The sequence below is a fragment of the Folsomia candida genome, unplaced genomic scaffold (genome assembly GCF_002217175.1).
Source record: "Folsomia candida strain VU population unplaced genomic scaffold, ASM221717v1 Fcan01_Sc023, whole genome shotgun sequence".
NCBI lineage: Eukaryota > Metazoa > Arthropoda > Collembola > Entomobryomorpha > Isotomidae > Folsomia > Folsomia candida.
This window is the reverse complement of record NW_019091215.1, coordinates 1,494,789-1,566,877: the sequence shown is the minus strand read 5'-3', so window position 1 is coordinate 1,566,877 and position 72,089 is coordinate 1,494,789. Positions and strand designations below refer to the sequence as shown.

Sequence of the window (72,089 nt, the reverse complement as noted above, 5' to 3'; positions counted from 1 at the left end):
CCAAGGAAGTTGAAAAATCACAACTCCTAAATGCGCTGAATGTTTTATATGTATAACTCAAAGAGTTTGATTCTAATCCGTTTCCTTCCTAATTTTTCCAAGAATTTATTAAACTCTTGGAAAAATAAAAAAAATCACTTCCGTCATGGTTGTACATATTACTTCGCTTACAATTGAGATGCACCCACGAATGCCCACAAATTTTGGTTCAAATGTTGTCAATCGATCACAATTTAATTAGTATGAGATTTGCAAATGGCATCTGCCAATTCTCACGTCTGCGGAGATATTTGCATCAAAAGGCATAAAACGAGCCTCAAGGTTCACACATTTTACAATTTTTAAATTTACTTTGCGTTTGCTTCTGTTTGGATGGAAATATCTCTGCCCAACCTGTGTATTGACAGATAGTGCTTTTTATTAATTTATTAAGCTTGTAATCAATTGACACCAGTTTGTTACGAATCTGTGGGCATACGTTGGGAACCTCTATTGTTAGTTACTTAGTATTAATTAATTTTAAAGCTAAAAACCCGTATTATATTCCAGTACATATAATGAAACAGCTAAAACAACCTAGGTGTATTTCATTTAGATTATAGAACCAGAACGTGGGCTTCCTAGTACAGAATGGAGAACTGCACAAAAACAACGGCTTCCTAATAGAGGAAGCAGTTCATCTTCACCAGATTTATCCTCACCGATAAGTGCATCATCAAGTGAAGACGAATCGCAGCCTAGGCTGGCCGCGGAGGAACTGTGTGATTTAAAGGGGATTGATCCAGAAATCCAAAATATCAATTGCCCCCACATATTTCCCTCAAGGTTAGAAGGGAACAATGGTTGCATTACTATGACATCACACGGAGAGTACCTATTGACGATTATGCGCAGCTAATCAGCGACAAATGAAAAAGCAGCACGACATTCCGTGTTCATTTACCTCTCGCGGAAAGACGCCAATCAAGCCGGGTAATAAGAAAATTTGTGCATCATTTCGAGGGTACTGTGGTAGCAGTAGGTCTCACCAAGAAGAGCCGAATCTTTGCAAGGCTACATTTAAGTGCCATGTCAGAAATTTCTCAGCAGCAGACCAAGACGTCATCATTGATATCGCAATCGGAGGAGAATTTCATCTCTACCAGAGAAAAACCACCGCCCGCCAGTGCCGTGGCGAAACTAGAAATGCCCTTCAAAACAAACTAGAAACCCAAACAGCGCTCAAATATCACACCTCCCAATTTTCAAGCCTACCAGATTTGTCATTTCTACACCAGAATTTGCCAACCAAGAGCATTCAAGCCTGCAGGAAAATCAAGAGTGAAGGAAACCTCAAGGACAGTCTTCGCGGGACGGATATTCTGATTGCATTACGGAAAATAGAGAACGAACTCAAACATCATAAAAAATTCACTGATTCTCGATTTCCTGAACTATCAGGCTACATCAAGGCTAGCGTGGACATGCCTTACCGGATGACCTTGATGTACGCCCCAGCTCAAATCCGATTCGCTACTAAATGCTCAAGAATATTTTTCGATGGAACAGGAAATTTGGTGCCCCCTGAAATTATAGATGAGACGCTGGGAACGAAGAAACAACTACTGCTTCAGTCGGCTGTATCAAAATTCGATAATATGGAATCAGTGCCTGCTGTCCCCCTAATGGAAGCAATTTCAAACAGAGGAGATGTTCCCACTGTCGCAGACTTTTTGCTACGATTCGTAGCGGATGTCCGAAAATATTGCCCAAAATGGCAGCCCCAGCTTTTCGTTGTCGACATGTGCTTGGCGTACCTTCACGCTGCAACTTTAGCACTCAACAAGGAATCTCTCGAGGCTTATATCAACCGAGCCTACGATGCCCTCATGGAAAAAAACAAGACTGATGTTCTTAACAAGACGGTTATCTTTGTCTGTTCGAATCATCTGCTTCACGCCGTGTCCGCCTATCTACACAAGAAAGGGGTTGCGAAGCACATCATTCAGACAGCAATGTTTGGATTTACGACCTTGATTGAAGTCAACAATAGGCAGGATTTTGAGGACACCTGCTCTACAATTATAAGCCTCTTTGAAGACGCATCATTACCCGAAGAACTTTGCGAAGAGTATAAAACCAACTTTGAAGGATACAACCTCCAACTGCGTGATATTCAGATGGAGGAATATGACATGTGCCTACGCGAAGACCAGGAAATGAAGATCCCAAAATAGATCCACAACTACAGAGGGAGAAATCAAAATTTTTTCAATATTTTCGGCGTCGTAGGGATCAAATTATGAAAAATTTGAAACATAGGAATATGCCATCAAGTAAATTTATCCAACAGCCCTCCAACCGGTTTTATTCTCCTACCACAATCAAAACATTCGAGCGTTGGATCACCTATTTTCCTCTATGGAGTAAAGTGGCATTTAAATCGCACCAATTTATTCCACCAAAGACCATCACCACAGCATCGGCTGAAAGTTACTTCAAAGACTTGAAACAGTCTTTCCACCCAAAGAAAGAATTCAGGCCGGATTTTGTTTATAAACATGCAAAAATTGTCATCAGATTAGTCGATCCGGCATTTCAAGCGGCTATTAGCGAAGAGAAGCCAAAGAAGAAGAAAAAATCAAAACTGACCAAGAAACTGCCAAGGAAAGTTTCCCAGCCGGGAAACTCGGGATCGTTGGAGTTCTCCACCGCAAAATGGCGCAAAACCCCAAGGAAATCTCGACTCAGCTACAAGGAAAAAATAAATCTCATACGGAAAGGACTGAAAGAGAAACTAAAAGGACCCAGGTAAAAAGATTCGTCCCTTGAAAAATCGACATCACCAGAGATTCCAACAGGTACTCCAGGAGACGACAATAAAGTCGACTCTCCAGAAACGTCTGATCGATCATCTCCTGGTCCCTACCCGAATGAGTACAATTGCTTTTTAGTTCAAGAGGATTCCGAAGGTCCAGATTTATATGACCCCTTGGAAATTACGACTCGAATTTGGTACACAGAAATGGAAGCCTTAAATGTCTTTGATGAGACAGATTTTGGTTTTACTGGAGTGGAAACCGAAATTTTATCCTTGGCCCCCAACACTTGTGTGACATCTGGAATTGCAATGCCCTATGCTCTTAAAATTATGCAGGACTGCATTATAGATTACCAAGATCAGAAAAAGAAAAAATTGGTTTCTGGCATAATTTACCACTCCAACCACAACGACAAAATGGCACCCGTGCCAATATTCACTACTTCTCCGGTTTGCCTGCCTAACGAGGGTGATTTCGATGACGACTGGGGAATATTATACACCGTGATATTCTTTAAAGTTTACGCCTTTCTTGTTGAGATGGATTTTGCCAAGCACAAAATTAGGTTTATGGACTCATTAGCTGATTACCTGAGTCAAGTGCAAAAGAAGGCCATCTTCAATGCAATCCGTGACGTTCTCAGGGAGAGATATTCAATTGTTGATTGGGTGTTTGAAAACAAGGGATCAGCGCGGCAAGGTATAAATGATTGCGTCATCCTATCCCTGATGAACCTAAAAGCAAGGTTACTGGATTTGGATCACATGCTCCCTCAGCATGTTAACCTGTACGATGCCGGAGAATATCGGGACAACATGATTGAAGAGCTGATGAAGACGACGGACATTGGAAGCACGTTTTTTGCAAAATGTAAAAGCTCAAAGGCGGTGCTGAATCAAATAAATAGGCGAGAAGTTCAAAGGAAGAAGATCTTTGAACTTTTGACAAAAAGGAACCTGATTGCGAAAATTTATAACCGGATGGAAAACATCCAAGCACAACTGGACGATGGGACCACAAACCCATACTTTACACAACTCGAGGTCAGACTTCATCGACTACAAGGCGAACTGGAGAAAGACGTGGAGGAACATGAGCTTGACTTTGCAAGAAATAGAGCTTTGCGCAACTCGCAAGTTACGTAACTGGCAATTTTTGGAATTTCGTAAGTTCACAAAAAATCATTTGTATGTTACGTAATTTAGTTTGATAAATGTGTGTTTATGAAATTTTTCAAATTAACCTTTTCCTTTACATCCATTGATTCTGAAATGAAACATGGATCTATCTAATATGCTTTAATTTTTTCAGCTCTCCTAGCTGGGTCTCCTATTCATCATCAATGCCAAAGTGGGGCCAAATCTGAACCAATCATCACTTTTATGCAGTCTGCCCCTCGACAATAATACAGATGTAATATAATTTTCAAGTTTTTCCAACATTTTGACAGTTTTCATAAACAATCTCACAATGCATGGCTTTTACATGCAAAACTCAGATCTCATGGAATTAAATTTCGTTCATTACAAAAAATAAGCATACCGTTATCTTTCAATTTACATAATGGGCTAATTTGAACGCGAGGGGCGAATTTTAAACTCTTTTCTAGCAACAACTTTGGTTTTTAAAAATTCTACAAAATTTCCAATTATGGTGCGAATTATGGCGCAAACCAAAAATTCGATAACATGTTCCACCAGAATGACTTGCCTGACTTGCAAAAAATCAAATTCTCTCAAAATATGAATTTGAGAAATTCTTGCTAGTTTATGAAATTTATTGAAATTATCAACTCTATCAAAAATATTGCATGCGCTTTTTCCATAAACATGTCAAATTTTTAGTTTTGCTAAAATTCGAAAATTTACAGAATTTTTAAGAAATGAAGTTTTGGCTATAGAAGAATTTAAAATTCGCGCCTCGTGATCAAATTATGAAAAACTTCGAGTATGCTTATTTCTTGTGGTGACCAAAATAAAATTGATCCCATGGAGATCTGAGTTTTATATGTAAAAGGCATGAATTGTCAGAGGAATTCATCGAAAACAAATTTTAAACTTAAATACAGAATTATTGGTAAACCCTGTAATAAGAGAACAAATTATTTTTGAACTTTTTGAGTTTTTTTTATTTCTCATTAAAAGGACAGTTTAAGTTTATTATTTTTCAGTACATCTTCTCGGGTGAATTGTTTTTAAGTTGACATGGCGATTTTATATCTGGAGTTTTGTTAAATTTCAGCAAATCTGTTTCCTTTACAATGTTTCTTAATTACCCTGTTCACACAATAATCCAAGTATTATGGTAAATATACGACATTTTTTATTAAGGTTAGGGGTTTGAATGTTCGACTCCTTTGTAGTCAGCTTTTCTTATCTATGTATGTGTGTGATACAATAATGTATGTATTCATAAAGTAATAACCTTTTAGACTTTTATATTGATGTACAGAACTCATGCAAGCATTTAATCCGTTTAAAAAGTTTAGGTCTAAACGTAAAAATTCATTTTTTTAGAAACAGCAAGAACGATCATGATTACTTTTAATACACGTATAAACATAATTAGATCAATTTATAGACTTAGATCCACGATTAAACTCATGTTTAATTTCTATTGTATCAAGGAAATTATTGTTTGCATTTATAATTATCCAATAAAATAAAATTTTTAACCTCAATTACTTAGCCATGTCCAAATTATCGATGAGATGCATAATTTTTTATAATTAATTACGCAACATACAGCTGGAAACTTTCAAATTATTCATCATCTATAACCGAGAAAATTCAGTACTATTAAGTAGTGTCCTTAACGTAAGATTAGGTGACTCATCGTCACAGGTCTAAAAATCTGAATACTTTTACGCATTTCTCCGTTCTGGGAATTTATTTTAAAATTCTATCAGATCCATTTGTAGACCAGGTCAGTACCAATTTATTAAAAATATGCACTCCAGAGTTTATCAAGTTTTGAAGGAGAAGACCAAAGATAAGACCTCTAGTTAAAAGGCCTTCAGAAAAATTTGGTGTCAAAAAAATTGGCCTATGCTTTTTTAAAAAAATCATCGCCATCCTATTGATCAGCTTATTGACTACAACTGGATCAGATAGATTTTCTATTTTCTATTGCATTCCTCTAGAAAACAATTTTGAAATCATGGTGTGGAAAGTAACCTAAACTCCGTTTCACGTTACATGGAGTACATTACCCGAATGAGCCGAATTATTAGCTCACCCTGCGTAGCATGAGAGCTATTGAATTCCTCTTGTCCGTCTGTCTGTCCATCCGTGTGTTCACAAGTTTTTTGCATCAATTGATGCTAATTAATAATCCCCATGTCCATTATTGAGCATCTTAATCGCACCATTTGTATCGAACAATCCATGACGGAATTGGTGCGAATCAATTCAGAAACTCGATAGGGAAAAGAACAATTTTGGAATTACTAGCACCTTTGGGGTCGAATAATCGGTTATCGAAAATGATGCGAAATAATTGGGATCATATATGCAAAACGCACCAAAAATGCAGAATAGCTGGAAGAAATAATTGCCCAATTTTGATCAATCAGTATGCAAATGGTGCGAATCGGCTGGGAAAATTGACCGACGGAGGATTACAATTTTGGAATTAATATCACTGTTAGTATGGAACAATCGGTTCTCCAAAATGGTGCGAAACAATTGGAACAATCGATGAAAAATGCATCAAAAGTGCAGAATAACTGGAAGAAATAATTACAAAAATTTGGCATCACGATTTAATTGCCACGTGCCAAAAGTCGAAATTATGTCGAAAGTAAATGTTTATTTTCTCGCGTTATCCTACACTATTGGTGCAAAATTATATGATTATAATTTATCTACTTTCACCGATTTTTCTGCACCAGTGGTGCAAAATTGTATAACATTTATGCACTTATTTTGTCAGCTTATTCTGCACCTTTGGTGCAAAGTTATATCAAATCATTATTGCAGGGTGAGCTACTTCTAACGTTACTACGGTTTATTTTATTATTTGGTACCACTTTTTTTTATTTTGGCGTAAAAATCATACGAAATTGACTAATGTAAACGCCAAAATAAGAATAACTGTACCAAATAATACAATAATTCGGCTCATTCGGCTAATTTACTCCATGTTAAAAAGCTGTCTTGTGCCGTGAGATTTTTTGAGACGATGAGTCACCTATCGTCATCTTAATGACGTGAATTTGAACTTCAGAGTATAGACCCATTATTACACCACGACTAATTGTAGGACACAGCTTCATTTTTGTCTATTGCAAATTCGGAGATTTTCGGACATATCAAGTGGATACTATTCAGTTGAAAGTCGCTGTTTTTGTTGACGTCGAGTGCAAAAAGTGCACGACATAACAAGCACGCCGTTTTCTTCGACGTCTTTTCAAGGTGTGGTCGTTTTTGCGGAATTGAGATTTTCTCACATGCAAATATCATAATTTTACATTGCTACATATAAAATTGAAAAGTCATAAAACATATTTGTAATTACCTAAATAGGTCACGCTGTAATTTTGACGCCTTATCAGCTAATAAAATATTTATTTCAGCGGAAAAAACTACGAACAGCCGGTATACATACATATATATATGTATCTGTAGTACGTACATATGTTCGTTTAAACAAGCAAATCCCAACGGCGATAATATTTGCAGCGTAATAACATGACTAAACGGAGTTGAGTATTATTATTATTCAACCTGTAACTATGGCAACCGCATCAGCATCTCCCTACCCTTCGATCAGCACGTATCCACGCGTTGCTATTGGCAACCACTCTGAATTGAGTACAAAATTTCTCGGTTTATCGATCTGAATTTACCACAACCTTTTTCAACTTTTCGTGCATAGAGACAAACAACTCATCGCATTAAGAGTAGGTCATATGGCGATCAAATATCCCAAAATTTTGTAGGAAAAATAATTCTATAATTTTTCTCAACTCCTGCATAGTGTATTTTTGTATTTCCAGCGAAAAAAAATTCAATTGTTCCACATAAGCGCACTTTTGAGCCTTGTTCAACCCGCATGTTTTGCCGGTGGGGGAATTTTTAAACAAAATTTCTTCTTAAATAAGAATATCTCAATGCACTAAGGTTTCAAATTTTCACATTTTTTGATAAAAATAATGATTAAACAAAAACATTAAACAAAAACAGACCCAAAAATTTACAATTGAGTTTTAAATCAAAAATTAGTCTTTTCCTGTAAGCATAAACTTTTGAATTGTGGGGTGACAATGCATTAGTATTATAAATATCATACATGTAGTACCAAGGTATGTATACTTTGATTTATGTATTCTCTAAACTTGCATCGCGTTTAATTTATTTACCGTTGTTATATTTCGTTAATATTATAAACTAAACAGATGGAAAAAAATTCAAAGATTTCAAAGAATAAAATATACTGGTTATGAAAAATTGTATTTTAATTATTACTTTTACAGTCGAAGAACTGACATAACGCTCATTATCTTCGACGGCCTTATAATCTAGTGAAATATATTTTGTTAGATATTACCTAACCCATACCACTCCGGTGACTGTTTATATGCAAATCTATCATAAATGTATTTAATAGCAAAAGGATAAACAGCCAAGTCTCTATGACAACGCAAATGGACTACGTATGTACGTGGGTGTTTTATTATTAATTTTCAAAAGGTATGTTCCGCACTGTTTCTGACCAAACTTTTGATGAAATAACAAACTTCAAATACTTTTAGGATGCTGTGATTTTTTTCAGTTCTGTAGGTTAACATTAACACTAGCAATAACTCATTAAAATTTACCTCGAAAATATGCCAAAATTTACGACTTGATTTCATTATCATCCGAAAACCGTTTTCCCCTGATGTTTTTCTTTAAGTTTCGAAACGAATAATAATCACTAAGGGACAAGTCTGAACTGCACGGGGCGTGGTTTGTGCAGGTAAAGCGATTTTCGTCTGCACTAACCCTCGCAAAAAGCCAGGTATTAGGTGGCGCGTTGTCGTCTAAAAAAAGGCCAACTCTTTATTTTGACCCCACGTTTCTTTTCAACCGGAGGACGCAGCTCCTTCGGGGTTCCTGCATACACGGCCCCATTTATTGCAGTATTACCAGCAATAAATTTTATAAGGAGGAGACCTTTGGTATCCTTGAAAATGGTCATCATCAATTTTTTTGTCAGATTTTTGCACTTTTCAAGTCACGGGCGGTGGCAACCCCTCGTGCTTCCAATGAGGGAATTATTATTTGGTCACCGGGTCATAATAGTAAACCCAAGTACCATATGCAGCTAATAAAATATTGAGCCGGTTCAAGTCTTCATTTAATAGGTTAAAATTGGCATTGCAAAAGTCGACTCGATCCTGTTTGTGAGATACCGAAAGCAATTTTGGTACCCAACGGACGGAAACCATTTTCATACCGAAGTCTTCAGTTAACATGGAACAAATTGCTAGCTTTGGAACACCCATCTCATCTGCTAAATAGGACAGTTTCAATTGCGGATCTCTCATTATTGGTTCCTCTAGTTTCCGGAGCCTTTCTGTGGAAGAAGCGGATTTTGAGCGTCCTGGCGACTTTTTTCCCGAGACCTCGTTTCGCCATCATTTAAAATTATTGACCCAATTGAATTTGTGTTTTGTGTTGGGCAGTTTTCATCGTAAGTTTTAAGCATTCAACCATAAATCTGCGACACGAATTGCCCATCCAGCATTAATAATTAAATTACACTACGACATTTAATTTGCAAATCTAGCATTTTTTCCGTCGAGGTAAAGTTTGCCGATTTATTGCTAGTGTTTATGTTAACCCACAGAGCTGAAAAAAATCACAGCCTCCTAAATGTATTTGAAGTTTGTTATTTCATCAAAATTTTTGTAAGAAACAGTGCGGAACATACCTTTTGAAAATTAATAATAAAACACCTACGTACGTACTTCTCATACATTTGCATGCATATGTAAAGTGCAAAACCCTAAGTGAGCATTAATAGATTGCCTAAACATGACGACCCGTTGCCATTGGCAACCTTGTCAAGTTACAACTCGGGCAACACTTGTTTAATTTTGCGTTGCTGTTGGTAAAGGGTCCAAATAACATTACTGCCAAAATCGTAAAATACTATATATTACAGCTTGAACAAATTTATATAAATTACGTTAACAGCATCATTTTTAAAGAAATATGGCTTACCTCTTAAGTTATTTGCACGTGATGTAACTATTTCAAAAAATGGGAAACAATTATTAGCATAGATTTTGTCATAATAAATTAAACAAGAGAAAGCTGGGACAGAGAGGATAAAAACAGTCATTTGCCCATTTTGGCAGGGGTCCCCGACGTACGATTTTCTTGAAACTTCCAGAGAATACTCGTCAGTTATCCCTGAAGATACTTCAGAAATCAGAACACGCCCGCACGCACTTTTGAAATTGTCAAAATTCATTAAAAAAGAGAAAGCTGGGACAGAGAGGATAAAAATGTCATTCGTCGATTTTGGAAGGGGTCCATGACGTACGATTTTTTTGAAACCTTGAGGAAATACACGTCAGTTATCCCTGAAGATATTTCAGAAATCCGAACACGGCCACACGCACTTTTGAAATTGTCAAAATTCATTAAAAAAGAGAAAGCTGAGACAGAGAGGATAAAAAATATAGAAACTTGTCAATTTTCAAAGGGGTCCCCGACGTACGATTTTTTTGAAACTTTGAGGAAATACTCGCCAAGTATCCCTGAAGATATTTCAGAAATCAGAACTCGCCCGCACGCACTTTTGAAATGGTTAAAATTCATTAGAAAAGAGAAAGCAGGGTTTGGGGGGATATAAATATAAACTTGTCGATTTTTGAATGGGTCCCCGACGTACGATTTTCTTGAAACTTACATAAAATACTCGCCAAGTACCCCTGAAGATACTTCAGAAATCCGAACACGCCCGCACGCGCTTTTGAAATTGTTAAAATTCATCAAAGTTGAGAAAACTGGGACGGGAGGGATAAAAATAGACATTTGTCAATTTTGGAAGGGGTCCCCGACGTACGATTTTCTTGAAACTTACATAAAATACTCGCCAAGTACCCCTGAAGATACTTCAGAAATTAGAACTCGCCCGCACGCACTTTTGAAATTGTCAAAATTCATTAAAAAAGAGAAAACTGGGGCGGAGAGGAGAAAAATGCAAACTTGTCCATTTTTGATGGGGTCCCCGACGTACGATTTTGTTGAAACTTTCAGGAAATACTCTCCAAGTATCCCTGAAGATATTTCAGCAATCTGAACACGCCCGCGCGCACTTTACAAATTATGAAAATTCATTAAAATCGAGGGTGCGGGGCAAAAAACGACATTTTCGTATTTTTCAAAAGTTTCCCGCCACCGATTTGGCTGAAAATTTTAGGGAATTATTTAGAAGTGTTAGGGAACACATTTCAGTCGTCAAATCATCCCCAGCGACAGCGGGAAAGCTTAAAAATTAAAAAATTTAAATTCTGGGCTGGGCTGGGCTAACTTCCTATACATACCTTGGCGCATATTCTACCTTAGTATGGCCCATCGGTTCTCTAAAACACCCACAGCCGGATTTTTATCACACCACACCCCCTTGCCCCAAATCGTTTAAAGCTGCCCTTCACTTAGCGGCATGGCCGTTTTGGCCGTGTGAGTTGCACCATGATCCTGCATGAAAAGTACTGACTAACACTTACAGAAAAATTCCTCGTTTCTCATGCCATCAAAGTATTTAGGTTTCATTTCAGCTATAATTTTTTTTGCATTGATATCCACCATCTTTGCATAATATGAAGTCGTTGTCACGCCATGCGCAAAAAACCACCCGCAACTTTCCACCTTTAGTATTTAACTACTTGTGGTAAAATTTTCAAAATTAAATATTCACAGGTTCAGGAATTGCATTTGGGTATATAATATACAGTTATATTGCAAATGTAGTTAGGACCTTTCAATAGTTTTTCTTGTGTACTTAGGCCCTTTCGGAATTAAATATCGATTGCACTTTGGCCCTTTCGGAATTAAGTATCGAATGCACATTGGCCCTTTCGGAATTAAGAATCGATTGCACTTTGGCCCTTTCGGAATTAAGTATTGACTGCACTTAGGTCCTTTCGGAATTAGTCCGACGAAATGTCGCTTAATATGTTACCAGGCAACCGCGACGACCACATTTTCAATTTTTCTGGAACGAACATTTTCAGAATCGGGGCCAATTTCACGACTGTTTTTTGTCCTTCATAGTACAGCCCGTTACTTTGATTAATTTAGGAAAAATCTACAACGGCGCTCTATGCAAAAAATGTCGCTTTATATGTTACCAGGCAACCGCGACGACCACATTTAGAATTTTTCTGGTTAAAATTTTGCAGGTCCACATAAATGATAAAAACCAACAAAAGTATTTACAATGCAAATATTCGACATGTTTCTAACGGATCTTCTTAAAATAAGAAGTAAAAAATCACGTGACTAAACACAACATAGTTTCGCATGGATTTTTGCAAACTTAGAAAAATTCGTGGCGCCACGAATTCTGTAGAGGTGCGCAGCTGCTACTGCTTTTGTGTTTAGTTGCTAATTTTTTTAGTATAGGCTATCAAAAGATCCCTGAGAAACATGTCAGAGATGGGCACTGTGAGATGCATAATTTACTAAAATTTCCAGTTAACGATAAAATCTGGCTTGGCGCGCGTGTCATATTTGCCGAGGGTGGGGTTAACTGGCTATGGGAGCCACCAAGACCGGTCATCCCATACATTAATTTCCTCGGTGATCTGTGCCAAAATCCGATTCCCGGGTCGGGACTGTACTGGACAACGACGGAGAGTGGGGCCTGGGGCTGGTGCACGATGGCAGAGACAGAGCAGCTTAAGTACGTCTGCGAGTTTGATACCTCCATAACTACGACGACGCCACAGACAACCACGCCCACAGGATCAACTCCGCCTGTCGGAATCACATCAAGTCCTGCGACATCTACGGAAACTACGACACCTGCAAATGCCGGAAATCTATTGGATATGATTTCTTTAAAAATGTTAACCTTGTCTCATGTGCTTTATTACTACATTGTTTGAATGAGGTTACAATTTGTTACATCACAAAATTTCATGTAAAATCTGCATACGTCATTAACTGTATGACCCTTGATGGTGGAAATGTATTTAATTAAAATATAGAATAGTAGCAACTAAAGGATGTAGATTTAATTATTCCCGTTTGTTTTTTGGAACGCGACAAAAATTTACGAAAATTGCATAAACTAAAAAGAAAGGAGTTAATGGCATGATTAATATAAGTTGTCGAGAGATGAACTAGCAATGTAACTCAGATCTGGTTGGGACCAATTTTATTTTGTTCACCATAAAAAAATAAGCATACCCATATTTTTTCGTTTTTCCTATCCTAATGCGTTAATTTGAGCGCGAAGGGCGAACATTTTTCAGTCAACATCTCGCTTTTTAAAAATATTAAATTTTCGAATTTGAGCGAGAATCCAAAAATTCGAAGACATGTCTCTTCAAAATTAAAAGACTTACTTGACTTAAAATTCGCATGCACTATTTTTTGAAAAATTAAAAATTTGAAAGCGTTGATAATTTTAACGAGCTTCAAAAACTGGCAAAAAATTCTGAAATTGAAATTTCGAGACAATTGGATTTTTCGTAAGTCAGGAAATTATTCTGAAGCGACATGTTTTCGAATTTTTTGATTCGCGCTAAAATTCGAAAATTTACAGAAATTTTAAAAAGCGTGGTTTTGGCTGAAAAATGTTTTAAAACTCGCGCTTCGCGCTCAAATTAGCGCATTATGAAAAATGAAAAATATATGTATGCTTACTTTTTGTAGTGAGCAAAATAAAATTGGTCCCAACCAGATCTGAGTTGTACAAATAAAAGACTTGCATTGCTAGCAGAGCTCGGCAGATATCGGGCGAAAACCTCCAAATATCCGGATATACAGTATGTCACTTTATTGTAGATGCAAGGCATCCATGCTTTATATAAATCACAAATACTCCACAACGGGTTAATATTTCAAATTCGTTTTTAGACCAATTATTAGAAATATTTCATACTACATTCGTGCAAAATTTCAAATGAATTGGGCTAAAACTGATGAAATTATAGATATTTAAATCTCAAAAAGTTGCAAATTGCATGCCACAAAATTGTAGATGCAGCTGAATAGCTCATTCAATATGTAGCTGGCGTACTTTTGGCGTCAATACCGGCTTGAATTCGTCTTAACCATGAATCTACCAATCTATCAGTGACACTTTGGTCGATCTTACACCACTCTTTTGTGACTATGGTTTTCGGAGAAGCTGCATTTGTCGGTTTCCGTTCTGACGATGGACGCTTCAGGGTTCCCCATAAATGCTAGATCGGATTGAGGCCAGGGGATTGAAAACCCCAACCTAACACCTTTATTCCACTACCCTTGAAGCATTTTGAGCAGATTTTTTTAATATTTATATAATATTCGCCATGTTGGTAGAAAAATCTCTGACCAAAGTCCGCTTTTGTTTCAAATCAACAAAGATTTATTTTTATCAAATCAAGATTAGCCTCGTTTGCCATGATGTCAACGACGCATTTCAATGCTACTATCCCGTTCTAACGGAAACTGCCTCAAACCATTGCATTTCGGCAAGAATTCGAAAGTTTCACACCACATACTAAGTGTTCCCACAGCCAAGATTTCTTTGACACCTCTATTTTTAACAATTATCCCCAGAAATCAATTCTTCACACTTTCGATTTGCTTCCACCACACTCTGGTCACTTCATTTGAACCAGAGAGCTGATTTTCGGTCTCATCCAGGAAGAAAAATTTTTTCCTGTCACAAGCGGACATCCTGAGTTCTGCCTTCCCAAATCTAAGGATTACTTGGGGCTTGTTATTCAAATCTATGGTGTTTATTTTGACAAATCTCCCGATAATTCAGCGAATATCTGCCTGGTTATAATCGATTATAGGTGGACATCAGTGCAAAGGTCACTTTGAACACTTCTCGCAATATTTGGGGTGAACAGAGGAGGACCATCCTCACCGTTCTTATAATTTTCGTGTGATCACATGGTGCTGTACTGCGTTTTTGACCCCGATCGTGATGGTTCAAAAGAGTTTCGATCCATTTCCTTTTTTTGGACAATATTTTGTGAAATTTCATGTTTTCCGAAAATTTTTCCACAACTGAGCCCTTTTTTATAACTCACGCCATTTTCCGCCCGAAATTCTAGATTGACCTCGTTGTTACGTACCATTTTGGAATAAAATTTCTACAAAATATTTTCTATTGACAATATAAACAACTGTTCTTACCCAAAATAAACATTCCCGAACAAAATTTGTATGTAGCCTGAAATAATGGGTCGTTATCGTAATTAAACTCAGCTGCATCTACAATTTTGTGGCGTGCAATTTGCAACTTTTTGACATTTAAATATCTATAATTTTATCAGTTGAAGCCCAATTCATTTGAAATTTTGCACGAATGTAGTATACAATATTGTTAATAATTGGTCTGAAAACTAGTTTGAAATATTAACCCGTTGTGGAGTATTTGTGATTTATATAAAGCATGGATGCCTTGCATCTACAATAAAGTGACATACTGTATATCAATATCCGGGCCAAAACCCATTTCCAACCTCCAAATATCCGATATTCGCCGAGCTCTGATTGTTGGTGATAATACTTTTGAATACCCGCAAGAAATTCCAAGTACACCATTTTTTATTTATTAATTATAACTTGTATACATACCAGTACATAAACCTAAAGAAAAGTGATTCAGAATAAACTAAAGCATGTATTAATTTTTACTTCATTTCTGGAACAATTTCACCTTTAAATTAAATATTATATTATATTTGGGCAAAGGATAACATCACACTTTCCGGTTGTATAATTGGAGCCATCGTTTTCTTAAATTTAATCGGAACATTGGTATCCAGGCAGGGTTCCAGCTTAAAGTTTAGAAGAATGTGGCAAATAGCTAATTTCACTTGGAGAACGCCCATACGGGTACCTATGTAAATATAAAACAAATAAAAAAGAACTCCATAATTTGGTAAACAGAGGAAATTCAATGTTTACCGATACAAATCCTAGGCCCTTGGCCAAAGGGAAGGAACGCAAAGGGATCTATGGTGCCCTTATTCTCCCCCAAAAATCGGTCTGGATTAAACTCTCCCGGTTTTTCGTAATACTCCTCATCATGATGAAGCCCAGTCTGGGAGACAAGTACCATGTCACCCGGGTTCAAAACTAACCTTGTCCCTGGGAGGTGATATTTTGTTTTACACGTCCGCACCAAAATTCCAACCGGTGGACATATTCTTAATGTCTCTGCAAGTAAGAAGCTTTATTTGTGAGACCTTCAAAGTTTCAAATTTCCCGGTCTCACCCATATATGTTCAAAAAATATTTATTCACTCAAAGTTCATTCATTCAAACCCTTGGAAAAAAATGTTTACTTCTTATTCATACTGCTTCATACTTAGTTCATTTATAATGTGTAAAAAATATGAAGACATTATTCATTATTCACTATTTCACCATGCTTAATTTTATTAAAAATTCACAGTATAAGATGAATTTCTCAACTTTCCCTATGTATTAAGCATTGATGGTTAAAAAATGAAACGATGAGAAAAATATTCATTCATTACTCATTCACACGAATTGAATTCAATATCCATTTATACAGAAATCAGAATAAAATATTCATTCAAATTTTGAATATTGAATGAATAATTTATTCATTCATCATTCATCCAAATTTTGAATATTGAATGAATAATTTATTCATTCATCCTTAAATGAATGAATGTGAAAATGTATGGTCTCACCATTCACCACCGCGTTGAGGTATTCCATTTGATTTACTCCGTCGAAAGTTAACTGTCCACCATTCCCTTGAATCACATGGTTCACCTCGTCCCACAGTTTGATTTGGATATCCGAGTTTAACGCTAAATGATAAACGCAACTGGATAAGGTAACTTCGGAAGTTTCATACCCCGGGAGAACCATGCCGAATAGATTAGCTGTAATAAAATCTTGACCATCTTGGTTGTCAACGCCATCCGTGTACAACTCCTTTCTCGACGAGTAGACAAGGTCGACAAAATCATTCTTCGATTTGAAAGTTTCCGCGTCGCGCTGAGTCCCGCGGGAATTTTCAATCTTACTTTCAGCCAAGTGATCATAAAATTTTGCAATTTCCCTGTCAATTATGGAGAATCGAAAGTATGCCGATATCCTGGGAAACCATTGGACGAAGAAGATTTGAATGGCATCAAGCCAATTATCATAGGTTTGAACCCTGTTGGAAATTCTTTCAAATACGGACGGTTTTTGGGAGTGGAGGCAGCCGGTGTCTATATAATTTAAATATTGTAAGTCATTAAATAACCAAATAGCCGCCCAAAGATCGTAATTATCTACATTGTAAATAATCCTGTAATAAGGATTAGTGGCAAGTTAACCCACATAGATACATAGTTTTACCGCAATCGTAAAAATTTGGGATATCTTGAAGTTAATTTGTTACTTCGCTAGTAATATACTTATATTTGTTACTTATTAGTTTACATATATGTATATTACCAGTAAGGTAAGAAACTTATTCGATGGTAAATGTAATCCCATGCTTGTATCGTTACGTATACACACTAACCGCAAAGAGAATAAATACTTAGACATTACTGAACTATATATGTTGTATTACCTAGATTTAACGATACACTGGCCGCCACATCCAAAGTATATTTATGGCTCGACAGTTTAAAATTGACCCGTCCATCTTTCATTAATTCCACTTCCCGGTTCAAATACTCCACCAAGTTCTTGCCAAGTTTATCCACATGGCTAAAATTTCGCTTTACCTTACTCGGTGTGAAGGCAGAGTCTAACTTTGCCCTAAGATTTTTCCACTCATCGTCTTGCAGAAAGACCAAAGTTTTTGAAACGAGATAGTCCCCTTTGAAATTAAGCATGGAATTAGCCCTATCAAAATTGGCGGCATCCTTAACCAAAATCTGTTTTAGTATGGCTGGATCCCGCAAAATGAGCGTCTTCTGACCCACAATTACACAACCGGCCAATGGAACCTTTGCCTGTTTTGCTCGGTTATATAAAGTTCCTATAAACTGCGACATTCCACCCACCCCGCGAACATGGAATTTAGCAAAATCGTTCGAAACATCGCCAAGAAATAAAACATGGCAGGATTCGTAAAACTTTTGGATTTCAGGCTTGTATAAAATATAACTGTAAATTTTTATAAAAACGAGAAACGCAAAGTTGGAGAGGAACGAGAATAACGACATTGCGTTAAAATTAATGTGTTACGGTCTCAAGTTAATCAACTACTGGACACTCGCAGTACATTTTCTATTGAGAAGTGTTGGTATCCTTGAAGAGGATTAAATTGCGAAATTTTCAAGTATATCTAACTAATTTGATGCAATAAAAAGCGGATAACTTGTAGGGCAATTTCCATTATGGAAATTCCATTTCGCTTTACACAACAGGTTGCAATAATCTTTTTAATTGCTTTATGTAACTTGAAGTAAAAAATGGTGCAAGTTTCATTCCAGCACAGTACATAGACAGGGTTCTGATTATAAGTATGATAATTTTAATGCATATGTACGTACCTAATTCTGTAGTAGGTACAAATTATTCACCATTGTAGAATTAATTTTTTTAGCCGATTTAAGCTCTATCTGTGTAACACTTATCCGATTTCTCCATACGTGCCGGTATTATGAATCTCACAAATATGTATGTATAACTCATCTGCCATCCACTTTCACACAGTTGGAACGTATAAGTTAAGTAATGTGGTTGGGATAAAAGAATATGAGGCTTTTGGCTATGTCAAGAAATTTCTGAGGTTTTTACCAATGGATTGCTTTGCGGTTATGTAAGTGCTGGGAATTCCTCACACAATACATATGTAAACTAGTTGAACTTATTGGCATAAGGCCATGCCGTACATATAGGTAGAGGTAGTTATTACATAAAATACTATGATCGAGGAGTTATAATTAAGCACATTTCTGCGTGAAAAAAGCATTGAAAAATGTGTTTAATTTTAATTCCTCGACCATAAACTGATGATAATTATTAGCGTACACTTTTTAAGTAATTGTCAAAACCCGAGTGGTTATGCATACGTGTGAACATACACACGTCAAAAAATCTTGACGTTAGAAATGCTACGAAATACTCGGACTGAAAATAATTATTTACATATTTACATCTACAGTGGCAGCAAGATAACCTTACCCCGCCGAATCTTAAGGCCATGCGCGCACAACGACAGGCTCGATCCTGCACAAATCGCCTAAAAAACAGGGTCTCGTTTTTAGTCTCACTCTAGTGACCGTAATAGTTGACCTTCTGAGGTCAAACTTGGCACACACACTCACAATCATATTCCCCAGGGTGGTATTCAAGGATTTTGACCTAGGTCACCTACGTGACCTTCCAGAAATTACCAAACTTTTTGCACCATATTTGGTTTTTACACTCTAGTGACCTTAATATTTGACCTTTTGAGGTCACACTTGACACACACATTGCCAATCATATTCCCCAGGGTAGTTTTCAAGGATTTTGACCTAGGTCAATTACGTGACCTTCCAGAAATTACCAAACTTTGTGCATAATATTTGGTTTTTACACTCTAGTGACCGTAATACTTGACCTCTTGAGGTCAAACTTGGCACACACACTCACAACCATATTTCCCAGGGTGGTTTTCAAGGATTTTGACCTAGGTCCCTTGAGTGACCTTCCAGAAATTACCAAACTTGTTGCATAATATTTGGTTTTTACACTCTAGTGACCGGAATAGTTGACCTTCTCAGGTCAAACTTGACACACACACTCACAACCATATTCCCCAGGGTGGTTCTCAAGGATTTTGACCTAGGTCCCTTGAGTGACCTTCCAGAAATTACCAAACGTTTTGCATAATATTTTGGTTTTTACAGTCTAGTGACCGTAATACTTGACCTTCTCAGGTCAAACTTGGCACACACATTCACAACCATATTCCCCAGGGTGGTTTTCAAGGATATTGACCTAGGTCACCTGCGTGACCCTCCAGAAATTACCAAACTTTTTGTATAGTACTTTTTTTCTGGTTTTAACACTACTTTTTGACCTCTTGAGGTCTTATCTGGCACACTGACTCGCAACCATATTCCTAGGGATGGTCAAAAGTACATGTATTTTAAATACAATTGTATTTTGAAAATACAAAATACGTATTTTGTATTTTGTATTTAAATACAAAATAATCGAAGTATTTTGAAAATACAAATGTATTTTGAGCCAGTATTGGGAATTGTATTTTACAATTGGAAAAAAGTATTTTCACTTCAAAATACAAAATAGTTTTCGAAAATACAATTATGTTAATCGCGCTAGCTTGCCACCAAGTAAATGCGGAACGAGCACACGCGAGAAAACAAGAGAACTTTTATAGAAGGTTTAAACGGTAACTGGCAACTGAAGTAATTTCGTCAAGGCCTTTAGAGTATTTTTTGGATTCGAAAATTCTGATAACGAGGATGAGGTGGACATTGAAGGGCTTGATTTTCTTGACACACATCTGATATGATCTGCGAGATTCTAATTTAGAACATTTCACTGTCATCCATCTTTGTTCTCAAGTCGCACAAACAGTGTAATGAGCAATTCGAAAATAAGCAAGCAATTATGTAATTTTCGGTTAACTTGTTTTTTTAAATTAGTAAATCAGATTTACTAGTGTAAAGAAATGTTTAATTTTTGGATCTACTAAATCCATAAAGCGTGGAGTATTTTGTATTTCAAAAAGTATTTGGATACTAATTATTGTATTTTGTATTTCAAAAAGTATTTAAATACTGTATTTTGTATTTTGTATTTTGGCAAAAAATATTTTGTATCAAAGTATTTTGAAAATACAAATGTATTTTGGGCTCTGAGGTGTATTTGTATTTTGTAGTTTGAAAAAATTGAAACCAAATATTATGCAAAAAGTTTGGTGATTTCTGGAAGGTCACGCAGGTGACCTAGGTCAAGATCGATGAAAACCACCCTGGGGAATGTGCTTGGCAATACGTGTGCCAAGTATGACCTCAAAAGGTCAAAAAGTACGGTCACTAGAGTGTAAAAACTCAAAATATTATGCAAAAACTTTGGTAATTTCTGGAAGGTCACTCAAGGGACCTAGGTCAAAATCCTTGAGAACCACCCTGGGGAATATGGTTGTGAGCGTGTGTGCCAAGTTTGACCTCAAGAGGTCAAGTATTACGGTCACTAGAGTGTAAAAACCAAATATTATGCACAAATTTTGGTAATTTCTGGAAGGTCACGTAGGTGACCTAGGTCAAAATCCTTGAAAATAACCCTGGGGAATATGGTTCTGAGTGTGTGTGCCAAGTTTGACCTGAACAGGTCAACTATTACGGTCACTAGAGTGTAAAAACCAAATATTATGCAAAAAGTTTGGTAATTTCTGGAAGGTCACTCAAGGGACCTAGGTCAAAATCCTTGAAAACCACCCTGGGGAATATGGCTGTGAGTGTGTGTGCCAAGTTAGATCTCAATGAGTCAAATATTAAGGTCACTAGAGTGTAAAAACCAAATATTATGCACAAAGTTTGGTGATTTCTGGAAGGTCACGCAGGTGACCTAGGTCAAGATCGATGAAAACCACCCTGGGGAATGTGCTTGGCAATACGTGTGCCAAGTATGACCTCAAAAGGTCAAAAAGTACGGTCACTAGAGTGTAAAAACTCAAAATATTATGCAAAAACTTTGGTAATTTCTGGAAGGTCACTCAAGGGACCTAGGTCAAAATCCTTGAGAACCACCCTGGGGAATATGGTTGTGAGCGTGTGTGCCAAGTTTGACCTCAAGAGGTCAAGTATTACGGTCACTAGAGTGTAAAAACCAAATATTATGCACAAATTTTGGTAATTTCTGGAAGGTCACGTAGGTGACCTAGGTCAAAATCCTTGAAAATAACCCTGGGGAATATGGTTCTGAGTGTGTGTGCCAAGTTTGACCTGAACAGGTCAACTATTACGGTCACTAGAGTGTAAAAACCAAATATTATGCAAAAAGTTTGGTAATTTCTGGAAGGTCACTCAAGGGACCTAGGTCAAAATCCTTGAAAACCACCCTGGGGAATATGGCTGTGAGTGTGTGTGCCAAGTTAGATCTCAATGAGTCAAATATTAAGGTCACTAGAGTGAGACTAAAAACGAGACCCTGTTTTTTAGGCGATTTGTGCGGGTTGAGCCTGTCATTGTGCGCGCACCGCCTTGAGATTCAGCGGGGTAAGGTTATCTTGATGCCACTGTAGCTTCATTTTGATTTGATGTCCTTATTAACAAGGTGTTAATATTGGTTGGAAACATACCTACCTGTTCAGAAACAAAATTTTCATTCAAAATTCATTCATCCCGATTTCTGACTTAAGATTTTCATTCGCATTCAATCATTCTCTTTCAAGCTCATTTTATTTATTTCATCAGACTTCATTTCTTACATACTTCGCCCCATGTATTACATAAGTATAGGGTGAAAAATGAAATGAGTTAGAAATCCTTTCATTCACAGTCACTCATCTGAAGTGACGGAATCTTTCACTCATTTTTATTCAAATCACCGGAAATTCATTTTTATTCATGATCATTCACTATCATAACCAGCAAAATGATGGCGTAATATATGTACGTTGCCATCCGTTGCCTCGACTCATCTTACCTTTCATATTTACAAGTTTGTTCGCTGGTATGCCAAGATAAAGTATCATAATATATTTAAGCATGAGGAGAAAGACGGTCCAACCATTAAGAGTTCCTTGATGACTATGATATATTTAACCGAGAAAAGTAGTGATAATTACTGAGCCGCAATTAGTTGGGTGGTTTAACTAAGCGAAACTCTAAATATTTAGAGTTTCGTATTGAGAGTATATTTATTTTATCTGATCAAAATTTAAACAGAAAACTCGACTTAAGAAGTATTTTAAGAATTAGTCTACCAATAGATTAAAGTGGTTCTTTACTTTAAACATGTTTATTTAGCTGCGTTCAGCTTAATATGGTATCCTTGGGATTAATAATTAATCAGTATCAATATGCATACATATGTATGTATGTATGTAAATATGTACTTCCACAATGCTGAAATATCCTGAACCCATGATTTGCGGCTGCTGTCCACATACATATATTTAAACAAAAAAGCTAAATAATGCAAAGCCAGTATTTGATGAGTTAATATCTGAAATATTTTAACTTCTGCAAATTCGTAAGCTTGGATAATCCAAGTTGGATTGAGCTAGCCCAGGAGAAGAAGGGTTGTCTATCTAAATTATCTTGCACAAAAATTTATCTTGAATTTTTTTCACAGTCCTTCTCTGCATGCTTCCATATAAATCAATAACTTAATGAATATCTTCTACCGATAGTTCATGTGAAAACGTTTACAATTCTGGAAAGCAAGGCTAATCCTAAGTACATACATATATCTAATTTGCTAAATACATATTAACGAGGATTTTTGGAGAAATCTAACATTCTGACAAAGACCAGAAGTCGAACAGTTTTGCGAAATAACACCCTATATTCGTTAAAATAAAAATTTCGAAACTGATTCAAGATGGCAGTAAATCAAATGATTTCTGTGTTAGATCAGTACGATAAATTCCTGCAAGTATTTTCTCATCCCATTATCGAATGGAAGACTGGGCAAGGAAAATTAGTTTATTATAAAAATCTGAAGAAATCATTTCTTTGGTGCTTCAATGTCATCGTAGGGTTCGGGCTTCACTGTCTGGCCGGAACTTTCCTGCTCTTACTGGTCATACACGGTTCGACGACTTTGTCCCCATTGCCAGTTTTGATGGTGCATGTAATCCTTTTGTTTTTGTGGTGTTACAATTTATCTGCTGGATTGGCTTTGATGCTATACGGGGAGCGATTTGTCGACGGATGGAATCTCTTGTTTCAGAAGTTTAGAAATGTGGAGCCAAAAGGTAAAACGCGTACGATTTTACTATCAATATGTGATAGAAGAGGTTCTTCTCAGTGTTTAATTAAAGGCACAAACGAAAGAGATAGGTAGTAAATATGTCAGCCTTTTATTACCAATCGGATAAAATATGTAGTTCATAGCCGGAACTTAGGAACTGTTTAGATATTACTTTTTTGCTAATGAATCATTTCCAAAGCTATAATGTAGCATACATATGCCGTACATCCCAGGGTAAAAATCGTATAGAAAGAGTTACTCCGGGTTATCGCTTAAAATATTTAAAACAATTTCTTTAGTGTTGTCTTGGCCCGTTTAATACTAGGGACATGTAAATATATAGAAATATGTATGTGTTTAAAACGGAATATGTATGCATTGAATAATTTTGTTTTATAAACTTCACATGTATGTAGGATCTAAAATAACTCAACCACCTGACCTGTTCTGGCTCGCCATGTCCGGCATGATTTACCAATTCACCATCTTTCCCATCATTCTCATTGCCGCATCAGTCTTCCTGAAACTGGACCCCCTCCTCCACCTCCTTCAGATGGCCAACCTCAGTCCCTTCTGGCACTTCTTGTTCTACATCGCCTTTCTCTACGTCGTCATGGCAACCCACTTTGAAGGCTGCCGCCTCTACGCGCTCCCACTAATGATGGCTTTCTCCTTCTTCAAAATGCTTACTTCTCTCATAACATATCTTTCCTGTGCACGAAGCCGGTGGCGTCTTCGCTACCTGGTTACAGAATATGTCAAGCTTGTCATAATTTTGGAGAAAATGCGCCGGCTTCAAGAGCTATTTGTCGTTGAATTTATGATTATCGGAATGGGAACAACTGTTCTTGTTACGTTTGTTACAATTCGGATGTACAATCACTTTCCGCTCTGGTTTTACTCGTATTTCCCTGTGGTAAATATTTTTGTGGTAGTTTTTGCTATCATAGGGCTGGCTGTTGGGGTTGAGGTAAAGACGAGGTCTGAGAAAGTGCTACGAATATGGGGCGTTTGGATGTGGGTTGTGTGTGCAGGGTGGGAAAGGCGGATAATGAGTAGGAGGCTTAAGTCGCTGAGAGCCATGGAGATCGGTGGGGCGCTGTTTTACGGGAGATTGTACTGTTTAGAGAAGGGGATTCAGGCAAAGTATTTTGAAAAGGTGGTGATTTATACAATTAATTTATTGCTCGGGATTCAGAAGTTTTAGTGATTAGGAAGATTATCTGAATAGACATATACGTGCAGTTATTTATTTTATTTGACGCATATCATTATTCAGTGGATATTTTGCACAGCAAAAAACTAAAATTCTGAATGATTTTACTTATTTTGCTATGTATTTTCTTAATGGTAGTATTTTTCGTAATCCGGTTGACATATCTACGTTTGCAACATATGTACCTCAATACATACAACAACTTTTAAAAGTATAAATTTACTGTTGTAAACTATTAAAGGGTGGCCCAAATGTATCTCCCGAGGAATTTTTTCGCAAAAGTTTAAGATAAAATCGGCTGTAATTTCTGAACCAGCAAATGTTTTATTTTGAAAATTTTAGCATACGTAGTCCAATATGGAAGGTCGATCGTGACTATCATAAAATTCAGACAAAAATTTCGGTTGCGCAGCAATAAAAAATAAATCAAAATGTGGGGAAATTGTGATATGGCGGGAAAATGGTAAGGCTACGCAGCAGCAGAAATTTTGTCAAATACAAAAAGCGGCCTGACCGATGTGGAAAGATGTCACCTACCCGAAAAACAACAATTAAGCTCAAGATTTACCCGAAAACCGAAGTTCGGTACTTAGTTTTTCAAAAGAACGAAGTGACTCAAAATGCTTGAAAATTGTTAACAAGTAAATTTACGATGCTACAATGTAGAAGGTTACAAAGTCAACGAATTCTAGTCAGACAACTTATAAACTAACAAGGGACACTCACGACCTGTCGTTTGAGTCCAGGGTACCCACTATGTTTTTTAGAATCTACTAGGACCCCAGATGAAGGATTCATTCATATTTCCGTGTAAAACTCATATTTGGCGCCATGGCGTGGCGCCAAATTCGCCAAATTTGATGGTTTTTCATTTTAAAACTGCCATAACTTTTGAAATCCTGGACGGATTTTCAAAATTGTTTGCAAAAATCATGACAAGGAGTTCAACTTTCGTATTCTATGAAATTTTTTTCAAAATTATCGTTTTTAACTTTTCGCAAAATTTCGAAATTTCGGGTTCGTCGAAAAAATGCTAAAAATATCTCAAAAATTAAAACTTTTTGGTTTTTATTTTTTTCTCTAAAATTTCGACTTTTCTGATCATTTTAAGCATAAAATTTTAAAAATCCGACATAAACTGCAAAAGTTATGGGGGTTTGAAATTGGTCGAAAATGCAAATTTTTAAGTTTAGCGCCACGCCATGGCGCCAAATATGAGTTTTACACGGAAATTTGAATGAATCCTTCATCTGGGGTCCTAGTAGATTCTAAAAAACATAGTGGGTACCCTGGACTCAAACGACAGGTCGTGAGTGTCCCTTGTAAGCCGGAAAACATTACTATCTCCATAGAACATTAATTAAAGTCTTAAATTTGGAGGAATACTTAAAAAAAGTGGCGATTTGGGTGAAAAAATACAAGGTCAAGAACCATTGCGTCATTTCCTCTGGACTATTGAATCCCGAAGTAAGTTGTATGTCAAATTCAACCTACAAAATATAAGATACAAAACCGCAAAAAAATCGGACGTACCACCCATACGTGTGTTACAATTGGTATCGAAAGTTATGGTTGCGGGTGTTTTTTTGCGCGTGGCGTAAAAACCTTTCATATTATACAAGTATGGCACTTTTTAATGTAAAGAATTTTATAGCGAAAATGCAACCTAAACACTTTGATAGCATGGGAAACAAGGAATTTTTTCCAAATGTTAGTCAGTACTTTTCCTCTAGGATAGTGCTGCAAGTCACGCTTCAAAAACCACCATGGCGCTAAATGAAGGGCAGGGTAAAACGGTTTGGGGCAAGGGGGTGTGGTCTACTAAAAATCCGGATGTGGGTGTTTTGGATAACCAATGGGTAATACTTAAGTGAGAGATGTACATGGATCCAGAACCATGCTCGACAGCAGCGATAACGACGAAAGTTCAAGAAAAGTGAAATTTCATGCCAAAAATGACTTTGGAAAGATCATCATAGAGTTTCAACAAAAGCGATGAGGACATTGTTAGGGTGAATTGTTGAAAGACCAAATACTAAGGTATGTGCGGAAATAAACTTGGGCTCACCAAGTTACATGGTTTTGAAAAATAGGGTCTTATTCTTTTGCAAGAAAAAGTCGGGAGATACATTTGGGCCACCCTTTAGATTGACGAATTGATTGACGCTTTGTGTCCTATAGGGTCAGTCATTAAGTATGGGTTATTCGAAAACAAGAATTCTAACAAACGCTTTAGACTCATAAAGTATGAGTCAAAATGGATTAGACCACTCTTACACGTACTACTAGAATGTCGGCGATGTGAATTACTTATTTGTATTAAAGTAACCTTACATGATTTCGGAGTTTTAGTCATGAGATTTGTTTCCTGATATTTTTTAGAAACATGAACATCCACACACATCATAAAAAATCAAATTATGTATACATTTTTTTAAATATCTGTATCCACAATAATTGTTCAAGTGTCCTATTTAGCATGCCTAGCCTTTCTACATAATCTTTTTGTGAATTAATAAAATTATACCTGGTTGGAAATAATACTGCCCAATATTTTGGTATATGTAAAGCATTTTCAGGTAGTATTATTGACATTTATTTTTGTCATTTACACTTAACTGTCATACAGAAAAACATATGCATACGTGTGCATATGTACAGTCAATGGAAAAAGTATTGGCAACCCCCACACCAGCTAAATAAAATTGGCTGTAACCTTGGAATGCATTATACAATTGGCATGAAAATGTGTTCGCATTTGGCAAATATAATGTAGTTTTCGATTATAATCATGACTTATTAATTAAAATTAGATAAACAGAGTTTTTAAATAAGTTATTGGAAAATTTACAAAATTAATCCGCAAAAAGTATTGGCAACATATGGCCAAATTAATTACGCGAAACAACTTTCTTAATGACCTTTCACATATCATTACGGTAAGTTAATTAGGTGACAAAATATGACGATAGCTACATTTTAAGTCAGCAGTTGTGTTGTCTGGAACCAAAATGGCGACACCTAACGAGCTGTATTTGGTGCGGTGAGAAATATTCATGTCTTTTCGCAAAAAAAAGTTGGATATCGAAAAATCAATGGAAAACATACTTTTTCATATTTACAATTGGAAATGTAGCCAACAAATATAAAATGACAATTTTAGTTTTTGCTTTTCCATGATGCGGAAGAAAAAAAGTTACCTACGCCCAAACGCAAATGATGAATCAAGCAACAAATTACTTGAAATCGGAAGATTTCAACACCCAAAACCGCTTAGAATTTGAGAACCAACTGTGGAGTCAATATTTCCTACAACATGGTGATAAATCAAAAATCATGCCATGGGGTTTCAGGGTACAGTAGCCCCATAAAAGAGAAGGCTCCCGAAACCAACCAACTCAAGGTATTTAAATCAGCTAAATACCGCCCTAAATAGACTTCCAATTGATGAAGAAGGGTCTAGTGGTCTCACATAAGTAAATTTAACTTTATCGGTGCGGGTTGGATGGCTAGAGTTTGGAGGATACAAAATGAGGCTCTCAAAAATGAATGCTGCCGTCTGGGAGTCAAGCTCGGCGGAGGATCGATTTGGTTTGGGGTTGAATGACTAGGTCGTTGCGTAGTTAGCTGGTCACTATCGATGAAGTGATGACCAATGAGGTCTAATTAATCATTCGAAACGATAATTTGAAAACATTTGACAAAAACCTGACCAAGGAAGTAATTTCATATTCCAAAAATGTAGTGGCCCCAAAACATGCATCCACATTAACGATGCACATTTTTGGAGACCGAAAAGGTTAAGCTTCTTTCGTTAGCTGCACAGTCTCCCGATGTGATTCTGATTGTCCGAGACGAGAAAAGAGGGACTGGTGGGAAATCACTCAACAAAAAACGAGCTTGTCATAAGTTCGAAAGAAGATTGGGAAGCCATATCCAAAAGCGTTATAAAGAAATTTGTCCAGTCAATTCCAAGGCGTATTTCTGCTCTCATTGCATCGAGGCGAGGTGCTACGCGGTACAGGAAGCAGTTTATCGAAACAAAATTGCCGTATCTTTGATAATGACTTTTAAAGTTAAGAGTTGCCAATACTTTTTGCGGGTTAATTTTGCAAATTTTCCAACAAATTATTTAAAAACTGTATTTATCTAATTTTAATCATTAAAACATGATTATAATCGAAAACTACATTATATTTTCTAAATGCGTACAAATTTTCATGCCAATTGTATAATGTATTCCAAGGTTATAGCTAATTTTATTTAGCTAGCGTGGGGGTTGCCAATACTTTTTCCATTGACTGTATGGAACTCGTTGTATTGCGGAATGACGCATATGCACGGTCAAAGATGCTTCTCCTCCATTTGCGTCAATATGAACGTGCAATAAATCCAAGTAATTAAGCGTCGGATAAATTCAGCTATCAGAAACGAAATTTGTCATTTCATCATCATTTAAGCATTGTGTTCACGTCTGCCCCAGCCGCTGAATAAGTGCTAATCTTATTCGTACCAATATTCATTGAAGAACGGGCGTATATGAATGTTTGACCTTTAGCTTTTACATAAATGTGAAGCAACTGGTACTTAAATAAATACATAAAGTCACAATTGATTACTTGCGTTGAATTGTTAGATAAGAAACTATGTTCTGTTTCCAATTATTGTAATAAGTCCTGCCTGAAAACGTTGCTAACCTTCATCTCAATCGTCTATCGTAAATCAAGGAAGTTAATCATGACCAGACAAACGCTAGCGGTAGGATTAAGATAAAGTTAATTATTTTTTGTCTGGTGGAGTCAAATCTGGTGAAGTTGACTGACAGAAATTTTCTGAGGTTGTACGTAACCCGCAAAATATGTCACTCTGATCGATAAAACATTAAAATGGAATTGTGCAAGGTTTACTTATTGCTACAAATTTTCGTTCGTGCCCTACTTGTTAACGGGATTCAAATCGGTAAGAATTTAAAATGTGATGGGATTGCATAAAAGAACTTAAACACAGGTTACAGATGAAATCTAGCAGGATTTGCATAAATTAACATAAGATCAAATTTTAAGCTTTCTCTTTAACTTCCGTTGTAACGGATGGTTACAACATGATGTTAAGTTAAAATTTCAACTTTAAGAATTTTAACTCTAAAACATGTGCCCTTATTGTAAATGCACCCAGATTTACACTCCAACCAAATAAATTTGTGGGACATCTGGGGTGTATATTTTTAAAAATCGGAAACGCTCTGCTCAACAATCTAGTCGCTCTTAATTTTAAAATAAATTCCCCGAGCTGAGAGACGATTTAAAATTTCTGATTTGGGGAATGATTTAACGAACAGTGTTTAGTATGAAATTGTAACATATTCTATTTATCAATGTTACACAGGTGCAAACTATCAATCTACGGGTGGAACTGATATTATTGTCTACACGATTAGCGAAACCAGAGTAAAATCTTTTTAAATTAAGGCTGATTAAATACATATTTATGTGGTTAATGATATGAATTAACCTATTTTCTATATGTTTAGACCAGTTGGCAGAATGCGTTAATTAGTTGCACAGATAAAGGCGGTTTCTTGGCGAGTCCATCAACTCCGGAGTTGGATGAAAGTTTAAGGACTTACTTGGCCAGTCAAAATTTTGCAGGTCCATATTAGCTGCATAAACGATAAGAAAAGCAATACAATTAATTACAATGCACTGGTCAGACATGTTTCTTACGGATCTTATTAAAACGGGAACTAAAAAATCCAGTAACCAAACACAGAAAAGTGGCAATTAAAAAGTTCTGCAGAGTCTACGATGCTACGAAGGTTTTAAAAATTGACAAAAACGCTGATTTTCACCTTCGGAAAACAGATAGGAAAGTTTTGGTTGATGAAAATTCATGTTTTTGCCAGCTTATATAAAACCAAAAGGTTCGTAGCGAGGTAAATTCAGCAAAAGTGCTAAAATGTATCTATTGTCTATTGTATTTAGTTAATTGATTTTTTAGCAGTGGAGGCTTTCCACAAATCCATGAGAAACATGTCTGACATGTGCATTGTGAGATGCATAATCCACTGTAATTTCCAGTTAACGATAAAATCTGGCTGGGCGGACGTGTCATATTTTTCGAGGGTGGGGTGAACTGGCAATGGGTCCCACGAAGACCGGTGATCCCGTACATGAATTTCCTGGGAGATCTGTGCCAGAATCCGATCCCCGGTTCTGGGCTCTACTGGACAACGACAGAGAGTGGGGCCTGGGGCTGGTGCACCATTTCAGAAACCGAGCAGCTAAAGTACGTCTGCGAGTTTGATAACACATTAACTTCAACGACTCCTCGGATAACCACACCCACGGGTCCAATTCCAACTGGGGAGATAACATCAGGTCCTGCGACATCTACGGAAAGCACGACACCTTCAAATGCGGGAAATCTATTGAACAGGATTTACTTTAAAATGATAATCTTATCTCCTATACTTCTTACTATATTTTTTGAATGAGGTTATAATTTGTTACATCAGATAATGGCATGTAAAATCTACATACGTCATTAACTGTATGACCCTTGATGGTAGGAATGTATTTAATTTAAATAAAATGTAGTAGCAACTAAAGGATGTAGATTTAATTCTTCCAGACGGTTTTTGTGGAACGCGACAAAATTTAACGAACATGGCATAAAGTCAAACGAAAAGAGTTAATGGCATGATTATGGGGTGGCTAAGAAGTATCAGGAATTTTTAAATTCGCGCATATATAATAAAGCTGTCCGTTCGTCCCCGAAGTGACGAGTAGGATGCCCAGTACGGCTCGAATGAATGCCTGCATCGTAAGAGACAAATTGTAGAAGAGAAAAATATTTTCGAATGTGCGTGGTTTTTATTATATAACAAGTCTCCAGTGTACTGAGGTTAAATGGGGAATGGTGCGAGTGAGGTATTAGAGGAGCAAGAAATGGTGAACGCGATTAACCTTTCCCATGACGGGGCTATTTTTAAGACACCTTTTTAAGCTAGGGGTCAAGAATGCATATTCTCAACGAGCTGTTAAATAAATACATATGCTACGATAGAATGTTTTAGCACAAGAAGCCTATAGGATATATATGTAATGTAAGCTTTGCATGTATATATGTAAGTAATGATCTCCAAATTTCAATAATCCTTAGTAAATTAGTAAACTTGAAATGCATATCGTGTAACAAATTCATATGGAAAAACAGAATTCCCTAGAGCTTAAAGAAGTCCCAAGTAGTCCCAACTTAAAGTGAAGTAGCAATTATTTATTTGGTAAAACTATAATTTGATGTAACTAAAATGTTAAAGTTTATCATAATATCACGATCCAATCTCTGTTTTTCTAATTCAGTTAGCACAGATGCAATATCCTTGAAGGCATTTTGCGTTCGGTGGTTTCCCGTGGAGGCCGCATGTTTCCACAAGATTTGAACATTCAGCATCCGTGGAACACTGCAATGAAAAATAACATTGTAAATCACCGTTATCAGAGGAGAGGAAAATACTATTTGAAATACAAAATACAAATACTATTTAATATTTTAAAATAGTATTTTCCCCACCTCTGTTAACCAGGGATGATTCAAATCTGGATTGAAGTCCGAACTTTGGTCGTGACAAAAACGGATAATTCGTAATAAAAAGTAGGCCTTGATTCCTTACCCTTGTCGAATAGCAACCGCACGTGCTGCTTGCGGGATCGAAACTTGGATAAGCTCTCTGCTGGCGAGTTAAACGGTCGCAGGTGTATTCGAGCGCGGAACAGTCAGCGGTTGAGGTACACTACAAGCAACCAGTATTATATTTAGTCTGCAAATTTTTGAGGTTCCCGGGGCACCGCATTTTTCAAAGCTTGCTACAACCAGTGAATTTGCAAAATTTAGTACACGAGGGTGAAATGTTATATCATACGCTTAATGTTATATCATACGTTTGGTTAGTTTCCGCTAAGGTGGTCACAAAAACAAGATCAATTATTTCACTTTACAGGTAAGGCTTAATTAATCGTGAATTTTACGTCACACCATAGCTCACCGAGGTCACTCACTTGTCAACCATTATCCCTCTAAGGGATAATGGTTGACAAGTAATCGAGAATTTTAGTCTCTTCTATTAATGACCACACCATAGTGGCTTTAGCATAAATACATATATTGCCAGACCAAGGCATTATAATAGGTTAATGCCCTAATTTTATAATGCCCTAATGTATTAGGGAGACCAATATCTATGTACCTTATCCCAGCATTCGCAGAAATGCCGGTCCCCCAAAGCGGGAAGGGAATGCCCCACACACACGCCAACTTTACCCCGTAACCGACAAGCAAAATCCAAGACTAGGCCACAATCCCAGTCATACCCTGCGACCGGAAGACACTGTAATGAAGAAATTTTGGGTTTCCAACACTTGTTTTTAAATAATTTATAGATTAAGCATTTGCAAAATTACCCCGCCCACGAATCCTCCGATGATAATGATTTGTCCATTCGTCCCAGATGTAAAAAGTATCATGCTGGATAGGACAAGGATAATTTCCTGTATCATCATGATGATTAATAGGCAAGCTTGCGGAAATCGTGGGCTTGCTGACAAAAAATATATGAAAATGTTTTAAATGTGTTTTTTTCAGTATTCACAAAGTGTGCAGAGTGCTGAGGTTCAATTGGAAATAATACCAGGCTTCAATGAACTTAGCCCTTAACAAAGTTATTTTAAAGACACCTTTTTCTGCCTCATGTATTTCAGCTACCTTTATTACCTTGGGACTAAATACAGCTCGTACTTAGGTTTCAGGTTTACTGGGTAAAATCTGTTGCATTCTCGTAAATATGTATTACATTCATATGTGGACCAATAAAAATTTAGAGTATGGTTGGTATTTTTGTAATTAGACTCTTTCTGTATATCGTCGTACTAATTCATAAAAGACGTAAGTGCAGTCGATGCTTTATTCAGAAAAGACTTAAGTGCACAGAAAAAAAGTAAAAAAGACCTATGTGCAAGTATGTATTTACTTATGGCTAAATCGATATATATGAAATATAGATCGGATATATATGAAAAATCGTTTTGGCAAGATTTAGCCATAAGTAAATACATACTTGCACATATGTCTTTTTTTACTTTTTTCTGTGCACTTAGGTCTTTTCTGAATAAAGCATTGACTGCACTTAGGTCTTTTACGAATTAGTAAACGATATGTAAGAAAACAGAGGTCAACGGTGACGGTTGAAGCGGCGGGGGCGGCCTGAAAATGTATATTGCTTGGCGGCAAAATAATAATGCTGCCATCATTAAAAGTATAAGTGACGTTTTTGCAGAATTTTGACATGCTTTTTGGATGCCACCAATCCCGTCATGGGTGGGGGTGTGGGAATGAAGAGTGAAGTGGGGATTTTGCGACTATGTACGTTCAGTTGGTCTGACTTTTATGTGAATCAAATTGGGACTTCAGTCGCTCCGGTCGTCACTAACTACTCGTACTTTAGGTCATTCGTTGTTCGGTCATTAGTCTATAGTAGGATTGAAGCATTCGTTACGTAAACCGGGCTTAAAGTTAATCCGAGATCCTATATCTACTGAATAATTGTAGAGATTTACTCCCAAATTAGTCTTAATCCCAGTGTAATTTAATTCCCAATCTCACTCCAGAATCCTGAAATTCCTTAAATCAATCCCTAATCATAATCGTTAATCATACTTTCATTAATCTCATGGCTGTAATATTGAGTGGTATTTGTTAGCCGAACTAAGCATGGTTTACAGTGTAAAATTTGCTGATTGGTTTGTTTTCCAAAATAATAATACATAATAAATACATACTTTTTGTATATTTAAAACGAACATTCCCAACAGATTGGATTATTTATGGAGCTGATAGTTTAATGCAATTATGCTTTTAAAAAGTCATGTATTATGCAAGACATCATATTTTTGCGATTTTCCTATTCCTTAAAATTAAGAAAAAAAGCAAACCATCATTACATAGATACATACATAAATGCTTAATAAACTGCGGAAAACACATATGTCAAAGTAGCTTTAGTCTCACTTCACCCCAATCACTATGGGAACATATAACTTCCTTGTATTTCATGTATGGGTTCAGCTACTGTAAACATCAAATTTTGCCCCTGACCACATCCGTTGAGTGAGGTCCGATAGACCCCGGAAAATTGATAGGATCCTCCCCTTAGGGCCATTAGTGCATATGAAGCCGTAAACCCGTATCTCGATTATTAACTCATAATCGAGATCCTTCATATCTAGATCCGTTCTCTCATTATCCTGCCAACGGACAGACAGACTCACGTCAAGGACGGAATAATACATAGATGGACGGACCAAGCTTTGGCATAAAGTAGATGGAGTGAGTGACTTGCTTAAGACGCTCATAATTAAGAATAGCCTAGAATACCGAACTTAATTATTAAAGAATTGAGTATTTATCAAAATTATCCGGTATATACACTAGTTAAAAAAATATCGAGCAACAACAGTTCTTTAAGTAAGCTAACGTATAAATATTGTTAGTAAATATTTATGTCAGCTACTTACCTACATATCAAAGAAACTCAAACTTAAAGATAATTTATAGCATCAGCGAATTAGATATTTTAATTTAGAAATCAAATACGTAAATCCCGAATAATGCCAAAAATTGTTACCCAGCCGGGAATCGAACCACGGCTCCCTTGAATTCATGTCAAGTGCTCTGACCTCTGAGCTACTAGGGCAATTAGTAACATTATAGGGACTTTTACTGATATTTGTCTGTGGCCTTTTTCTGTGAATTTCTACTTTCTTTTACGGTGGTAACGAACTGTTGCCTACCAAAGAACCTAGATATTTTAAATTACATTATATTAATCTAACAATGTTCATAATTATAAGACAAAGTTACGACGAAATGTACTCCCAAAATTGTCGTTCGTATTGCTCCTTCCATCCACCATTGGACCAGCTTGAAAATGCCAACCCCACTAATTTTCTACTCGATAAGGCAAAGTTTCTGGTGTAACAGCTTCCTCTGGAAGACACCGATTGGCTGGGATGCCAAAACGAATAGGATGACGTATGATGTGTCGTCCCATGTAAAATATCTTCCATGGTATTTCATCGTGTTCTTGATTTTCTTCGGAGTCACGAGCGCATGCTCAGCGTACGTGGTGTACTGGCAGTACTACGCGCCCCGCGAGGAGCTCAGCATCGCCCACAGTGTACAATATGCTCTATTAATTCCAGGGTGCTCAATAGGCCCAGGGACTGCTCTGGCTGTGATGCGATATGGACAACACGCATCCCAATTGGTGAATGGGATACTTGACTTCCACGAAGTGATGGAGATCTATAGAATAACAGGTTAGCATCCATACCCGGCTTAAAATCTCGCCTCAAGTATGTAATTGACCAGATCCCGGCCAAATTCTTACCCTCCAAGCTCCAAATATCCATGATATCCGCCGAGCTTTGATCCAAATCCGGATTCATGCGAAAATCTCGTCCTCTTACCTAAAATGTTGAATATACGTGATCTCCGCCGAGTTCAATTGGCAACCAAGGTTCCTTATTTCATGAAAATGAACTATTTATGTTTAACATAGGACAGAAGCATGATACGGGAAAGAAGAACACATTTGCAAAATGCTTGAACTTTCTGGACCGAGCTTTCAAAAAAGCTAAAATTCCAAGTATCTACTTATCCAACGGTAGTCTGGACATAGGAGGTAAGATTTGGCTAATTCAAGTTGTTATGCTTATCAACAATTTTGTAGCTGCACGGGGATGGGATATGGTTGGTATATAGAGCTATATGCGCGATATAGCTTCCTGCATATCAATGACGATGTTCAAATTATTTTATAAGCCAGTTATGATCACATTGGAGAGGGAGGCAGGGTACCAGAGGGATATTACATATATTGCCCCTATCATCTGCCATGCTATGTATGTAACCCCATCCTACCAATATCCTGCAATGTTAATGTTCATAGAAGGACCCAATGGTTCTGTTGCTAATAGCAGACAATAGTTTTTGAGATCTCGTAGGTTTGATTAAATCTAATCATTTGCTTAATTCTAGGACTCGGCTATTGGGTGGCACTGACTGGGGCGCCAATCATGTCACTGCTTGTCATCCCATTGACCGTGTTTCTATTTAAAAGTGATGTATTCCGATTCGTGCTTGAGGATTTGTGGCTGTACTTTGGAGTTCAGTATGCTTCCAATCCAATTCTCGTATTGTTCAACACCTCGCTGAGAATTGGCTTGATGTTCGCCTTCTTCATGGAGGCTCAAAGGATCTTTCCTTTTCTTTTGTATTTCTATGGATTGACTGGCCAACTGGTGCATGAAAATGTTCAGACAGTCCTAGAACATGCAAAGAAGATCAGGTTTGTACAAATAAAATTTATATTTAAGACCGAGGGCTGCCGTGAATTCCTGCCTATATGGTCACTTGAATAACTACTGATAATAATTTGAAAAAAATGGCCCAATTTTTTAACCCATTCTACTTCCTGATCTACCCGTTCATACGTACATACGTTCATACTGTACTCCGCCAGTAGACACCGATAATGAATTAACTGATGATACAATTCTTTTTTTGAGGGAGAGTAACGGAACGGTAAATCATCAATGGATAAAAGTCTACATCCATCTGGCAATGTTATCGGCTCAACCAGAAAAACAATTGGCGACGCAAGTCTTCTTCCTCATGTCGAGCGGACTGTTTCTCTGCGCAGGTTGTAATTTCGCAACAATTCGGTTTCTCGACTTTGGGATGCCTATACTGTATTACACAATATTCCCCATCTTCGCGGCATTGGTGCTCGGCACCATAATTTCTCTGCTGCCCTTAGCCATTGAGTTTCACCAAAACTCGGAAACTATTCTGGATATCTGGACCTGCTCCATTCCAGGTGGGCGTAAGGATAATTCATGACTGAGGAAGAAACTAAAGTCGATAAGGTCCCTTCGAGTGTACGCAGGAGTGATTGGATTCTACTTCTACAAACTGGACGAGTCCGTGCTTACAACATACTTTGTTGCAATTCTTGATTGGACGATTAATCTGCTGATGACATTTCATCCTAGGGCTGAAGATGCAAACGCTTTTGTGACAAATTTGCAGTAGATACCATGCCGATAAATTATTACGCATTGATCATGTTAATGACACATATAAATTACATTGTCAAAATCATAACGCAAATTTGCGAATATAAATATGTACTCGATTTTAATGGAACAGTTAGACCATTAGACCCTAAGTGATAATTCGGGGGGAAATCGACTGGGCTTAGGAAATTTAAATCTATGCTTATTGTTGTTCGGAAGTACATAGTAGGCACATTCATGTATTACAATTGCAAAGAATTGTAAGTAAATAGTTATCACGCATGACTACATAATTATTTCATCCTTGCAGTTTTGCAACATTTCGCCAGTAAAATCTAAAATGTTATACCGTAACAAAAAATCAGATAAATGCTACGACATTTTCCAGGTTCTAGCACAAGATAAATATTCCACGAGAAAACGTTTGCGCCATCTTGCCGTGCCATTGCTTGCTTGATGAAATGAATGCCGCACCAAACGTAGCTTGCACACGGTTGGTGGTTCAAGCGATGGTGGTCAAAAAATAATCTGGACTGAACATCGTGTTCGTCCCCATTGTAAATGTGTATGTCAACGTTAATCACACGTAAGAAACATACTAAGCAATTGACCCGCCGCCAGTTTCAAACTTTGAAACGTGAAACTTTCAAAGAAACGTTATTTCAATATGTGGAAATATATTTAGTTTAGACACTTTGTATTAATACATATGTAACTTTAGGGCAATCCCTAACACCCTTACCTAATAAGTCTCTACATATTTATGTATCTACATGAGTTATTATTTACCAACGTATGTATATTAATTAATTAATTAATTTAAAGTATGTATATCTACATATATGTACCTAGTACTGCCATAAGTTTTGACCACTACACAAATAAATCTACCGGACTCAGTTTATTGAATTTTAAAAACAAAGTGATATCACGAGAAAGCCCATTAAATTCCCTACAGAATATACCGAGCACTTTTCCAAATTTCCTCTTCTCGAAGCTACAAGAGCCCAAAATTTAGGTACCCATAAATCATTCGCTGTACGCACTCATTCCAAGAAATATTAGTCTCATTTCTAAGCGATGGATTTTTTCTCGGAATCAAAACTTGTGTGGAGTTTAGCACATGTATCTAACTTCAGTTTGGACCACATGTCATATTCCAGAAGGTTGAGGTCCGGCGACAGTGAATTTTGTTCTTGGTCCGAAATGGAGTCAGAAATTTTGGAATTTTACCCTCACTTTACGATTTTGACCTTATCAGAAGGTCCTGAGCACTGCTCGAATATCTAGCAGCTATTTTTTAATAGGGTGTGGTCTAGTGGTACTCCTGTATGCTCGATTACTTCAAAAAATACTTTTTGACAAAAAATTTCACCTCTAGAGGAAGAAAATTCACTTTTTTGACCAAATCCAGGTTACGCTGAATTAGAAAATCACATAATCAGAATGGTGGATCCGATTAATATTTTAAAATTTTTTGTGAATGATGTGGACTTATGGGGCGTAGACACAGTGCCCTTGCTTATTTTATATGGCCTCAATTGTAAAAGTTTGCCTATCTTTCTAAAATCTTTATTTTCATTTTTCAAGCGCGTACCGCATGATCAGTGCCCGGCTGTTAAGGGTACTATTTTTACTTGGCGTTAAGTTAGCAAGTGTTTCCCTTTACATCTTAAAGACATAAGTCCAAGGTTTAGGGGACTGGGACGTAGTTTTACTTAGCCCGTTCATTTGTAGGGAAATTTTTCTTAGGGTCCGGCATGAATTCGCCCGAATTCAGGTTTTTCGGGCTTTCGTGATTTTTTGTAACTTTTTTGACCGTTCCCTTTAACTCACTTTTCCGTTATCAACACCGCCAATGTTAGTGGACCATTTTATGATACGGTCTACCACCTCGCGATTAGTTCCGATTTTTAATTAGCTATTGAAAAATGCCGGATTTTTATGTTTAAAAAATGTTGCTGAAAAATTGCAACACGTAGATTTGTCCGATCTGTCATTTTTGCACCTTGTATCAGACAAAATTTCGGAACATGGTTTCTGATAGACAATTGCATGGAGAATTCAATAAAAAATAGTACAACTTGCTAACGTAACTGGTACTGATGATTTTGGCGCCCGGAATGCGTGAGACATAATATATGGCAGTAGTAGGTATGTATACTATTACGCATAGATTAGCTGGCAGAATCATGGTTTTGTAAATATTGCTGTTGGTGGCTTGGGTTTGCGAGCCGGTTATTCTTAGGATTAGAAGATGCATTACGTATTTACCGACCCAAGTTTAATGTTTTGAAAGGTCGTATATGCCAAACATTTCCACCGTATAATGCTTTATGACTCTTAAAATTAAAGCAGTCAAACCTTGAGATGAGGTAAAAAATATTGTTCATGTGTTTATAAAATATTTAGAGCTCATATTTACTTAATTGAGCATCTATTCGAGATGCAAACTTCACTTTCATACATACATCATAATCCATACATATGTACTCCAGTAAGTATAAATATATACACGTAGTTCGTAAACACGTTTATCGATAATGGTCAGGAATATCAAACTTTATGAGTTGAACTTTATAATAATTGAGTATTTATCCAACTTGTTTGGTATAGCTAGTTTTAGAAATAGGTCAAGGGACAAATCTAATAAAGTTTTATGTTGGCTATCTATTCAGGCACGGCAAACCCAGCAAAAAAGTTGTATCGAGAGTTTTATCCACAAATTAGATCTTTCATTCCAAATTTGATAATATACCTAGACAGGGCAATACTCATACATACATAATTAGAGGAAAAAAGCTAGGCGAAATATGTTCAAACAATCGGTGGTCGTACATATTAAAGCACTTCAATCCTTCATCGGAACAGCCTTAAAATGCCAACTCCACTAATTTTCTACTCGATAAAACAAAGTTTCTGGTGCAACAGCTTCCTGTGGAAGACACCGATTGGCTGGGATGGCAAAACAAACAGAATGACGTACGATTCGTCGTCCCATTTGAAATATTTCCCCTGGTATTTCAATGTTTTCGTGATTTTCTACGGAATCACGAGCGCATGCTCAGCGTACGTTGTGTATTGGCAATACTACGCCCCCCGCGAAGAGCTAACCATCGCGCACAGTGTGCAATACGCTCTACTAATTCCCGCGGGCGTGGTGGGGGCAGGGATTGCTCTGGTAGTGATGCTACATGGACAAGAAGCAGTTCACGTAGTAAATGGTATTCTCGAGTTTCATGACATGATGGAAGTCTACAGAATAACAGGTTATCATCCCAGCTTTCGTATTGAACAAAGGCGTCATGTATTTACATATGCGTATTTAATACAGGACAGAAGAACGGTTTAGGAAAGAATAATATCTTGGCAAAATTCTTGAAGTTTGTGGATCGAAAGTTCCAAAAAGTTGGAATTCCAAGCATCTACTTGACAAATGGCAGCGTTGACATGGGAGGTAAAGTTTTTAAACATTAGGATGACAAGTTGTAATTGTATTTGCAGAAATAATTTGTCCAACATATATTTATATTCATCCAATTAGTATAAATGTTACAACGAATGATCAAATGAGTGCGAGTCATAAATAGATAATCGGATCATACTGACCTATCAACATGTGTGAATGAAGTGTCAAGAAATTTAGGATAGACAGTAGTCTGTGTGATGCCCCCAAGTTTTAAGTAAACCATGATATCCATAATTTTAGGACTCGCCTTCTGGGTATCACTGACTGGAATGCCTCTCGTGTCTCTGATTGTGATCCCGTGTTCCATGTTTCTGTACAAAATTGACGTATTCCGATTTCCCATGCACGATATGTGGTTATACTTCGGGGTGAACTATGGCTCAAATCCAATTGCTCTCCTATTCCACAACTCATTGAGAATTTTCTTGATGTTCGTGTTTTTCATGGAAGCGCAAAGAATCTACCCTTTTCTCATGTTTTTCTTTGGGATGTCGGGGCAACTGGTATATGAAAATATACAGACAATTTTACAACATGCGAAGATCAGGTTTGTTAATACTCTTTAGCTCTAAATGTAGCCATTAGCAGCAACAATGTTACAGCCTGTAACATTGTTTGTGCACAAATTTCAGGCGAATATGTATTAACTGATGAGTTTAATTAGTTTAAATAAGTCAACCCTATGTTCTCGCCTCACAATTTCAGTTCGTTTACTAATTTGAGTAAATTGGAAGCATATCAGAAAAAAGTTGGTGCCTACATTGGGAGACAATATCCAACTAAAGTTAGAGTTTGAAACCATCTCAATTGTTCCCCATAACATCTCACTTCTGAATGTTTCTAATCAGTCGCGAATTTAAATTTGGCTGTATCTTGTAGAGAAGTCAGACTCTAAGATTGAAAAAGATGTATAATAGTGGATATATTTAATTTGATTAGAGGGCGATAGATAGGAAGGGATGGCGCATATAAAGCTGGTCCATCAACTATTCACACAACCTTACATATAGCCATTACCAAGCAGTAACAACATTATATTTTTTCCAGAGGGAGTAGTCAAACCGTTACACACGTTTGGATATCTCTCTACATACATTTAGCAATGTTGGTCGCGGTACCGGAAAAACAAATGGCGACCCAGATCTTCTTCCTCATGTCGAGCGGTCTTTTTCTCTGTGCCGGGCTCAACTTCGCCACAATTCGATTTCTCTCCTTTGGGATGCCACTACTTTATTACATCGTATTCCCCATCTTCGCGGCCTTGGTACTCGTCATTATAAGCTCTCTGCTACCCTTGGCCATCAATGTCCACCAAAACTCGGCAGCTATTTTAGACATTTGGACCTGTTCCGTGCCTGGTGGGCGAAAGGAGAATCCATGGCTGAGGAAGAAACTAAAGTCGATGAGGACCATTCGAGTGTACGTAGGAGTGGCTGGATTTTACTTCTACAAACTGGGTGAAGACTGAAGCATGGACATATTAATAAATTTGAAATATATGCTATATTATATATCACCTCTTGTTTACTTACAATCGCAGTCCACAAGTTGTTGTTCACTCAATAAGACAGAAGACCGGCCAGCAATTAGAACTTGGCTTTCAACCGCTCCAAGCTATGAAATGTATTAAATCATGTAAAATTGTAATACTTGGAATAATAAGTATTAATCTTAATTACAGTCGCAAATGCCCAACAGCTTCCTCAATTTTCTGCAATATTATAATTAGGGGTTAGTAGTAGTGTTTCTCAACGGGTTCGGGTTGTTATCGGGTTTCGGGTCGTTATCGGGTTCGGGTTCGGATTCGGATAGGGTTTTCGGTACCCGAACGTTATCGGGTTCGGATACGGATCACGTTTTCGGTATCCGATTGTTATCGGTTCGGATTCACCTTCGGATGATCCGAAAACCCGATAACAAATTGAACGATAGGATTTAATTGTCAATATCTTTTATAAACGTTGCGTGTTGTTGAACATAACTGATGTCATTCAATTAATGGAACATTCATAAAATGTGTAAGCAAGTTTAAAATATTTCTGGGTCCTCCCTCCCCATGTACACATTGTGGGATAGGACTTTTAACATAGTTGAAATTGGCGACCTAATCACATTCTTTCTTCCTTTCTTAAGTTACATATTTTATGAGGGTTCCACAAATATTACAACAATATGTGTAGTAATCTCCATATGACTGATTAATATTACTTGAAGAACAAAATATACATAGTAGAAGGCTGGTTTCTTTTTGACAAAAGATAAAAGTTATAAAATTGAAGCTCATAGTTATGACTTGTTAGTAACAGTTTCAACAATAATTGGGAAAAAGTTAATATACAAACGAGCATATGAAGGTATTTTATGCTTATCGGGTTCTTATCGGGTTTCGGGTTCGGGTTCGGATAGAGCTTATCGGGTTCAGGTTCGGATTCGGATCGCTCCCCAAACATATCGGATTATCGGGTTCGGGTACATATCGGATTCGGGTAGAAGGTATCGGGTTCGGGTTCGGGTACGGATGAAGGATTTCGTACCCGTTGAGAAACACTAGTTAGTAGAACGTTGAATACTTACGAAACATTTTTGTACCCCGTTATTGCCCTTAGGATGTTAATATTTTTGAGAAGAGCAATTCGTGTGCATATGCACGAGACATGTTTATAGGGCTTGGCCGCTGCACGATTATTTTTAAACTTATCCACAATATTAAGAAGTTAGGAAGAATAAGTTTCCTCCTGATATTGTTGTTAGTTCGAGATCTACTTATTAATATTCAGTGGATTGGGTTTTGAGTATACTAAATATGTACTTGGAAGAATAAAAATAGGATGATATTTGATCAGACACATACTTTGATTCCCAACTGCGGAAACTTTATTCGTTGTTCTATAATCCAACGCTGCTGGTGGCACCTGCCGGGCATACCGCTCGTGAGAAACCAATTAACCGTTCTTGTTTCCTTCAAAGTCCTTTTTCTTACCGTGATGAGTTTTGTGGAACTCAACTGGATCTTCATCCGCAAATTCGTTGATTGCTGGATAAAAAATCTTATCGATACAAGAGGATATGCTAAAATCGTACAGGATAAATATTACCAATGGTGTATTGGACTTCTCCTCGATTGAACTTTTTATTATGAGCGTCCACACGTGCCGAATTTTTGTCGAAATGTGCCTTTGCTTTTGCTTCTTTTTCGGCATTCTTATACTCCTTTTTATGTCGGTTCTATATTTTCGGGAATTTAAAACATTGCAGATAAATTCATGCATTGTACCCGTTCTTCTTGTTTATGTATTAGATATATACTCAAACCTTAAAAGCCACCCAGTCCGGTTTTTCTGCAAGTGCAGAGAAGACAGCCACCAGGAGGAAAATTTCTAGAAGGCCGAGTCTTGCCATTTTTGAGTGAATTGCTCCAGTACTTTGTTGCTAATGAGTAGGGTTTAAGATTCGGCTGATTTTTATATCGGAAATTGAGCACATAAAATTAGGTACTAGAAACATATTCTGCTAAGTTATTGCATTGGAGGGTACGTGGAAAAATGTTACGGAAATTATTCATCAAAATGCTTTCCATGGAAATTTACATTTTTTCAAAACGTTTTCAGATCGTTCATTAAAATGCTTAGCACCTCGGAATTAACGTCGGTTATAGATGAGTTCGTGTACTTATCAAATTAGTTCGCTTGACTGACATCAGTTCACAATTTGACAAGAAATTGATGAATGGACACGTGCTGGATAACATACTTAACTGACTTAACATAATGGTCAAAGTAGAAAAGGTTTCGATCTGGGTTCAATAAAATGACTCATTGGACACCGCTAACAGAAAGGTGTAATTAATCAATCAATCGAATTAGGATAATTATGCTTTATAATTAAAATTGACAATTGGAGAAAAGTTTGGGTGCAAGTCCTCACACAGCGACCACGTGATGGCCAATACCTATATCGTTAAATTCAAAATGCTTAAACAATGTGTCAAAATTTCCAGTATTTTCGGTTTAGAAAATAAAGTTTTCCAAATACTTACATATTTCTACAACATACACTTAAGTTTTCATATTAGTCGATTGATAAATGTCAAAATGCCAACGCAAATTTCTATTCACAATCGACATCAATACAATCTCTTTGCCCCGTTAAATTCTGCCGTGGTAAGAGTCACAGTACTGGAGTCATTGAGTATTATTTAATTAATGAAGTATTTATTATCATAAAGCCTATTTGTAACCGTTAAAGTTAATTCAACCGCGTTGTTTTTTTTATTTAGATTAAACTTTCCTCTGAAATACATATATAAGTAAGTAAACGTTTAAGCTAAAGTGTAAGCTTACGGGCAATAAATTCTGATTATTTAATTCCGCGGGTAAAGTAAAGGTAAAGTAAAGGTTAGCTGTGCTACCTAGGAGAGCTAGGTAGTAGTGCTTCCTAGCAGAGCTAGGTAGTAGTGCTTCCTAGCAGAGCTAGGTAGTAGTGCTACCTAGGAGAGCTAGGTAGTAGTGCTTCCTAGCAGAGCTAGGTAGTAGTGCTACCTAGGAGAGCTAGGTAGTAGTGCTACCTAGCAGAGCTAGGTAGTAGTGCTACCTAGGAGAGCTAGGTAGTAGTGCTACCTAGGAGAGCTAGGTAGTAGTGCTACCTAGGAGAGCTAGGTAGTAGTGCTACCTAGGAGAGCTAGGTAGTAGTGCTACCTAGGAGAGCTAGGTAGTAGTGCTACCTAGGAGAGCTAGGTAGTAGTGCTACCTAGGAGAGCTAGGTAATAGTGCTACCTAGGATAGCCGGAAACTAGAAATCTCATCTTACCCCGAAAATTTGATGTTACCCCAAAAAATTCCTGACAGGGGGAAAGTGAGACAAAGTTTTGGAATTCTCTGAAAGGTCGAAGAACAATTTGTATAGAAAATTTCAAAGATTTATAACTTTTTTGCTATTGAATGTTTTATAAAAATTCCTTCAGATTCTTATTCAGGATACTTTAATTAGTCTAGAAACTCATTTTCACGAAAATCTAGGGCAAAAACATATTTTTATAAAACATTTCAAAAGTTTCTAGAAATTTCAGTTTTTGAGACCGCCGCGAAAAAAAGGTATTTTCTTGCTCAGGGGACAATAGGGTATTCACACAAAGAATTTCAGCCACATCCGAGCTAGTCCACTGAACTGTAATTTTTCCATATTTCAAGTCGTTTATCTCAGTTTAATTATTTGTAACACATAAATTAACAGTATTTAGATACATGTTTAATACGTGTTTTAAAGGAGCTTGTGATTTACGAAAGGTGTCCTAAATTGAGGCAACAAATTCTGCAATTTAAATTTAATAATTGATTACTTTGCGTATATTTATACCGTGCCCTGTTGTCATACTTCATTAAATGGAGCAAATGTGAAAACCCCAACTACCCGTGGGTATAGTTCATATTTGCTATCCCAAAACCACAATAAAAACCTGGGGTAGCATACCCTGCTTTGTGAATAGCTGAATATGCTTTACATACAGGTATGAGTTATGTACTTATTTTGTGTAATCTTTGTATATGCTCGAAAAGCTTCAAATAAACATAGTTTATAACTTTGCATGTACCCAAAGCTTTTCCGGTTACGTGAAACTAACAAAATATATAACAATCCAATTGGTGAAACCCATTTTCTGTTTTATATTAAAACCATCGTGTAGCAATTTTTTTGGTTTGGGACCTCAATAAAGAAAGTGAGGTTCGTGGAAATACAAATACAGAAAGGAAATGAGTTTTCCAAGTAACACACGTCGTCAAACTCGTGGAAATAATTATAAAATATTACAAAAATCGCCCTTAGTACCGCTTCATATTGTGAGTATGAACGTAGATACAACTTAAGCATAAGGATTTAGAAATACATTGAAACTTCTGCAAACTACTTCTAATTTATATACTACTTTCCTTGAGTTATAAACCTTTAATTCTTTATGTACATGGTTCTCTGAAAGAAAACTCTTTCTTAATATTTTAAATAATGACAAAATTAATAAGTCAAAATTTTCGTTTAGTCCTAATTTTCACATGTTTCTTAACTTTATTCTCCTTGGACCAGCATGACTGTTGCACGATCATTATCAAAAGAGCGGACGATACCAGAAAATTAATCTCGTGGATGGAAAACTTTATTAATTCCACCATGGCTTCTAATCCCACGTGTCTACGTCCTACAATCTCCGATAACCAATTACGTCCCAACTATAACGATACACGTAGAGGAAAAATTGGTTTACAACTTTTATCTCCAAAGCTTAAACCACTCTATGATTCATTACCAATCCATGCAGTATTCCATGTACATGGAAAACTCAGAATTCTCATGGCTCGATGACTCCAAGTCGGTTGTTGTCCTCGTTTTAGAGCATCCTCATAAATTCTTTGAACCCAAAGAAAAGATTAGACCGAGGAGAATCTTTCTCATTTTTATAACAGAACCCAAGGAAACATACTTTTTATGTTTTTACTGCATCACTCCGCTAAAATTAGTTTCCATCATGGGATTCCATCTCGGCGTCGTCAAGTATACGGTGTCGGATTTTCGTCAAGATTGGCGAAAACTCAACTTTGACGTCCTACTGCAAGGAAATTTCCAGGCCGACATGAATTGTGCGGAATATCTATGGAAAACGAGAATAAGTTTATCATTACCGCCCGGATGTGCAGAACCGACGGCTGGAATAAGTTGGATAATTAGTGATCTGACCAATAGTTCCGTCACGTTTTCCACCAGCATGAAACCTGGCCACGAAAAATATATGTCAAAGATGGATGGATTTATCTACCCATATACTTCATTTAATGGGTTAACAAATGAAGATAATGTTGGCCCGACAGATTTTTTCTACCAAATTTCGCAACTCTGTTATGAACGATTACAAGTTAGAACTCTAATCTATTGCGAACTTGTGGTACAGCGGCACACCCAAAAATCAATTTCTGTCTGGTTTTCCCCCTTCTCACGGCTGGTTTGGGGAGGTGCCGCTATTTCGCTACTAATTTTTATTTCGTTCGAAACGTCGCGACACGTCGAGTGGGATGATTTTCTAAGTTTGGAAAGAATTAAGCTCAAACTTCGAACCACGGTGGGTTCGACGAGTTTCAATTTTAGCGCAATTTACTTGAGACAATCTCCAACACTTGATTTTCTTAAGAGTAATAAGATCATATTTGCATTAACGTCGCTAAGTGTGATCGTTCTTCTTACGACGTACGAGACCCTGCTTACAGCTGAATTGGTGTCACCCTCTGTATTAAAGGCAGTCCAAAATTTGAAAGAATTTGTGGAGACTCAGACAAGCGTTGTAATTTTTGGCGACGAAAAGAAAAACGCCCTTACAAGTTTGGAGGAAGAATCACATGAGGAATTTGAGAGACAAGGGCTCCTTAACTATTTCAATTCTACGAAGCTACAAATTCCAGCTTTTCAAAATGGACTGCTTTATCTAGCGTTTTCTGAAGCTTTTGAGAAATCTCGTGCTAAAAGAGTTGGATGTTTTAATAACGTTCACGGAAGCATAGCAACTCGAGCTAGAAAATTGAAACTAGAGTTAAAATATGTTGCCGAAAGGAAAAAGATGGTGGAATGTTTTGTCCTTGAGGGAGCCCTGAGTCAAGCAATTTTTTCGATATTTCAAGTCCACAATAGGGAATATTTCCGGCGAAGGATTGCACAATTTAAACAGCACGGATTTGAACAATTTTGGAAGTCTGTGCTCGACTTGAGGGAGGTGATGGAACTGTATTCGAAAATAAATAGTATCAAGGAAAACAATTTGAAATTGGGGAGCAATGATGGCACAAGTTCGGATTATATTTCTTTTACGAATCTTATATCGTTTCTAATGTTATGCTTGTTTTGTGTCGCGTTAGGTGTTTTAGCAATGGTTTGTGAGGTTGGGGAGAATTTGTATGTGCCAATTAGGATTCGCCGTCAGTTGTGCATGCAGGTTCTCAACTGGCGAAAACTTTGTTCATATTGTGCAAAAATATGTACATAGTTGTGATGATTATGAAGAAGGTTAATTTAAAGCTCTTTAATGGATAGGTTATTCGAAAAGATTATCCAGGTTCTGTAAATGTCGTACATATGAAGTAGACAATATATAGCACTTTGTCAGTAAAATGCACCAATTGTTTTCGAAACAGGTTTTATTTCCATATGTTAATACACAAATCACTAAATGCATTTGGCAATTTTGTTTGTTAATTTACAATGTGAATTAATAGTCTAGAACTTTACGTTCTACCCAGAAAACATGCTTGTAATGGACGTAAACTTATTTCCCCTAAACAAAATTTAGTGCTTGCTTGACTTGTGACTAAATATGTACTAAAGTGTAACATTACTTGAAAGCTAAAAAGCAAGTTAGTATTTACCTTTTGTTTTCATACTTTTTGGATAATTGGGTGACATAACTATATGTTTTTTGGACATTTTTTAAAAATTTTATGTACTTATTTAATTCATAAAACTAATTCCTATCAAAAATATGTTTAACACTGTAGCAGTCGACGTCATCCGGAAAGTTGCAGGCGGAAAGGATCGGATCAAATAGGAGTGGAGGTGGGCATTTGTACAGGTTAGCGTCCCCATCTCGGCATATGATGAAGAGTGAGCAATCGTGCGGATGTGGATATTCTCCATTTGGTCTGTCAATGCACGAAGTTCGGCACTCCACTTCCTCCGGCGGTTGGCAAGATTTCTGGATCGGGTCAAAAAGCAGGGGTGTAGGACACTGAAAAATTGTTAATTCCTCAGACCGACATCCGATAAATTGCGAGCAGTCAGCAGGATGTGGGTACATTCCTAGATTACGAATTAATTAAAATATTAACCCAAGCCTTCAAATATTAAATTGTCGAATATTTTTGCGCCCATGAAGTCCAATAAGTTTGAGTAATAGGCTGCACATATAAATAAATGTATGTATAATTTTAACAAAATTACATTATACATATATTTGTTATGCACCAGTTAAATGAAATTACCACCAACTTGGAATTTGTCAAATTAGGTCCACATACGGCAGGGGGCACTGGGGACGAGTGCAGCCAAAACCATCATATTTAGTTAAAACTTTTTACCACAAATCCGTATTTACTTACCGAAAATGATTAGGGTTAAATAATATATTTTAACCAACTGTCGCGACTTAAACTGACAAGGGAACATCCCGAGTTAAGGGTCGACACGTATATTAAAATGACCACAATTCATACATGACTTATTAGGTAAACTCAAGGAATTTCCGTGTAAAATCACTTTCGTGAAGTTGTGGCGATATTTGCGACGAGTGTATGACCATCGGGTTGCAACCCAATGGTCATACACTCGTCACTCCCGCTGGCAACGGGAGAGGTCGGCCGCTGAACAATCAGGTCGAACACGTGTTGTCTTCAGAGATTTCAAATCATGTGTACATCTCTAAATTTTTAAAAACTTTAAAATTAAAAAAGAATCTTCAGAAATTCAATTTTTTTCAAAATTTCAAAAACTCTTTTGAAAATTTCATAATTTTTTCAAAATTAGAAAAATTTGAAATCTCTGAAGACAACATACATACATGTTTGACCTGATCGTTCAGTGGCCGAGCGCTCCAGCTAGTCATACGCTCGTCACAAATATCGTCACAACTTGACGAAAATTGATTTTCCACGGAAATTCCTTCAGTTTGTTGAATAAGTCATGTATTGTGGTCATTTTGGTATAGGTGTCGACCCTTAATTGGTAAACACCGCGGTGTATTGCCTTGAAAGTTTTTTTTTATTCGGTATCGTAATTTGACTTAACATATCCAGTTGAGTAAGGACAAATACTTAAATTTGTTCTTGAGAATGGGTTAAATTATTTGCCTACTAAACTACTCATATTCTTTGATAACGGCATGATTAATAGTCCAAAATTATTTGAGCGGCGTGTGAACTCGTTATTGTTGCTTTTGCTTACCATCACTGCGATTTCTGCAGGTAAAGAAATCCGGATTGAGGGTTGTGGTAGCAATTGGAGAGTCTGTCGTATTTGGAAGATCTGTAGTAGTTGGTATCTCTGTAGTAGTTGGTATATCTGTAGTAGTTGATGTCTCTGTGGTAGTTGGTATCCCTGTAGTAGTTGATATATCTGTAGTTGATGGGAAATCTGCTGTAGTTGTTGAACGCGTAGTAGTTGGAAAGTTAGTGGTAGTTTGGTCTTCTGTTGTCCACTGTTCAGTTGTTGGACTTGCATCTAGTGGTGTCATGTCCATGTAGAAAATCGAGTTGTGAGATTCGCCACTACCAGAAGTCCCGTTGTAAGAATATCCCCCAAAACAATAGATTCTGTTCATACTAAGGACAAAGACGGAAGCAGGGGCCATCATGAAATAGCTGGAGCTTTGCAAAGGCCAGTTTTCTACGGGGATGAAACTACTTTCGTAACTGGTTGGGCTGAACTGAAAAATCCCATCTGTTCGCCCAGCACTTGGAGGGTATCCTCCAAAGATGTAAGAAGCATTGTCCCCATCCCACACAGCTGCAGCAGAATTGAAATCTGGAAGAGTAGATGGACCGACGGGGGTCTCAGTAAACGTGTCCAAATCTAACTCGACCGCCCTTCCAAATCCATAATCGTCAAATATATAGGCCCTGTTCCCAACTGTGATGGCGGCTGCTTTGAAATACCGTTGGGTCATGTTAGAAATAATGGAATAGTTATAAGTTTCCATGTCAAAAGCTAAGAGGTCGTAGCCTTGGTAATTTCCACCGAACATGAAGGAAGTTGATGATGAATCATTATATTTAACAGTTGTATGATGATACACTCCTTGAACGTATGGCAATGTGGCGACCGTGGTAGTATATCGTGTTATGGGGTCATACTTGTAGACGTATTTATTATCTACACCACCCCCAAAGTATAAAATGTTTCCGCCCGAGTCTCCCTGTACTGATCCTGAGTCCCCCCTATCAGGTAGATGTCCGACAGTGGAAATTGATTCGTTTTGTGATGGAAAATGCCAAAATCTGTTTGTCAGTGTTAATGGAACAACCACCGATTAGATAGATGGTATCGCCATCTATGTAAGGATTATAGTATGCTTTGTGACAGTACTCCCGATATCGGAGGGTGACATTGAGGAATTCCGCCCTTAGTTGTTGGGCATTCGTGAATAAGAATTGAGATAAGAGGAAAATGAAGAAGATTTCTGAGGATTTAGTCACTTCGAAAAAAGATTTGTTGTTGTAAAACATTTTCTTAATTGGCTGCTCGCCTAGAAGTTGATGGGCTTGAAGGAAAGAATCAAGTGAATATGTTTTTGATGCCAACCTTCGTTATTAACAGATTTATTCGTCAATTGAGAAATGAAAAGTGCTTATCGGAGCAGATTGCATTGTGTTTTCAACAGATAAATAAAATTCATTATATCCTTATACCAGAAGAATGGGAGAGCGTGTCGTTATCTCGTGATGACGCAAAGTGGCATATTTAATGGGCATATTTTATACCGTTGTTACCACAGGAAGTATATCTATTAAATTAAAATACATTCATGTAAGCAAAGTTTAGTTATTTTGTCTTCGCAATTTATAGAGAGACATGATGATTACTTCACCTTTTAACATAGTCAAGTATACTTTCTTGCAGCCAGAAGTACATATATGTTAATATTCATTCTTACTTCTCATTTAGTTATGACTAATCCATACTTTTGGTGAACACCCTATTTTTATTTTTTAATTCAAGCAACTAATATAAATAGGTATGCCTCCAGTTACTAGAATATGTATATACACCTAACCATAAATAATTAGCGAGCATTTTTATTTCATTCTGTAATTTATTAAATGATTAATCTCCCCATATTACGGCAAATGCGTAATCAATAACACGAGTGTTTGCACAGGATGGTTTGAATAAATGATATTCGTAAGGATGGTGATAACACGAATTTCGGACTTTAATATACTCAGGGCAGTAATAAACCGTGGTATACGCACATAAGGAAGTAGCTTCAGACTACTTCACCCTAATCACTCCCACGACATCGCGAAAACACTCAATTTCACTTCGGAGGGGAGCTTGCGAGGTTGATAATAACAGATCCTGATGCCCTTCGGATATGTGGTAGGGTCCTATGAGTGTACTAAAACCCTGAAGTGGTTTGACTCCATGGCCACATTTGCGCCCGCCACACCCACTCAAAAATGCCCAAAAAACGCTTTCACTCCAGGTTTCACTCATTCAAATCCACACCAAAAATCCAATTTTACTCGGATTTTGAAATTTCTTTCACCATTACACTCCCAGATAGTTGCTTTCTTCAATCCAATGTCAAACTCAATTTTGATGATGATTATTTCGCAGGCATAATTTGCGTTGTGGATTACTACAACAATGCTCATTCAGAATTTTAAATTTTAAAAATACTAATAATTTCGAAAATATTAAGTTTGATATCGAATTGAAGAAAGCAACTATCTGGGAGTGTAATGGTGAAAGAAATTTCAAAATCCGAGCAAAATTGGATTTTTGGCGTGGATTTGAGTGAGTGAAAACCGGAGTGAAAGCGGTTTTTGAGCATTTTTGAATGGGTGTGGCGGGCGCAAATGTGGCCATGGAGTCAAACCACTTCAGGGTTTTAGTACACTCATAGGACCCTACCACATATCCAAAGGGCATCAGGATCTGTTATTATCAACCTCGCAAGCTCCCCTCCTTAATTGTATCTATAAGGTCAATTTCAGTGAAAATCTCATTTTGCCACGACCACACCCCTAGGCGACGAGGGGGTGTGGCACAACTCGGGAACACTTAATTTAACTGTATTTCATCTATCGATTCAATTTTTTGAAAAATCTCATTTTGCCCCAACCACACCCCTGGCGCCCAGGGGGTGTGGCACAAGAAAACACAAAATTTGACTCTATTTCATCCATAGATTCAATTGCACGAAGAATCTCATTTTGCCCCGACCACACCCCCTGGCGCCCAGGGGGTGTGGTCCGATTGGCCCCAAAAGTATCCTCCACCTAAGGTCTTATGTAGGTTGGCGAAAACCGATTTCGATTATCTCGATCCGTTCTCCCGTTATCCTGCTGACAGACGGATGGACAGACTGACAGACAGACAGACAAAGTCTTCACATAAGGTAGCTGAAGCTACTTAATAAAGTTATGTACAGTCACATACAGTATGTAACAAATTTAATGCTACGATGACATAATTTTTATATCGACATGATCGCGTAAATTTTAAAATTTGAAACTTCGCATAAAAATCTAAAAAGTATATACGGACAATTTCCTCGTCGCCGATTTTTAATATCGCACAAAGGTCAAAGGTCACCATTATTTTTGTTAACAAATTTGAGGCGTCGAAAAAAAACTTCGTGGATAATTTTTTTTAACTTTCTAGTATTTTTTATTGGATGCGACATGCGTTTTGAAGAAAAATGAGCTTTGGTCGGACCGTGTACGATTTTTTTGACGCCCACAGGAATTTTTCGCCAAGGACAGGTTGAAGACCTAAAATCGCCACCGCGGCGAAAATTCGAAAACTGAAATATACGTTTGCATACCGGGACTGTCAATATGCTAACGTATATTTCAGTTTTCGAATTTTCCCCGCGGTGGCGATTTTAGGTCTTCAACCTGTCCTTGGCGAAAAATTCCTGTGGGGGTCAAAAAAATCGTACACGGTCCGACCAAAGCTCATTTTTCTTCAAAACGCATGTCGCATCCGATAAAAAATACTAGAAAGTTCAAAAAAAATTATCTACGAAGTTTGCTTTTCGACGCCTCAAATTTGTTCACAAAAATAATGGTGACCTTTGACCTTTGTGCGATATTAAAAATCGGAGACGAGGAAATTGTCCGTATATACTTTTTAGATTTTTATGCGAAGTTTCAAATTTTAAAATTTACGCGACCATGTCGATATAAAAATTATGTCATCGTAGCATTAAATTTGTTACATACTGTAGATTGAGTGAATAAAAAAATTATTTTATTGTATATACCGTAGGAATCAGTATTCTGCGTACGGGTATGGGGCCGTGGTGGAGCTTGGAGGCCCTCCAATCTCCAATATACATGCCGAAATCCTTTTTGAAATTTTTTAAGGGATTCACGAACGCTGTGATTCGATTTTACATTTTAAATAGATTTGACATAAAAATTAATTACGCCGGGTTTAGACTTCACGTTATCATCACGTTCTCCTCCCAATCCGATTTTTTGATTGGCTAATCAAAAATATCACTAAGACAATTAAAAAATCGGATTGGGAGGAGAACGTGACGATAACGTGAAGTCTAAACCCGGGGTTACAGATAAATAAAAAATAATAACTTCGAAATTCGTTTTTAATTAGTTGTTTGTGTACAATTTAGACGGGTCAAAGAACAAACACAACATATGATGGATGTAAAAAAATTGAAACCTTGGAAGAAATCATAAAATATTAACAAAAGTTTTGCAAAATCTTGATTTACCATTACTTGATCCATACCCAATTGTTAAAACTTATTTAAATGCATCTACGTCACCTCCTTTGTTTGACGGAAGCAATAAGTTAAATTTGTACATCCGGCCATGCATCAAATAATTCCGGCTCATTCATTGCCCCGTCACAGTCGCATAAACTCTTTTTGCCTAGCAGAATTCCTAGTATGGCGAAGTTTTTTAAAATGGAGACCAAAATCGGTTTCATCCCGCTACTTATTTGTTTCGCATTGTGCTCGGTCTCAATGGCAAAGAAAACATCTGAAATTGCGCTAAGGTTGCGTTTCGAAATTCAGTAAGTACAATACATACGCTGATTTTGAAAAAAAAGCTACGTTAAAAATTAATCTCCTCCGTCTAGCAATGCCGGTGACACGGACATCTTTACCAAACCAGGTCCATGCTTAGGAAGGCACTAAATTTTATTAACAGGATATGCCACCCCGGGTTTTTGGTGTGTTTTGCGGGTTTTGGGTAGCAAAAATGAGCAATACCCACGGGTAGTCGGGGTTTTCAAATTTTATAAAGCATGATTACAGGGCTCTACTAACAATCCTAGAATCTAATTAGTTATTAAACCTGAGCTAATAAACAGGTTTGTTGCGAAATTGCTGAATATGCCGACTGTTTTCAGAACTCAATGCAGTGTTTCGGGTGCAAGTAACCACCTGCAAGGAATAACCACAAGAAATTGGTTTCTTGCAGCTATTTTTACCCGCAAGAAATGCAAAGTGCAAGAAACTCCTTCCCGCCGCCATAGTTCTGCAGGCGCGTCGCTAGATGGCGCTGTGTTTCTTGTACTTTCTTGCAATTTTTGCACCTTGCGTTTCTTGCATTTCTTGCTTCGCAGTGCAAAAAATAAGAAAAACCCGCAAGAAACGAAACACTGAACGCATGAAGTCGTGGCTCAGTTTTCCACTAAAGCCCTAACTACCCTGACTATCCGCAAAACCCACGTAAAACCCTTAGCTCTGGGTTTTCAATAGCAAAAATGTTAACTACTTTATAGATCTTCATCTGGAAATTGTTTCGTCAGCTGCACCAAACTGCACGGCAATAACGAAAGAAATTGATGGAACCCCGTGTTTCCGGAGATATTTTCCTATAAGTTCCCGCATGAACAGGAAGTATAGTCGCGAGTTTTGATCTAACTACATATTGCGATGCACCGAAGTCAATCGGACAGAATTTCTACCCGCCAAACTCACGTGCCCACTTTATTAACATTGGAGGCGGGCCGTAATTCAAATCAAATCCATCCGGTTGACTTCGATGCACGGCAATAAATTAAATAGAATTTTATGCAAGGTTTGTTATAAATATTTATCATCAAATACAAAACAAATTCAAATTTCCTAGGTTACAAGTAAACCCACACAAAAGCCCCAGCTGAAATTGACAGTGTATGAAAATGACCAATTTACAGATCCCTGGGTAAGTTTAAGAGAGTGACGAAATCATTAAAATTAGAGGTTTAGAGGATTGGTAAACAGCGTACTGCAGTTTCCTATAAGCGTGATTGGTACTTTCGGTACGACAGAAATCATAAATAAAACTCAAATACGACTAATTCGCTCGAAAGAAATAAGCTTTTATTCATACACTCAAAACAAAAATTTGTCAAATCAACACCGCCGGTGTCAACATATTACTTAACCGCCTTAGTTACAAATTGTTAATCCGAGTCGTAATGAAATTATTCCGTCCGGTCACAACATTATAACTACCAGTATCAAAATCATCATAACTGGGAATCAACATTTTAACCAAGGCGGTTAAGTCATATATTGACACCGGCGGTGTTGATTTGACAAATTTTTGTTTTGAGTGTAGTCAATTTTCTGTACAGGGTGGTTAAAATATCACGCTGCAATGGCAAATTTTACGATGGAATAGATTCGTAAATTTCCATTAGTTACCGAAATTTTGTCTCTAAAATTCAACATTTTAAGAATTTCGTCATCAGTTTTGGTAATAATTATAAGAATCTCAATCCAAAATCTTGTAACTAATTGAGATTTAGGGGGTTTTTCCCTTTGAAAAATTTTCCATCTTAAGCCTTACCCTCACGCTCGGAGGAGAATTTCGGAGCAGGAGTATTCTCCTAGTCTCATCCTTCTCTCTCGCTTTGCAGAATACATGGAATCACACATCTCGGAACTTCGCATCGACCCTGTGGGGGGAGGAGTCGATCTCAGGGAAATGCATCCTCCGGTGTTTAGAATTTGGTTTTCTGCGTCTGATGGTATTTTTTTCAAATTTTTTGGACTGGCGCAAGGTACTCTTATGCCCCTTACCAGTCCACATAAGGTTACATCACTTGATGGTAAGGGGCATAAGTGTAGCTTGCGCCAGTCCAAAAAATTTGAAAAAAATACCATCAGACGCAGAAAACCAAATTCTAAACACCGGAGGATGCATTTCCCTGAGATCGACTCCTCCCCCCACAGGGTCGATGCGAAGTTCCGAGATGTGTGATTCCATGTATTCTGCAAAGCGAGAGAGAAGGATGAGACTAGGAGAATACTCCTGCTCCGAAATTCTCCTCCGAGCGTGAGGGTAAGCCTTAACGTGACATTTTATAAACCATCCTGTACATATCAGCTAAAATGAAATAGAATTTTGTTTGGAATTACTAGAAAGTGGGTATGGCGGATGTCACGAATGACGAACTCATCGGCCAGACTCATGTCAACAAAACGATCAAGATATTAGACAGCGCTATGAGAAAAATAATGAAATCCAAAGGCCAAGTGACAACGGTGCATATTTTCATTTATCATAATGACAATGCAACGAATGCTGACAAAACACTGAAGGATCATAAAGGGAAGGTGCAACAAATTGGGGTCTGTTAACGGGGTGAGGTGCAGATAAAATGTGGAGAAAATTCGGGGTTACGTAATTAATTAAACTATGTATATTAATGTATTAAAGAATAGTCTGCAATTAATATCCCCATTTATTTACTTACATAAATATGTATTGAAATGTTGGTTAATGAATGGAATTGTTAAACGATAATCAGTTGCAACGAAATGTAAATAAAGGATAATACTTAACGCAGTTTGTTTTACCTTGCGTCAAACACTTTAGATTTCCAACATGTATTTATAAATATCTAATCAAGGTATGTGCACATTGCGAATCTCTGCAAGTTGACGAGAGGAAGTTCTGAGTTTTGAACGCTCATACATATTCACATAACTTACTTTAAATTAAATAAATACATAAATTCAGCTCCGAATAACCAGATACACCAAGTGCTTGCGGGTTTAAGACCATTAGCGAAATTTTGTATTGATGTCTAAGTGAAACCTGGAATTTCTTGCAAGAATTTGGAAATGTTCTCCACCCAATTTTTAAACTATTCTCTTATGTACATAAAACAGGGAAACCCTACTTTTTACAGTTTGTATGCTACGATAGGACGTTCTTGTCTAATAATGAAATTATTTCATTATTTCAATTCGATTATTATCGTACATAAAAAAATATGATTGCAACTTGCAAAAACTGTATATGAAATACATAAATAAATAGATTGATACATGTAACTAAAATCATCCTGGATTTTTGTTGTTAAAAATAATTATAACAATTCGATTTCATCTTTCACTCTAATAAAAGACCTTTATGTTTCAAAGTGTTTTCCCAGTTTTGATGGGTGGTTGGGTAAGAAATTCCAGGAATGCAGAAATTCTAAATAAACATGTGAACACATATGTAGAAAGACCAATAAAATAATTACTTTGCAAATAAGACTTAGGTGTGTGCCGTTTAAGTTGGAAGAAAAAAAATCTTAACTTTTCTTCACCTTCTTGGTTTCTCCGTTAGCCTCTCGTCCGAAAAACCACTCTCGCTGCGTGAAATATGTATTTATTTGTAAGCAAATACCACGCCTGAGAACTTGTTGATATATGTACATGCATATTTAGAGAAAACAAGCTGGACAAATTTTTATCTGTTTGATTTGAAAACTATTTATTTCAAAATTAAATAAAACACAAAAATAACAACAAAATTAACAAATATCCAATGCTATGAAAATATTGTGTGGTTAAAATTTAAAAAAATTGTCTAAATTAAGTAATAAAATAAATGAAATTATGTCTGTGTTACATGATTGGTTGAAAAAAATTGTCCTTTTTGTACATACTGGCAATTTTGTGTTCTTGAAAATTATTTAGTCATAAATTGGTAAGCATTTTGATTCCCAATTAAATTATATTTATTTATTGTCAATTAATAATTTAATGAAATGTCTTGATAGCTGCACAAATGATACTTTGTTGGCTTGCACATAATTTAATGAATGTGAGGAAAATACCAATTTAATTTTGACTATTTTTGAACCACTAAGCAATTTAAACAAAAATAACGACCAAAATACACACAATTTCATTTAAATACATACTGTATTATATGTGCATACAAGGCAAAAATTAATAAGTACTAGGGTTGCCGCGGGCAACGGGTCGGGTACCCGTTACCCGCATACCCGCACGATTTTTGCGCGTACCCGTTATCTGCGGGTAGCGACAACTACCCGCACGGGTAACGGGTAGTTCAATTGTTATTCAATTTTGACCATAAATTGGCTCACAAAAGAATTTAGACGCTCATCAGTTCTTCCATCTACACAAGTATGATTTTATTATTAATCCACTTCAAAATTTGTCATTTGCTAACAAGAGTTTATAGAAAGTGCGTCTTCGCGGAAGCAACAGAAGCCTCCAGCAGCCTCAAATACTTTTTACATCCAGAAAATTCGGAGAAATTATTGGTTGTCAATCATAATTTGCCTGCTCTAAAACATCTATACTAATTCGTCTTGAATTTGTGTTTATTAGGGAAGACCCACGGTATTTAAATTTGAACAGCCTCAACCCGATTGAAGGGAAAACTTGTATTTACAGACGATTTTTAAGTATAGAAACTTAATTTAAATCAAAATTTCAAAAATTCAAACTACCAGTGGAACTTTTCTCACATAACACCAAGATTGTCTAACGAGTCATGTATATCAAAAAGTCGAGCTAGAAACTAGGGATCCCGTGATACTTGTCTTTCCGTTGACTGGTCGCTTCGAGGAAGAATATTGGCAGCAAAGTTAAATTTACGTAAATGTTCTCCATCTTTTTCCTCCACTGGACGAAAACCATGGTGAATTTTGAACTCTGCTCCCCCGAAAGTTTTGTTCAAAGGGGTTATTCAACGGGAACATAAGTGTCATGTATTCCTAATTTTGGCTCGATTTTTTGAAGAAATCCCGCTAAGAAATCCTGGTGTAGCTTGAAAAAGGTTGCATCTGTTTGACAAAGGTTGCAAAAGTTGAATGGATTAAGCCAAAAAGTTTGGTTCCAGAAACAACTAATGGTATCTACATAGCAAATTATGGCATGCGTTAGTTCAGGTAACTTACATACTTGCATAACATTATCTCAAACTACTTATCGACCCAACTGAGAAAATAATTTGTTAAATCAAATTTATTCCGATGGTTCGTTCGTTTTTAACTTAATTCTCATAACGGGTAGCGGGTAACGGGTACCCGCACGGGTACCCGTGCGGGTACGGGGAGTTGAGCTGCGGGTAGCGGGTCGGGTAACGGGTAGCATTTTCGCTACCCGCGGCAACCCTAATAAGTACACATTTCCGTAAGCCATTGATATAAACCGATTTATCCGCTTTTATTACCACAAATTTGACCTGCGTTCCCATGCAGACAGCTTACGAAACAATCGATCCCCTATATTGCCCCATAATGAAGGCGTTTGAAGACAATTTTTTGTTCATATTCGGCTTTCGGAGGTCCGTAAATGGCAGCGCGCACTGCTTTGATCCCAGATTTGACACAATTTTTCATAAGTTGGTCAATCTAGTTAATACAAAAATCATCCAAAAATTAATATCCAACTCAGGAGGGGAGCTTCCGAGGTTGATAATAACAGATCTGCTTGAAATTTTTACAAATGATACTGTGGGATGAGTGAACCTTAACCCTTGAGGCTTTTGATGCCATGGCCATAAACAGCTGAGAAATTAATTTCGAAAGTTTCAAATTTTCGGGTAGGGAAATGTATCAGATTACTGGGCACCTTTCCGCAAGATATCTCCAGAATAGATCAATATTTTTAAAAACTGTTTTTGGCAATCCATTTCTAATTTTCGGGGGTGGACAAGTTCGGTCATGGAGTCAGTCGGACCACCCCCCCCCCCTTAGCGCCAGGGGGTGTGGTCAAATACCTTTTTTGGAATTATTTTTTCTCTTCTCGCATGGATGGTACCCCATGTACCCTACATCATAAAAAAGTTATTTAACCTAGCTACCGCACCCCTTCAACTCAGGGGGTGTGGTTATATCGAAACCGGTAAAATCAACACAACTTTTGAACTGTTCAATATTTTTGAATTCGGCTTTCAGCATATGATGGCATAAGTAAAGACCATAGTGACCGCATAGTGAATACCACACCCCCTCACCTTCAAGGGGTGTGGTCGGGACAAAATGCGACTCTTACTAATATTCAATCTAGAGATGAACTACAGTCAAATTAACGTCCTGTGTCGTCGGACGTATGCTCAGGACGATGCCATCGTTCATCCAGAATAAATGGACCATGGGAATTCTATCATTAAATTTAGAAACCACGTCCAGTTGGTGAAGAAATAAGTAACCCCGTAGTCTATGACTTCCGCAAATTTAACTATCATGCAGACAACTTAACAAATTGTCGTGTAAACAATTCCCCTTGGGGTGTGGATCGTAAATTTGAAGTATATCATCCGAACCCTCTCGCATAGATGAGAAAAATGATATATCGCCTGACATTGTTTCGTTAGAATCGATAAGTAATTGATGACCACACCCACTGGGGGTGTAGTTTTCGAATTTCAAGCATTCAGTCTTGATCTCCCCATCGAGCTGAGAAGAATGATATATCACACCACGTGATTTCGTTATAATGGAAAAGTAGCTGATGACCATACCTACTGGGGGTGTGGTATCAAAATTTCAAGCATTCAGTCTTGATCTCCCCATCGAGCTGAGAAAAATGATATATCACATGACGTGGTTTCGTTAAAATGGAAATGTCGCTGATGACCACACCCACTGGGGGGTGTGGTTTCCAAATATCAAGTATTTTATCGTGATCTCCACATCGAGCTGAGAAGAAATATGTCGCATGCCGTATATGAGTTGGGTATTCGCAGAAGCGCCGATGGCCACACCCCTTTGTCGTGTTGAGGTCTACGATAAGGTCAGGCCATTCAGATTAGGTGTATGATGAAGTTTATGGATAATGGTGACGTTGAATCTCAGAAACTACGGTGGTAAGATTTTTTCTACTGTATTTCTTGGAAATCGACCACACCCACAATTGACCCCAAATTAAGGGGTGCGGTCAGATAACCGCTGGATACGATGACCTGACTATCCGCCAAGAATCTGTGCAAGGGTCTCTCGAATTCCTACCCAGAATTTTGAAATTCAATACGGTAATGTCATTTGAATTTTTGACCTTGTGACCTCGATAACTGATGGGTGGGGCCAAATTTCAAAAATTTGAAAATATATATTTCGCCCAAGGGTCCAAGGTTTCCAAAACGTGCGCCAGTTTCCATCAGCAACTGACCGCGCAATTAATTTCGAAACTTTACATGTTATTAGTTATGGCGAGGTCGGCCATTTAGCCACCCGAGAATTCCCATGGTCCATTTATTCTGGATGAACGATAGCATCGTCCTGAGCATACGTCCGACGACACAAGAACATTAATTTGACTGTAGTTCATCTCTTGATTGAATATTAGTAAGAGTCGCATTTTGCCCCGACCACACCCCTTGAAGGTGAGGGGGTGTGGTATTCACTATGCGGTCACTATGGTCTTTACTTATGCCATCATATGCTGAAAGCCGAATTCAAAAATATTGAACAGTTCAAAAGTTGTGTTGATTTTACCGGTTTCGATATAACCACACCCCCTGAGTTGAAGGGGTGCGGTAGCTAGGTTAAATAACTTTTTTATGATGTAGGGTACATGGGGTACCATCCATGCGAGAAGAGAAAAAATAATTCCAAAAAAGGTATTTGACCACACCCCCTGGCGCTAAGGGGGGGGGGGTGGTCCGACTGACTCCATGACCGAACTTGTCCACCCCCGAAAATTAGAAATGGATTGCCAAAAACAGTTTTTAAAAATATTGATCTATTCTGGAGATATCTTGCGGAAAGGTGCCCAGTAATCTGATACATTTCCCTACCCGAAAATTTGAAACTTTCGAAATTAATTTCTCAGCTGTTTATGGCCATGGCATCAAAAGCCTCAAGGGTTAAGGTTCACTCATCCCACAGTATCATTTGTAAAAATTTCAAGCAGATCTGTTATTATCAACCTCGGAAGCTCCCCTCCTGAGTTGGATATTAATTTTTGGATGATTTTTGTATTAACTAGATTGACCAACTTATGAAAAATTGTGTCAAATCTGGGATCAAAGCAGTGCGCGCTGCCATTTACGGACCTCCGAAAGCCGAATATGAACAAAAAATTGTCTTCAAACGCCTTCATTATGGGGCAATATAGGGGATCGATTGTTTCGTAAGCTGTCTGCATGGGAACGCAGGTCAAATTTGTGGTAATAAAAGCGGATAAATCGGTTTATATCAATGGCTTACGGAAATGTGTACTTATTAATTTTTGCCTTGTATGCACGTATAATACAGTATGTATTTAAATGAAATTGTGTGTATTTTGGTGAGCCCCCTTGACCTTGCCTCCCGGGTGAGATTGTTCACCCGGAATTTTCGCCCTGCTACGACATGTCGCAATGATTCTTTACGTACACCGCCATCCTTCACGACATGGACGACTGTCCCTTCATCAAGGTACATCGCCCAGTGGTTGTAAAACCAACCGCCCTCAATTTCGATGAGGTCAAATTTAGCTAAATTTCTGGAAAATAAATGATCTCTTGTATGCCCCCACGTCACCACGTGTTGGGGGGTATTAGAAGAGGAGATTCCCGATCGTCCTCCATGCTAGAGGAGTTCCTTAGGGATGAGGATTTTGAGCTGGACGACCCCATGTTTTTGAAGTTATGGAGTACTTAGCGCGGAAGGTGGAATGGAAACAAAAATCCTGGAAAGTTATCTGGAAAATAGGAGCCAATTACTAGTGAAATAAATTAAAAATTATTTTTTATAAGTAAATATGTATGCATAATGGGTTATGATAATAAACCTTGAACACGTCGGTAGGGAAATGTACAATTTTGGTAATAAATTCAGAGTACTTGTTAATTAAATTAATATCATGGTAATAATGTTAACAATAACATTATTACTATGAGGTAGTACTTTGATATCTGTCCTATACCCAAATTTAGTACAACGATTGAATATGTACCAACACGGCTATTTATGTATCTATACCGTTCGTTTTTTTTCAATGCTAATATATTAGAAGTGTACATATTTATGTATATCATCACATAATTTAAGCGACATAAATATATTCTTACATCGTGATGATTAATCCTAATCCTAAGTGGGGGCTGAATAGTTAAAATTAACGTAAATATTTAACCTTAGTTATAAACAATCAAAAAACGAACAATTAAACGAACACAAACGAACAAAAATATGAAGTCTAAAACTAAACCGCAGCTGTTGCTGGTGAATTAAAGAATTATACAATTTACGATTTCTCTGTTTACTTTTATTTTACCAGATGAGAATAGGAAAATAACCACCCTTCCTCACCACCACTGAAGGATTTTGTCATGAAATACTAATATTTGTATATATGGAGGGGAAACAAGGCTTTGTTTGCGTGGGCGAGATTTCCTCCCCTCTTGCATTCATGCAGGTTTGGGCTGTCTCACAATTGTCTCACTTTCCTCTCCTGATGCAGAAGTGAATGAATGTTTGTATGATATTGATAAACCCCTTTACAAAAGCGTTAAGTCTGTCCGTCCGTCTCTATAGCGGACGGACAGATGCATAGGTATATATTTTTTGAATGAATTAAAGCACTTCAAACTAATGGAAAGATTTGTTTATTGAAGTAATTTTGCAGTAGCGACCGGTTTCATAATCTTTCATCAGGCTGCATACATACATATGTGAAAAATGGCAAAAAATTGTAATTAAATTATTGTAGACTTATTGTAAAATTATTGTAAAATGTATATATAATGACTTGATACCTTTACAAAGTAGTAAATTTAATAAATGAAGATCTCTACTATATAAAATAGTTCAAGTTCATCCCTAAAAATATATGAATTAAATGCAAAAATGTATAATGGTAATAATAATAATACGTCGCTACCAAATACAATAAAATTTACCTGAAACAGGGGGTTTTTCTTAAAAATATTTATAAAAATATATTTAGTAGTATTTATTTAGAATTGGAAAGACTAAAAATCCATGTGATTGTGTCAAAGTAAAAAGACGGAGTAGTTTGTTGGGCAGAAGTTGGCGTCCTCGGTGATGATATGTACATATACATATTACATACTAAATATTATTACATAGTTGCCTCGTAAGTGAGTTTATCTTTCTGTAACTTACTTTAACATTGAGCGTATGCAACATGTGTGTATATATACGATCACTTTCTTTCATAATAAACTCAATGGTGAGACTATTTAGAGTTGGTAAAGATTTGTAATATGCCATTACAACATACGATCTATGTAAAATGGAATCATGAGTTTCAGTTTTGACCTTCATATTACAAAGAATTTCTGGGTGGTGTAATTTTAAATTATCTATAATTAAATTTTTACACTTACAATGGAACCTTTTTTCAAGCTACACGAGATACGCTTAGTGACCAATGTTAAAAAATCAAGCTAAAAATTACAAATGACGTGGTACTGATCTTTCCGTTGAATGGGCACTTGGAGGTCAAATATTTGAGGGCAAAGTTCACAGTAGCGGCCTGCTTTTTTCTCAAGCGGGCGAGCGGAGGAGTGAAAATTTTCTCCTTCGCGGTCACTTCGATCCCTTCACTCTCGCACGCTCGCACTTCATTCAATGCATATTATTTTTGACAAAATTTCACAATCTCGTAAATTTTCATATACGTAAATCTTCATATACATATCAAGTTTTTATATATTTACTAATATTTTTGCTTTTTAAAGTCCTACTATCCACCAATCCGTAATAAAAAAAGTGACGATGGGTTCAATAAATTATAACTCTAACTTATTAACAAATAATTATAATTTAGCATATATATATTTATAGTAAATATAAAATTATATGAATTCATACACCAATTTTCGAGATTGTGAAATTTTGTCAAAAATAATATGCATTGAATGAAGTGCGATCGTGGGAGGGTGAAGTAGTGAAGGGAGCGGAGTGACCTCGAAGGAGAAAATTTTCACTCCTCCGCTCGCCCGCTTGAGAAAAAACAGGCCGCTACTGTGAACTTTGCCCTCAAATATTTGACCTCCAAGTGCCCATTCAACGGAAAGATAAGTACCACGTCATTTGTAATTTTTAGCTTGATTTTTTAGCATTGGTCACTAAGCGTATCTCGTGTAGCTTGAAAAAAGGTTCCATTGTTAGTTAATAAATCTAGTCTTGATATTTGAGCTAATCTTTGTCGCGTATTATCTATACAATCATTAGGATAACAACGATTATGAAATGTATTCAGCATGATTTCAATCTCCGTTTCTCTGTCCTCAATTTCGGAACAAATTTTTATAATTCGTAATCCTTGACTATACGGTAATGAATTCAGAAGTTGTTTAGGTAAATTAGAAAAATAGTGAGCATATAATGGGCGTGACATTGGTTTCTTATATAAAGTTGTAGAAAGCTTATTGTTTGATAAACTTACAAAAAGCAAATATCGGTTGTACTATGGTTTAGTGTAAATTTAAGATTACTATGTGAAAAACTATTCATGCACCATACGTTGAAATCAACAATATCAGTGGAATCAATAATCATGAAACCATCATCTACAAATCTAGCATGGAAAAATATATATTCACAATTATCAAATAGTGGAGACAATTCACACTCCGCAGTAATATTTGCCACGCTCACCGATGCTGCATTTCCCATCGCGATCCCTTTAGTTTGTTTAAAATACAGATTTTTAAATTTTAATAAAATTGTAATCCAAGCATAAACTCATAAGTTTTTGAAATTGATACGAGGAAAATTTATACGGTACCGATGATTTACCTTTAAATTTCAGATACTTATTTAGACAATGTTTTTTACATAGGTTTACATCAAGATTTGTATACATACTTTCAATGTCATAGGTAAGTAATACTAAGTTTCTATTTTTAGGCAGTGTAAGGTTATTTAATAATAGTAAAAAATGTCGAGTGTCAAGAATTAATGATGGAATTAAATTCATTATTGGTTGTAAAATTAAGTCGACTAATCCACTAATATTTCTGTTAAATGCATTACATGTACTTGTAATGGGCCTACCAGGTGGTATTCTGACAAAGGTTTTATGTACTTTAGGCAATATATAGAACTTACAAGGTTGGTCGTTTTGAATTATTAAATGTTGAAGTTGGGTACCGTTATCAAATTGAATTTTTAGACACTTTACAGGGTCCTCAAAATCATCTCTGCTTTTCGTGTAATGGGCTGCGGTTGACGGGGTGTATGTAGATTCATCATTTAGGTGCCTTAATATTTCATTTTCATAATCTTGTTTCAAAAGTATACATATACCGGCATTTTTATCTGCATTTTTGATGACGATATCATGCTCTTGAATCCATTGTTTACAATTTGTTATGGTGTCATTTGGGATTAAATACGAAAATTTCCTTTTTAACTTTACATGTTGAACAAAATCTGATGTAATGTCCGGGTTCACAAATATTTTAGATTGTAAATCACAACTTGGTTTATTGTTATTCACTCGTTTCTTTGATGTTATACAAAATTGGTCAAAACTGGTTATTGTTTCTCTTTCTTCTCCATTCTGTTTAAAATATATATGCCAACTTAATTTCCTTAAAGCCTCATCAAAATGTTCACCAATTAATTTAAAATTAGGTTTTGTTGGATTGGAGAAATTTAATCCGAAAGACAGCACGAATTGAACAAAGGTAGGGAGAATAAATGTAGTAAAATTAAAGAGTGGGGGTTCACTTTCCTTAAATTTCTTAAAAGCTTTATATAATTTATTGTAGTGAGTTCTGCTCAACTTTGCCTTAAATTTTAAAATGGTATTCAAATTATAAAAACTCCTTTTCCGTTTCGGGTTATTCTTGTACAAAGTAGCTTCCGTATCTCATGTGAATGCTGTGTAGATTTTTGATGGTGACTTTGTGGTAGTATTATTCAGTGGTGGTTCTAAATTAGCTCGCGAAGTTATAGATGAATGTGACAAATTGCTCCTTTGTTGTGGTGGGTTGTTATTTTTTACAAAATATGAGTTAGAATTGTGTTGTCCATGATTTTTAGCATGAGAACGCTTGTGTTCATCAAAGTGTCGTCGACCTTGATGCTGGACAAAATTATGATTTTGCCGATCTTGGTGCAGCCTATTTTGTTGGCCGTGACTCATTGGGAGCTGTGCTGACTTATTTGCATTGTTAGCATAATATCTCGACTTGTTTTGATATCTTTGATTTCTCCAGGGTCTACGTTTTTGATAAGAGTGCAACTCCTCCGGAATATTGGATCTCACTGAGCCTTCAAAATGTATTATTCTGTTTGAGATTGATTCATTTGTGAATTGAAATTCATTGTTTCCGATGCTTCGCATTAGTGAACGAGCGATTCTATTCGGTATTTCTGGTGGTAGTTCATTTGGATTTTCTTTCCTCCATTTAGGTTCTGTGTGAATAGTTTTCGATTGATATTTGGTGCAGTCTATAAATTTAATTGAATGTGCTTTTGGGAATTCAGTTTTTGATGTGGAATATGCAAGGGCGAGAATATATTCAAGTATTGTTTGACGTTTATCTGTTTCTGTGATTTCTAATTCATCATCAATGTAGTCTTGAATATGTGAGAGGACCCTTAAAATTAATTTTTGTTCGATAAAATCTGCCGAACGAGAAGCCACTGTTTGTACTGATTTTACGTATGTTTCCTTTAAATCTGTAAACTTTTCTAAGGATTCTTTCGGTAGAAGGTGGAACTGGGGGATGTGAAAATCGTTTTTAGGATTAAATAATAGTTTTCCATGAGCATTAGCACCATCCACATTTCTGTGCCAATATTTGCACCGAAAGTAACTGAAAAATAAATCCACCAGTTTTGCCATTAATTCATTACTCACTTGCACATTCAAATTACGCCTGAACCATTCGTCCAGAACTTCCAACGAAGGTAATAATGGTAAGATTCCCACTTTTTTAAGCTTATCAAAATAATCTTTCACCAGAACATCCGTATAATATCTATTCATGTAATCATGAATACAAAGACGCTTATCTGGATCTATTAAGGAGAGAAATTCACGATTGTCCTCCAAATCTTTCTTGTTCACAGCACTGAGCCTACGGGATTTATTTGGTTGATTATAACTGATTTCTGAATCAAATTTTCGTTTATTCGAAGCACCACGATTCAGGACAAAAATATCACGATTTTGAGCACTCTTCAAACTTCGCGTTTCCACAGGACGATTAAATTCAGATGATGAATCAAATAAGATGTCTTGACTAGATAAAAGATCTTGAGATTCTGGTTGGTCAACCAGATTATTAAATAAATTTTGCTCGGTTCCTTGATTGTTTCCTTCCATTAGGATCGTAAGATTCCGAAGTGTGGGTAGCAACTTTTTGAATGAATTAAAGCACTTCAAACTAATGGAAAGATTTATTTATTGAAGTAATTTTGCAGTAGCGACCGGTTTCATAACCTTTCATCAGGCTGCATACATACATATGTGAAAAATGGCAAAAAATTGTAATTAAATTATTGTAGACTTATTGTAAAATTATTGTAAAATGTATATAAAATGACTTGATACCTTTACAAAGTGGTAAATTTAATAAATGAAGATCTCTACTATATAAAATAGTTCAAGTTCATCCCTAAAAATATATGAATTAAATGCAAAAATGTATAATAGTAATAATAATAATACGTTATTGAGGTCATGGTCACAATAGACTAGAACGGAAAACACTTTTAATGTGGAAATTATAATATCTCCGATTTTGCGAAATCCGAGAGCAGTTTTAATTTCTGTGTGTACTAACTCTTTATTCTTAAATTCATCCGTGACATATTCTCATCAAATTTCATCTACTATCGTTTTTACAGCGCAAGTTTTATTTTTTGATTAATCAAAACCATTATTCGAAAGTTTTAAAACGAATATTTCTAAATCTTTGAAATTTAATATTTTGAAAATTAAGATATCAGTTCCTTAATTAAAAACCCACAGTGCAGACTCCATATAGCCCGAGTCAGGGACAGAGTCCCTGACTCCTCCAGGATCACTCTGATTAAAATTTGCTCAGTTTTAGCTTCATATCCTTTCGTGAGAAGCCATTAGGTATCACCGTGCCGGATTTCATGTTTTTAAAGTAATTTCTAAAAATCGGTATGGGTTACCCCATAGGGTCGCTCCAGATAAGAATTTTACCAATTTTATGTCATATTCTTCTATTAATACCCATTAGCAACCTATCTACCAAATTTCAGCTTGTTATAACGATTTTGAAAAATCGGTATGGGTCATTCCATAGGGTCCCTCAAGATGAAAATTTTTCCAACTTTTAGTCATTTTCATCTATTAGGAGCCATTAGCAACCTCTGTACCAAATTTCAGCCTTCTATGACAATTTTGAACTTTTGGTGCACAATACCCCACCCACCTAGATGACCCCCACTGGTCAACCACTTGACCGATTT

At 36.8% G+C, this 72,089-nt stretch overlaps 3 protein-coding genes and 1 long non-coding RNA gene across 4 annotated transcripts; 1 reads left to right on the top strand and 3 right to left on the bottom strand.

The window, feature by feature from the left end:
- Positions 1 to 15,567: 15,567 nt before the first annotated feature.
- Positions 15,568 to 18,209, bottom strand: LOC110858904 (cytochrome P450 6j1). The gene is made up of 4 exons (XM_035859054.1): positions 17,574 to 18,209; positions 16,693 to 17,223; positions 15,938 to 16,189; positions 15,568 to 15,869 (listed from the first exon to the last, which is right to left on the bottom strand). The coding sequence occupies exons 1-4, from the start codon at positions 18,172 to 18,174 to the stop codon at positions 15,706 to 15,708; spliced, it is 1,548 nt and encodes a 515-aa protein (XP_035714947.1). The 5' UTR covers positions 18,175 to 18,209; the 3' UTR covers positions 15,568 to 15,705.
- Positions 18,210 to 30,492: 12,283 nt separating this feature from the next.
- Positions 30,493 to 31,692, top strand: LOC118438620. Its single transcript, XR_004836952.1, has 3 exons — positions 30,493 to 30,553; positions 30,637 to 30,754; positions 31,184 to 31,692. It is a non-coding gene; the product is annotated as an uncharacterized LOC118438620 (long non-coding RNA).
- A 669-nt stretch (positions 31,693 to 32,361) lies between these two features.
- Positions 32,362 to 33,784, bottom strand: LOC110859028. The gene is made up of 4 exons (XM_035859101.1): positions 33,566 to 33,784; positions 33,352 to 33,492; positions 32,779 to 32,898; positions 32,362 to 32,568 (listed from the first exon to the last, which is right to left on the bottom strand). The coding sequence occupies exons 1-4, from the start codon at positions 33,662 to 33,664 to the stop codon at positions 32,464 to 32,466; spliced, it is 465 nt and encodes a 154-aa protein (XP_035714994.1). The 5' UTR covers positions 33,665 to 33,784; the 3' UTR covers positions 32,362 to 32,463.
- Positions 33,785 to 49,858: 16,074 nt separating this feature from the next.
- On the bottom strand, positions 49,859 to 52,990 carry LOC118438629. The gene is made up of 2 exons (XM_035859168.1): positions 51,675 to 52,990; positions 49,859 to 50,534 (listed from the first exon to the last, which is right to left on the bottom strand). The coding sequence occupies exons 1-2, from the start codon at positions 52,471 to 52,473 to the stop codon at positions 50,200 to 50,202; spliced, it is 1,134 nt and encodes a 377-aa protein (XP_035715061.1). The 5' UTR covers positions 52,474 to 52,990; the 3' UTR covers positions 49,859 to 50,199.
- Between the last annotated feature and the right edge of the window lie 19,099 nt (positions 52,991 to 72,089).

Coding starts and splice junctions, on each gene's coding strand:
- LOC110858904 (XM_035859054.1), bottom strand. CDS start 18,174: ATGTCGTTATTCTCGTTCCTCTCCAACTTTGCGTTTCTCGTTTTTATA. Junction 17,224..17,573: donor CAGTGTATCGTTAAATCTAG/GTAATACAACAT, acceptor TAAATTATATAG/ACACCGGCTGCCTCCACTCC. Junction 16,190..16,692: donor CCTCAACGCGGTGGTGAATG/GTGAGACCATAC, acceptor TCTTACTTGCAG/AGACATTAAGAATATGTCCA.
- LOC110859028 (XM_035859101.1), bottom strand. CDS start 33,664: ATGATGATACAGGAAATTATCCTTGTCCTATCCAGCATGATACTTTTT. Junction 32,899..33,351: donor TCTGCGAATGCTGGGATAAG/GTACATAGATAT, acceptor GGTTGCTTGTAG/TGTACCTCAACCGCTGACTG. Junction 32,569..32,778: donor GCGGTTGCTATTCGACAAGG/GTAAGGAATCAA, acceptor TTTTCATTGCAG/TGTTCCACGGATGCTGAATG.
- LOC118438629 (XM_035859168.1), bottom strand. CDS start 52,473: ATGTTCGGTGGAAATTACCAAGGCTACGACCTCTTAGCTTTTGACATG. Junction 50,535..51,674: donor CTGCAGAAATCGCAGTGATG/GTAAGCAAAAGC, acceptor TTCGTAATCTAG/GAATGTACCCACATCCTGCT.